General features: G+C 41.5%; 1 long non-coding RNA gene across 1 annotated transcript; it reads right to left on the bottom strand.

Annotated features, from left to right (window-relative positions):
- Positions 1-802: 802 nt before the first annotated feature.
- Positions 803-44,233, bottom strand: LOC311513068. The gene is made up of 4 exons (XR_014709646.1): positions 44,105-44,233; positions 2,707-2,792; positions 1,864-2,111; positions 803-1,154 (listed from the first exon to the last, which is right to left on the bottom strand). It is a non-coding gene; the product is annotated as an uncharacterized lncRNA (long non-coding RNA).
- Between the last annotated feature and the right edge of the window lie 27,856 nt (positions 44,234-72,089).

Consider the following 72,089-nt stretch of genomic DNA (forward strand, 5'->3'; position numbering starts at 1 on the left):
ATTTTGACTCTCTCCAAGAGACGGCACTCCTCCAACAACACAGATTACTCAATCTGTCCATGCTCACAGAGACAGTGTAAACCAGCCCTCAACTATAAGTTAGACACTGCCTTCAACTTCTGGGACACATGGCTGCATTCACATTTGTGATAGCTCATGCCAGACTTCACATGAGGTATCTCCAGTCATGGTTCAGCTCAGTTTCGGACCAAATAAAGACAGCCTAGACCAGGGGTCCTTAAACAGTGGGTTGGGACCCCAAAGTGGGTTGCAACCCCATTGTAATGGGATCACCAGGGCTAGACTTGCTGGGGCCTGGGGCTGAAAGTGAAGCCTAAGCCCCACCACCTGGGGCCAAAGCCGGAGCTCCACTGTTTAGGGCCAAAGCCAAAGCCAGAGGGCTTCAGCGCTGGGTGGCAGGGTTCAGGTTACAGGCCCCAAACCTGGGGCCGAAGCCCTTGGACCTTTGCTTCCCCACCCCAGGGCAGTGGGGCTTGAGCTTTGGCTTCGCCTCCTCTGCCCGAGCCAGTGGGCTCAAGTTTTGATTCCCCCCTCCTGGGGTTGTGCAGTAATTTTTGTTGTCAGAAGGGGGTTGCAGTGCAATGAAGTTTGAGAACCTCTGGCCTAGAAAAACCCCTATCACTACCCCACAATCAATCCTTGAACTGGTGGAAGGACCCAGCAAACATCTGCATGGGGATCCCATTCACTCAGCCTCCTCTGTCACAACTTCTCACCACTGATGCACCAATCATAGGATGGGGAATTGAAGGACATAAATCCACACCGTGTAGAGGTCAAGCACAGGAGTTTATTATGTACAGCGCTGATGGAGTGCCACCTTGCTTATTAGGCTCAGAGACACTGTCAATCAATTTATTACAATGGAATATATGGATTTTCCATGGGTGGGGGGAAGTGACGGGGTAGGCAGTCCCACATCCCCGGATAGGTTTAGCTGCAAGACCTGATAGCACAGTAGCCAATAGTCAAAGGTTATATAATGTCTCCGCCCATGGTCTCGAGTTAACAAATTAACATTTAATATTTAATTAATTCTTTAATAAATGTATTAGTATAAAATATATATGTTGAATTCAATTTGGGGTCCATAGGAATGAGGTAGCTCCTTTGATTGTCCAACAGATATGTATCTAGGGTTAAAAGCAAAGAAACAGTGAAAATATATGGCAATAGAGATTGTCTTTCAAGTTGTTCATTTGTGTTTTAAGACAGGCATTGGTCCCTGGGAAAGGGAGGAGGCCATATCTTTTACTGACATGCTTGAACCTTTCATAAACTCAAGGTTGGATGTGTGGGAAGAACATCTCCCTACAGAAGAAACTATCACAACAGAAACAGGGCTTCTTTGTTCTCTTTGCAACTTTGAATAAGAAACAATTATTGCCCCCAACATCTGGCATTGTGCTGACCAGGTATATCTTAGCAAAAGCAAGGTTATCTTTGGTTATTCTGCTTTCTCTTAGCTAATCACTATGGCCTCTAACCTCTTGACCAAACTCTGGACTTTGGGCCTGTACACAAATCCATATACCAGGTTACTACATCAGCAATGGATTTTAACCCTTCAGGAACACATTTCAATAACCTCATGACACAAGGCAAGTGGTCACCCACAGAGGCATGTCTTCATATCAAGTGTCAAACGCAGACCCGTCAGGAATGTGTGTGCTCACTTTCTTTTGCTCATCAGATGTACATATTCAAGGGTCATGACAGATAAGATAACATGCAAGTACTACATAAATCATCAGCGGGGCACCGGATCATACTCCTTTTGTGCAGAAGCACTAAAACTCTGGAACTAGTACATTTCCCACAACATATCAGTGGCCTACCTACCAGGAGTGCAGAACATGACAGCAGGCAGTTTCAGCCACAAGTTTCCATACAGCCATGGATGGGAGATGAACTCAGCAGTATTTCACCACATATTCAGACAGTGGAGACACAGACAATAGACTTGTTCACTACTTTCCTAAACAAGAAATGCCCACGCTACCGCTCCAGGTCAGTCATCAGACAGCACTCATTAGGGGATGCTCTCCTTCTCTCGTGGGACAAGGGCCTTCTTCCCATTTCCTCTATTGCTGTTAAAAATAAAAAGTGAGAGACCAAACATTATACTGATTGCTCCCACCTGGCTGAGAAAGATATGATACTTTTACCGATCACAGCTGGCGACATGTCCGCTGATCCCTTTTCGTCCCACTCCTAACCTCCTCTCACAGAATGAAGGACTCTCCACCTCAACCAGTGGATACTCTGACTCATGGACTGGCTCCTTCGTGGTTCCATCACATAGAAAGATCTTGCTCTCAGGAAGTGTTATTACACAGTAGTAAATTGGCTATCCATCATACTTACCTTCAAAAGTGGACCAGGTTTCAGGTTTGGTGTAATTCCAAGCAAACTCCCGGACATCTGCTACTTTTCCAAAAGTATATACTGACTCTCAAAAAAAATCAGGACTATATCTTAGTTCACTCAAATTTCACCTAGCAGTCATAGCAGCTTTCCATCAAAAAACAGGGATACTCAGCACTCTTGCACCCAACTACAAAGCAATTTCTTAAGGGTACAGAAAACTTTTTTCCCCAACCCAGATACCCCACCCCACCATGGAACCAAATATAGTACTAAATAGCCTAACTCAGCCTCCCTTTGAACCCAGGGCTCACATACCTGTTTGTGAAGACAATATTCCTGGTGGTAATCACCTTAGTTAGGAGAATAAGGATACTGTTCAGGAGTCAGCTACAGTGGAGCACCTGTAGGGACAATGACTTTTAAGAAGAAAAGAAAGTTACTCACTCTGTGCAGCAACAATAGTTCTTCAAGATGTGTGTCCCTATTGGTGCTCCACGACCCACCCTCCTCCTGTTTATTTCAGAGTTGTTGTCAAAGACTCTGCAGTAGAGAAGAAACTAAGGGGGGAGGGTCACCCCGTGTGTCCTGGTTCTCTAATCTCCAAGTTCTCCAGTCTCCCAGTTCTCCAATTCTGGCAGCACAGGGATGCAAGCACACCTACAGTGTAGCACCCAGAGTGGGACACATCTCGAAGAACCATCACTACTGCAGTAACTTCCTCTTCCTCCCACTGGTAGAAATATATATAGGCAAACATGCATGGTTTTAGATTTATTCTAATTCTATTAATTTACAAAGAAAAACTGATTAAGTGCCATACACAGTCTTGCACACGCAGCAGTCTCAAGTTCCTTTCATTCCAACATTCTTCTCTAGGGCAGAGACTGGATGATTCTGAGGAGCCATAGGCTTAAGAATGATCCTGATCATACTAATAAGATGCTTAGCTGTGTGTGTTTTCCTTTGATGTCTTTCTCCTGTTACTGACCAGGTGACTAGGCAGCCTCATGACTGCATTCACATTAATTCAGAATCACATTTCCCTGGACTCACATCTTGCTCATCACTTTTTAATTTACCCTTATACTAGGAATGTTCCATGCCTGTGCTGTACAAGTTAGCCCAGAATATTAGTATTCCATGGATGGGCAGTTCATCTAGCAATATGTAAGATGCTACTTGATCCTAGATAGTAATAATTGAGCTGCACAGACATTTACATTCTTAAAATAATTTATCTGTATAAGAACAGAGGTGCATTGATTACAGAGTATACATCAGCAAGGAATCCAAATACAAACAGCTATGTATCAGCATATGGCTGGGACTTGGCCAAATGTGAAAACCATGGATGAGCATGGATTTCAGATATTTGCAGAAGAAAACCTCATATTTAGCCCAATAAGGTTACTGTGAGACTTGATCTCCTTTGCAGCTAGTATTGTCATTTGTACTGTGCATAGCAGGTATAAAATTCCAGCAAAATCTGAATAATGGTGTTTTACCCTCACATTGTAATTGATTAGCAGGTGCAAGGCAATGGAGAATCGATCCCTGTAAATATGTAAAAATCTTAGCCCATGGGGCTGATTACTGGTGCTATCCTTGCCTCCTTGGCGTGGGAGGTGTGTCAGAACTGTGAGTGGAAGAGGTGGTTCAGCTGGAGCGCTACTGGATCCATGGGTAGCATAGTGGTTTGTAAGGGACACATGTAACTTAGAATTTCCCACTGGCTGCTCTTAGCTGTGCCAGGGACTGCCCTGTGGGTAGCCTGGGGAGTGAAGGAGCATAAAAGTAACAGAAAGCTACCTTTGCTCACCCCTCATGTTCGGCATTGAGAGCAGTTCTGATGAACCCAAAACCAGCACTGTGGAGTTTGTGTTTATTTACTCACATTACACAGTGGTAAATGTGTACACAAGGTGCAAAGCATGAAAGAATGTTTAAACACTTCATCAGATTAGTGGCCCTTTTAGTAAATGGCAGGACAAAACATTTAATTTCATAAGAAACTGTAGAAAAAAAAAGATGGATCACTAAAAATAGAGTGAGGAGAGAGGTCTTTTGGAGTCTGGGACTCTTTCCTTGTTAGGGTGGAAAAACAAGCAGATAGATGGCAGCTTCTACTAAGAAGAAGGAAATGAGCCATGAGTAAGAGAGAGAACAGGCATTCTGCCCATTGGAAGGGAGTCTAATGGAAATTTGGTTTCTTGCTTCATAAAGGAATGAGCCTGCATGGCTGGCTGGGGCCACCGAGAGTGAGACTAATGCTATGTCTACCCTGCTATTGGGAGTTGTGACTGCAGCATGTGTATCATACCCAAACTAGCTTTGATTTAGGTAGATCAAAACCAAATGCAGCGGTGAACTATAGAAGGGAAGCTGAAGCAGCATGAACTATCCCTGCCCTTCGAGCACCCTGAGTACATATGTCACATTTTGGGATGCAGGCCACACCAGTGAGGCATTATATCAGAGTGTGCCCTGTAAGCCTTGAGAACCTCAAAATGCTCTGCTGCTGTAGCTCTTTTGGCTTGGTGCTTCCAGTCAGCATACACGCATGCCCTCGGTGTCTATGTGTTAAGCAGCTCTGATTCCAGCAGACTGGCTTGTTACACCACTGCCACACTCTGGCCTTCACCAGCCTTGGTTACACCAGATCCCAATAATGCCTCTGAATTTTCCCCAAACCTTGTGCTCTGCAATACTCAGCCCTCTCCTGGACCATTCAAAGAGATAATAAGGTTGGTTTGGTCCTTTAAAGATACAATACCCAGAAGTTTGCCACATTAAATGGAGTTAATATTTGCATTGAATCAAACACAGCATTGGGTTGGTTTAGATTAAAAGTAAAACAAGTTCATTAACAAAAGGAGATAGGCTTTTAAGTCAATCCAAGTATAAAGGTCAGAGTTAGAAATGGTTACAAGTAAATAAAAATGAAAAAGTATTTCTAGAAGCTAAGACCTAACAAAACAATCTATAGCCTTTGTTCAAGGCAGTTTCCTTCCCAATCTTCCTTCCAGCAAGATGGTGACCACCCCATTGGCCAGGATTGCTCACAAAGCCCAAAGTGCTTGGTTTTTTTTTTGTCTTCTTAGGTGAAAGATAACTTGGGGTTCTCTGTCCCTCTCTTCTATAGGCCAGTGAACATTTGAAATGTATTTGTCTGAAGATTACCACTGCCCCTCAAAGTAAAGTTCATACAAGCTGAGAGAAAGGTAACTTGGAGTATGGGGGTGAAGGAATTTCCATGCTGGTTTCTTCCCCGCACTCATGTTTACAAAAATGCAAAATGATCTGTTTCCTGCAATCTCCTCCCCTTGCTGAGTGTTTATCTCCTCCCCTTGTTGGCTTGATGGTCCTGTTTACTTTCAATGTAAATTGTATTCCAATTGTCTCTTAATGTACCTTGGAAATGTCTTCTAGGTGAGAGAATGACGTTCCTTTGTCTAGGGAGGGGTAACTTTAGCTCTGCCTGGCAGACACACTTTGATAACATGATTTCCAATGTTCGTAATTTTGAATTTGTCCTCGTACATATATCAGACTATACTATTAATGATCCGTATGTTATTAGATTTCTATTGTTATCTTACATGACACCTTCTAGATCAGGGGTGGGCAAACTACAGCCCATGGTCTGGATCTGGCTCACCAGTCGTTTTAAGCCAGACCTCGAGCTCGGTCTGGGGCTTGTCCTTCTCTGGTGCTCCAGCTGGGATGCAGGGTTGGGGGCCATTCCATGCAGCTCTCGGAAGCAGCCGCATGGCCTCCTTCCGGCTCCTATGCGCTCCAATGACCCCACTCCAACGGCCACCTTCAGCGCTCCAATGGGAGCTGCAAGGGTGGTGCTGGCAGACAGGTCAGCATGCAGAGCTGCTTGGTCGCACCTCTGTATAGGAGCTGGAGAAGGGACATGATGCTGCTTCTGGGAACCGCTTGAGGTAAGCACTGCCCAGAGCCTGCACCCCTGAGCCTCTCCTCATGCCCCAACCCCCTGCCCCAGCCCTGATCCCCCCTCCCACCTTCCAAACTCCTTGATCCCAGCTCGGAGCACCCTCCTGCACCCCAAACCCCTCACCCCCAGCCCCACCCCAGAGCCCGCACCCCCAACCAGAGCCCTCACGCCCTCCTGCACCCCAACCCCAATTTTGTGAGCATTCATGGCCCACCATACAATTTCTATTCCCAGATGTGGCCCTCAGGCCAAAAAGTTTGCCCACCCCGTTCTAGATGCAGGTTATGACAATGAGTTGGGGCACACGCAGCTGGTCGAGTGAGCTGACACTTCCTACCAGGTATCAGTGAGCGCCTTGCCCTCTTGCATTGGGATGCTGCTAGGGTCACAGCATACTTTGGCAGCTACTGCCTGCACTGAAACAGCTTCAGGACTCTCGTTGTTTGAGCTAGTTTTGATCGAGTAAATCAAAGCGCTGTTGGCTATGTCTCCATGTGCTGTAATCACAACTCTCAACTGCAGTGTAGGCATACCCTTAGCGTTACCAGGTGACATCTTTATCTGGTGTTTAAATCAGTGTAGCATCACACAAGCAACCGATTTACACCAATCTTTTCCAACGCCGTTCACCAGGAAAGAGAGCAGACCCCACGCCCAGAGAATCGATCCTGCTGTCCTTTGCATGTTTCAGCTGGGAGCAGACCTGTTCAGCTGGTACAAGGAAGCATTATCATTCAGGGTGTGACGGGAAAGTAAAACCTCGCATTAACTTGCTGCGAGCAAGCCTAACTGAAAATGGAATGAGAAAAAGAAGTGGGAAATTTTTTTTTAAAAAAAAGGCAGATCAATTGTCTTGCAACAGCAAATCGCTCTCTCTTGAATATATCTTTATGATATAGACTGGGGCTCTCAAACTTTTTCTCGATGCCCCCTCCCCTTGAAAATATTTCAAGCTTTGATGACACCCCCCCCCCAACACGCCAAAAGAAGTGATAGCAGATTACTGTACCTACTCATCGGAGCATGCTCACAGTACGGCCAACCTTACTTCTCTGCTCTTGCTGGCAGTGGTACTGCCTTCACAGACGGGTGGCTGGAGAGCAGTGGCTGCTGTACCCCCTCTTCCTCCCCAGTTGCCCCTTTCCCCAGCAATAGTTTTGTAATCTCGCAATCCCCCCTACAATAGCCTTCTGATCCCCTGTTGGGTCAGGATTCCCAGTTTAAGAAATGCTGATATAGGTTTTTCCACCTTTGTCTGAACATGAGAACTTTAAGCTATTTCTTCACTCCTTAGCCTCGGAGACAACTAAATGTGTAGTGACCACTTTTGTCTCGTTACCAGCCAGAATAATCTGTGAAAAACATAAGAAAGATCATACTGGGTCAGAACAAAGACCCATCAAGCCCATTATTCTGCCTTCCGACAGTGGCCAATGCCAGGTGCTCCAGAGGGAATGAACAGAACAGGTAATCATCAAGTGATCTGTCACTCATATCCAGCTTCTGGCAAAAAGAAGCTTGGGACACCATCCCTGCCCAACCTGGCTAATAGCCATTCATGGACCTATCCTCCATGAATTTATCTAGCTCTTTTTTTGAACCCTATTATATTCTAGGCCTTCACAGCATACTCTGGAAAGGAGTTCCACAGGTTGACTGTGCATTGTGTGAAGAAATACTTCCTTTTGTTTGTTTTAAACCTGCTGCCTATTAATTTCATTTGGTAACCCCTAGCTCTTGTGTTATGAAAAGGAGTAAATAACACTTCCTTATTTACTTTCTCCACACCAGTCATGATTTTATAGACTTTTATCATATGCCCCCTTAACTGTCTCTTTTCCAAACTGAAAAGTCCTGATCTTATTAATCTCTCCTCCTACAGAAGCTGTTCCAGACCCCTGATCATTTTTGTGGCCCTTTTCTGAACCTTTTCCAATTCTAACATATCTTTTTTGAGATGGAGTGACCAGATCTGCATGCAGTATTCAAGATGTGGAAGTACCATGGATTTATATAGAGGCAATGTGACATTTTCTGTCTTATTATCTATCCCTTTCTTAATGATTCCCAACATTCTGTTCACTTTCTTGACTGCTGCTGCACACTGAGTGGATATTTTCAGAGAACTATCCACAATGACTCCAACATCTTCTTCTTGAGTGTAACAGCTAATTTAGACCCCATCATTGTATATCTTTTCCATTGTGCATTACTTTGCATTTATCAGCATTGAATATAAACTGTCATTTTCTTGCCCAGTCACCCAGTTTTGAGAGAACCCTTTGTAACATTTTGCAGTCTGCTTTGGACTTAACTATCTTGAGTACTTTTGTAATCATCTGTAAATTTTGCCACCTCACTGTTTACCCCTTTTTCCAGATCTTTTATGAATATGAAGAACAGCACTGGTTCCAGCAAAGATCCTAGCGGGACTTTGCTATTTATCTCTCTTCATTGTGAAAACTGGTAATTTATTCCTGCCCTTTGTTGCCTACTTTTTAACCAGTTACTGATCAGTAACCAGTTACTGACCCATGATCCTCTTGCCCCATGATTACTTACGTTGCTTAAGAGACTTTGGTGAGGGACCTTGTCAAAGGCTTTCTGAAAATCTAAGTACACTATGTCCGCTGGATCCCACTTGTCCACATGCTTGTTGAGCCCCTCAAATAATTCTAGTAGATTGGTGAGGTATTATTCCCTTTACAAAAACATGTTGGCTCTTCCCTAACAAATTATGTTCATCTATGAGTCTGACAAATCTGTTCTTTACTAGAGGTTCAACCAGTTTGCCCAGTACTGAAGTCAGTCTTACCAGCCTGTAATTGCCAGGATCACCTCTGGAGCCCTTTTTAAAAATTGGTGTCACACAGTTGTCCACCACGTTTCTGTGATACCTATTTTATCAATATCCTCATCCAGTACGCAGCACTCTAGTTCACCCATCCTATTATTTGGACTGCTGGCATCTATATATAAGCACTTAAAATTGTCACTTTTTAGCTGTCTGCCTTTACATGATATAATTGAATCAGATCCTACCCATATTTTATCATCTTCCATCCTCTCTCCCTTATTAGGACATAGAGAATTTCCATTAATAAATCCTCCCCTACGCGAAGTCTCTGTCCAAACCAAGTGCTCCTCTGCACCTTTCAGCTTTCCCCCAGCTCTTAGTTTAAAAACTGCTCTATGACCTTTTTAATTTTAAGTGCAAGCAATCTGGTTCCACTTTGGTTTAGGTGGAGCCCAACCTTCCTGTATAGGCTCCCCCTTCCCCCAGTTCCTAATAAATCTAAACCCTTCCTCCCTACATAATCATTTTATCCACGACTAGTGGGAGAGGCCAACAAAGTAGAGAAAAAGGGGAGCTGATACACTTGTCATTTGTTTCCAAATTTATGTATACTAAAGTTAAAGGAAAATGAGAGAGAGAGAGAAATTGAATATGCAGGGGAAAAAAGCCCCAACATTATGAGAAAAAGTAAAGAGATATCATCTACTAGCATCTCAGATTAAGAGTTGTACAAAGAGTCAATTGACCACTCTCAAAGTGGCTGTGTTAGCAATGTACAAGACAGATAAATATTATCCAGTCTAGCAATGCTTATAATGTTCTGCCAGTTGATATAAAAAGTGAATATACTGCCCAATTTTAAAGCATTTGAAAACTTGAGGAAAAATAAATCAATATTTTATCTTGCTGATACTATTGTAAAAAAAAAGATCTATTTTTTTTTGGAACTTGTCTTGAACTGTTGACAGCTTTCCTATCTGTCTTTTCCAGCTCAAATATTTTTTGATATCCCTGATCCTCTTCAGCATGCATCCTGTAATTCTAATGCTTCGATCATTTTTCTTGCTTCTCCCTTTCCTCATACACCAGAGGTCAGATGCTCAGCTCATGTAAACTGTCATAGCTCTAAGCTGTGGGTCTGTCTCTGGTTCTGTCTCAGCTCTAGCCCCCACATTTTACTCTCCTGAAAAAGTCAGTTGTTTCATTCTTGTCGTTCAGTGGCCCAACCAAATCTATCATTTTTATTTTTCAGAGAATATCCTTCCTATCCATTAGCTTGTGTTTTATCCCTGTTGTCTTTTTATTCTTCACTTCCATGCTTGTTTAAGGTAACAGCTAGTCCCAGTTCTCCCTTCATTTACTAGTAATAACTTCAGTCATTGTTTCTATTGACTTCAATGGGCTTTGAATCATGCTCTGGGGCTTAGCTCCACAAAAAGACAAAGATGCAAAAAGGAGGGAGCAGAGTTGAGCTACATCAGCTGAGGACATTTCCTTAGGCTTAAGGTAGAGACCATTTCTTTTTTAAAGAGTGAAATATAATTGAGGAAAAAAGCTTTTTACTTCAATATTGGAGCAGTATCACAGGGTGTACACAGACCATGCCATCCCAGCCATGAAAGGGTTAACAAAGACTCACTGCACTTCTCAGCTGGCACTGATTGGTGTCCCTCCAACAGCTGGGGAGATAAAAAGGCTGCAGGTCATACAGAAGGGGCAGGGGGAGGTAAAGAGACTAAGGAACTGTTGAGAGTAGGGTCCTTCAGTAGCAAATGGGTGAGAAGCCCGGAGGTAGCTGGATCTCTGGAAGAGGAAGATACAGAATGTGAGTCTGGCAAGCAGCTTACAAGGAAGGCATGGCAGGAAACAGTCCAGGGAAGTAGTAAGGGATTGGGAGAAACTGATTCCAGCTGCTTCATACTCATACAGGGTCTCTGGATTGCAGCTCAGGGAAGTGGGCGGGCCTGGGTTCTCTATCAACTCCAGTGGAGCAGTTATTAAAGCTTGCAGAGCAAAGGGGATTGAAACCCCAAAGAAACTGGAAACTCTTGACCTTTGTTAGGGTTACCAGCCTCCAAACTCACTAGACTCTCCATCAGTTTGAGTGGGAAGAGACTGTTAATGATCTGGTGGAAATTACAGGGAGGTTACTAAATGGTGATTGAGCAAAAAAGGAAACATAATACCTGCTCAACCATGGGAAGGGCCACCAGCAACTGAAAAGAGCCCTGGAGAGGCAATCAAAGCAAGCTGTGCAAAAGCATATTGTAGGTGACATTCAGCACATGCAGAGGGCCTGATTAAGGCCCATGTGCCTCCTACATCTCACCAGAGCACTACTGGGTGAGCGGCTCAGACCAGCCCTCTGCTGGGCAGGGGAAGGGCTGGGGCTAGTCGCAGTCCCACATGGTTGATCCTTCTTTGAAATGGCTCAGGACTAAAAGCACTGGGGCATTATAAAAAAGAACAGGATGGGGTATAGCTACACAACCTTGCTTGTACAATAGGAATTTCTGAGACAGAATAATCAGTATCTTACTTTTATGGGCACTACAGATTTCACCCAAGTTGACATCTAAATTATGTCACAAATAGAAAAATATAACTTTGGTACTCTTCTTAATAGGCAGTTCATTATGTGTATTACTATATGTTGGGAAACATTCAATTTTCCAAAAAATCAGTCACTGCTCATCACAACACATCACTTTCCCTCCCTCTCACATTTTCTTATTTATTTGTAAGGGCACTTTATCACCCAGCCTGATTTCTTGTTTATTTCCTTTATGAACTTTCACAGACAATTAATTCAGATAATTCTAATCACTAACTTGTGACTTAATTTTCCTGTGACACATTGCTTGAAGTGTATTTCCTATCCTATTCATAGCTTTTTCATTGTGCATGCAGAACAGTCTTTTATATTGATCTGTGCAGGTTTCAGTGTGTATATAGTGCCTAGCATTCTTTCTTTCCAATATTTAAAATGCAGAGCAGTGCATCTGTTGCTAAGGGGAATTTCGAGAGACATGTATCTAAATGTTAAGTGATCATACAGTCCTGTGCAGAGTGGCTATTTAGATTTAGCACCATACTGGGTCAAGGTGCAATTTTGCGTGCAGAAGTTAAACAGGTGTTCAATTTAGCCACAGTAAAAACTGGCTGACCCCAGAGTACTCTCAATTCAGTGAGACATAAGTCATTTTCATATATTGCCCTTCAAGGAAAAAGCAGCTTGTGGAAGCAGATGATATTTTTATTTTAAATATTACTATAATGTATATTTTAAAAACAGAAAAACTCATTAGATACATGGGATTTTTTACAAGTTGTATTATTAAAAATGGGTTACATAATTATTATTATAACTTATTATTATAAATCAAGGTAACTCAACTGACTTAAATGAAGCTATGCTGATTTACAGCAGCTGAGGATCTGGCCTCATGTTTTACTGAGAATGTAGGTCACACTTACAAGATCAGAGAAACTGTCCTGGATATAGTGACACTAGAAAGGATGCAGCCTGATCCCCTAGCCTGTCTCTGTTTCCTCTCTCCCCTCATTTTCTATCCAACCTAGCACTACCCCCTTCCCTCTGTCTCCCATTCAACTCCTATCCTCCTGCTTCTGTTCCCCCTTCTACAGCTCCTATCTACTTCAACCCAGATCCTATCTCTCCCTGGACTTATTCACTGCCTCAACCCCTGCTACTGCTTGCTTCCCCTCTGCTCCAATCCCCCCTTTCCATCCCTCAGGTTCTGCCCCCTTGGTGAACAGGGTCAGAAAGGTCTATCAATCATTAAGGTACATTCCCCTACACAGCCTAGAATTGAATCCAGGTATCCAGGTCTATACATTCTTCTGCTGTCAGCAAATAGCTATGGAAACTAACAACAAAGTACGTTTCATCCCTCTCTGGTGACTGGTCCACATAGACAATGATAGGCTACTACTTCTAGCCGGCTACTAACAGAAATCTCATGCCTATATAGGTGCTGGTAGACCATGATCAAGTTCCCTCTTAAACACCTTCTGCTCCTGACCCCTTCAGACACCATCTCTTAAATATTAGACTCATCCTAAATATATTTGTATGCTTTGTCCTTTGAGTAGGGTAACTGGGTATGCAATTGACTTTTGTCTTTTATGTTGAGTTTGATACAGAATTAAATGACACTTTGGGAAAAGGGCTTATGGTTCAATAATCCTTTCATTCCAGGTGTACACTAGAAATAGGGGGTTGGACTAAATGACCTCCTGAGGTCCCTTCCAACCCTGATATTCTATGATTCTATGAATATTAGGGAATACTTTGTTCTAAATTTGTAGATAATGGTTATGATGCTTTGAACCCAGGAAAGAGTAATGGAAGAAAACTCCATTTCTATCTATCTTCTCAGATGGTGGAAATATCCATACAACATGTTGCAAAGACATTTTATTGTACATCTTCAATCACATTGTCAGGCCGCTGTTCCTAGGAATAATTTAAACATTTCATATCTAGGAGCACATGGAAAGATAGAGGTGTTGAGTCTTGAATGTGCCTGCTTTGCGCTCAGCTTGTTCGGACCTCATTTGAGATAGATGTCCCTTTCTAGCATGGGAATTTCAGTAGCCTTTTCTGTAAATGAACTGAGTATTTTTTTGTTTCTTTTCCAGTGAAGAGGTTTTTACTCTAATAATTAAAATGATTGATGCCCTTCCTGGAAAAATAACATGATTAAGAACTTATCACTTAAGATGAATTGACAATGATTAACAAAATGATATGATGAATGAGGTCTGAAGAACATGGCACATAATGCAAACACCTGCATGTAAAGCAGTTCCAACCTAAATCTATTATATTTTGCATTCTTTAGAAATGTTCATCAGTTTTCAATCAGTATTAGCATATTATAAATTATTTAGACTGCAACAACACCCAGAATTTGTGTAATTGACTCTATGGTATAAACAGAGGAAGATGCATTCCCTGCCAAAAAGTATAGACAATCTAAAATTTCCATTTGTTATATAACTGTGACAGATCATTATGGTTATTTTTGTATTTATACAGTACATCCAATATTTGCTGCTGTATATGTGCAAAATGCTCAGGGTGCAACCATGATATATTTCTCCATAGGACATAGAATCATAGAATATCAGGGTTGGAAGGGACCCCTGAAGGTCATCTAGTCCAACCCCCTGCTCGAAGCAGGACCAATTCCCAGTTAAACCATCCCAGCCAGGGCTTTGTCAAGCCTGACCTTAAAAACCTCTAAGGAAGGATCATATGCATCATAGCGTGTGGTATTGTATATCTTGAGTTATGTTTTTTAAAAGTCCCCATATGATTTACATTTTAAAAGTTCATGGATCCATATTTCCTGTAATGTAAAGTGCAAGAATCATCATGTATTTGTCCTGCAGATTTTTTTTTCTTTAAGTGCAAATAAAGTAGCAAACATGCACATTGTCAGTTCTTACTGTCTTTCTGTTCTGTTTGTACAGTTCCTCACACACTGGGGTCCTGTTCTATGACTGGGGTCCCTAGACACTACCATAATACATAATAATAAACTGTTAACACACTACATTTCCTCATTGCATTTTGAAGTGGGAGGAACAAATGTACTGTTTTGTATGGAAATTTAAAAAGTAGGCTGAAATTCTATCCTCAGCTCCACCCTTTTGTCTATGGCTATCAGAGGTGTAAGATCACTGAATGATGTAATTGTAACACATCAATTATAAAAGGCTTCTGAAAACTTGCCCACGCTATTTGCAGTTGCATTGTTTGCACACACTATTATCTACATGTACACATAAGATAAGGGCATCTCAAACTGTCCACTTGCATTTGTGTATATTAGCACACAAACAGGTAGTCTCAAAAACTTAAGGATACATTTTATAAGCCCTCTGAAAACTTGCCCTTTTATGTAAGGGCTGCAATACTATGCTAATAGGGGTCAAATGCAAATTTCCCACTGACTTTAGTGTTTCAGGATCAGGCCATTTAATATCTCAAATACTAAAAGTTGCTATGAAATTACTTTAACTTGCTGACTTTCCCAAGCTATTACATAAGCTTGTTTTGAATCATGTACACCAGTTACGTGATGTCTAAATATTTTAGCTGAACATTTAAAGTTTATTTATGAAGGAACTTTTCTCCTTAGACTGGAGTTGCTGAGGACAATGCAGGGTATCAGAAACCTGAGAACCACTGAGAATTAGCTGTTACATCAAAGGCTGTTACATCTTCGATAGGGAGACTCAAGGAGCTGGATTTAACTACCTTGCAAAATTAAAAGAAGACCATGAAGGACTGTTCTTGGCTGATCGATGTTTTCATCCAAAAGCAGCTCAGCAAATTTGACTAAGAAATGAGTGAGATACTTTAGAAGACTGAACACGTATTCAGCCAGGTCTTAATAGAGAAAAATGTGATGAGCGATCCAGTCCCTAATTGCCTTTTCCGTTCATATCCTCTGAAGCACCTGGCTTTGGCCACTGTCAGAAGACAGGATACTGGACTAGATGAACCATTGGTCTGACCCAGTTCTCATGTGATGAAGAACAACCAAAAAAAATAAAAGCGTGGAAAAGTAAAAGGAGATACTAATAGAAAGTGAAAGATCAGAAAGAAGTACAGAGAACATTTTTTCTCACCAAGATCAGTTTAAAACAATGGTTCCCAAACCTGTTCCACCGCTTGTGCAGGGAAAGCTCCTGGAGGACCGGGCCGGTTTGTTTACCGGCTGCGTCTGTAGGTTCGGCCAATCGCTACTCCCAGTAGCTGCGGTTCATTGCTCCAGGCCAATGGGGGCTGCTGGAAGCGGCGCGGGCCGAGGGACGTACTGGCCGCCTCTTCCAGCAGCTCCCATTGGCCTGGAGCAGCGAATCGCAGCCACTGGGAGCCGCATTCGGTCGACACTGTGGATGCGGCAGGTAAACAAACCGGCCTGGCCCGCCAGGGGCTTTCCCTGCACAAGCGGCAGAACAAGTTTGGGAACCACTGGTATAAAATAATTATAGGAAGGAAGTGAGGGTCAGTGGCTGCGAGACAATTCCTTATTTTCTGTTCTATTGAATGGCTCTTCTGTTAAGTGTGGCATAAACGAAATGTGTGATGTGGAGTCTAAAAGCACTGGTAGCACTTCTGCATAACTTACTCCCTGCTTCACCTTGTGTGAGTAATACGATAAGTGTAATATAAAGAACTAATTGGAATGAGTGTACCTATTACCTGTTCTCTGTCTCAGAGGACCATCAATATATTAGCTAGAATTTGAAACACCCTGTGGTGCAAAAAAAGTGCCTGGAGAGAAAAGATGCACTCAAAATAACACCAAAACCGGGGAATGTAATTATTGCCTTACTGTCTGGGGCAGAATTGCTGAGAGACTAAATAAAATGATTCCCAGAACATTGATTTTCCTCTTTATCTTTATGACTGTGGATTCTAGAGGAGTTTCATTTTGGGGCTGCCTGACCTAAATATTACACTAGTCTAGCATCCGAATACAGGGCAGGCTGAGTTGGCAACAACAGGGCTTTCTGCGATAGCAGGGGCAGTTTTGAAAGGCCATAGCTGGCCCAGGAGGAAGACTCATGTCAGAGGAAGGTCAGATCGAATACTAACCCAGTAAGATTAAAACCTGTGCATGGCTCTTTGGTTTTATACTCTGCGGCTTTTTCATTTTTTTTTTTAAATTCTATCTTTTAACTTCTACCACACTTCTTTCCCAATGGATCACACTGTCTCTTTTGACACAGCACTGTGCATAAAAGAAGTATAACTGCACTCACTGTGTAAAATCTTGACCCCACTGAAGTCAATGGCAAAAGTCCCATGGACTTCAGTTAGGCCACCATTTCTTCCATTTTCTTTCGCAGACAATGGTGTATGTTCAGCACTTTTCCTCTGTTACAGATCGTGCATGCAATGAAACAATAGGCCATAATGTTTTGGTTTTAATAGCTTTAGACACGTTGGGTCAGAGCTTATATACTGTAATTGTGGCTCACGGAGGGATCTCGAAAACAGAGTTTCATTGATAGGTCACCATGGTACCCGAACACAAGAGGAAAAAAAAAAGCAAAAACATTGTAATAGCTGGGGGATTTAGCTTTTCTATCAGTATTAGGAGTTATATGCCTAAATGTTCATGCAAACTATGTATGCCACTGTCTCTTTTCCCAGAGAACAAATCATTGTATTGTCTGACATACTAATGAGTATAATTTAGGATTTTGAATTTTTTTACAACTCTCATCAGGGATTTTCAGCTCCTCTGTGACTCTTTGGCAGTGGCAAAACCGAAACAACTGACTTTCAAATTAAGAAGAATAAACTCATTTCCTATTAATGTTTAATTATACATTGAATTCATTAAACTTTTGCCATTCCTACATCTAACAGTTTATTTCTCTGCATGGCAGGATGGAACATGCTTGTTTTAATATCTTTAGAGAGAATGAAGACAAAAGTCTTGATGTTTTCATTAACATACAAATGAATATGCATATCTGTGTATTACTGAATGGGAGATGGAAGAGGCAAATAAAGAAGTTAGTGAATTCAGCTTGCTCTGCTAGAAAGTGGGGTACCAAAGTTTAACAAATCACTTACCAAATTATCCTTGTGTCTAAAACGAATACTTATTTTCAAGTACATATGGGAAAAATATATATATATTTTTATAAAGTTCTAAAGCAGGGCTCAAATTAAAGTGGGACTAACTCATTTGTTTATTGCAAGTGGGAGAACCTCAATTTTAAAACCCTTCTAATGCCAAGGGCACAGCTCTAAATCCTTGCAAAATATTACTTCAACAAAAGTCCAAGTAACTTAGTTACATCAAACTGCAAAACAAGGAAAAGCAACAGGTACTAAGTCTGCATTCTTTATGCCTTCCTTTACATGTACACCTGGTTTTTCATCCAGACAGGAGCTGTTGTCTCTTGAGAACCTATTTTCCAGTTAGCAGCAGACAGCAATATGACAGCTTGCAGTCTCCTTGGCCTTATAAGATGGGTGATTACTGAAGACTTTCAATAAGAATGGAAAATGACAGAATAAAATTGAAGCAACTGCTTGTTTTGTGGAGCACATGTTAAGAACTGGGAAAAGTCTGGTGGATCAGACCTGCTTAGTGTAAACTCACTGAAGGACTTCACTCCCATCCAAATCTCCATTCTCCTCCAAGGGTTAGTGACTTCATCTTTGGTGATGTGACTCTAGTCTAGACTAAAATCTAGACTGCTGGATAAGCCCTTCCCCCACAAAAGAAAAGGAGGGAGACAAGCAGAGTTTCCAAACATTGGGAGGGAGGAAAAACAGATCATCAAATACAATTGGTAAATGGAATTAGTTAAAATGACTCTTTCCATGAAACCAACACCCTTGCGAAAACATTATACAAGAACCTCCCACTCCTTGTGCAGGACCCTGCACTTATCCTTATTGAACCTCATCAGATTCCTTTTGGCCCAATCTTCCAATTGGTCTAGGTCCTTCTGTATCCTATCCCTCCCCTCCAGCGTATCTACCACTCCTCCCAGTTTAGTATCATCCGCAAATTTGCTGAGAGTGCAATCCACACCATCCTCCAGATCATTTATAAAGATATTGAATAAAACCGGCCCCAGGACCGACCCTTGGGGCACTCCACTTGATACCGGCTGCCAACTAGACATGGAGCCATTGATCACTACCCGTTGAGCCCGACAATCTAGCCAGCTTTCTACCCACCTTATAGTGCATTGTAAATGTATTGCCAAATCCCTCAGTGATATTTCAATATATTCCTTCAGCAGAAACTATCTGTAATTTACATTATTTCTCCTTTGCCTTCTATAAAACTGAAACATCACCACAGAAAAAACAAGACAGAATGGAATGGTTTCACTAATGGATACATATTGGAATATCCAGGAATCAGGTAACCCAGCCTGCCTCTCAGGTAACCAGAGGAGAATAGGCTGAAAGTACATTTCTGCAACTAGGCAAAACACAAGCACACCCAATAATATGAAAAAGTCTTTACTGGAATAAGTTAATGATTATATTTCACTATATTATAGGGAATTTTGATTCCAGGAGAAAATTATAACCCTTTGGGGACTTTATCTTTCCATTAACCTGCTGTCTCTTGTATTATACTGAAAGTGTAAACTCTTGAGGGTAGGGATTTTTTTTCTGTATGTTTTTACAGGGCCTACCACAATGGGGATGGATCTCATTTCCTGATTGGGGCAGTTAGGAACTATTGCAATACAAAGCACAATACTGATTTTTTTTCAAATTTTTGAGGGACATGGTTTGTTTTGTAATACCAAAATCTGGGGTAGTTTCCAGGTCTCACTTTTTCTGATTCTCCAATTTAACAGAATATGGAAATGGCTCAGGTTCTGGCCGATTTCTAGCTAAGTACATGAATACATCCTGCTGCATACATTGGAGATGTCCGGGTGCATTGGTTCACCCAGCTCTTCAGCAATATATGAAGGGGTCAGCTGGCAGACCATTTTGAGCAGTATTCTATAACTCAGTCCAAAGAAGGGTGTCTTAGTTTTCTTGCTCTCTTGCCTTTATAACATAAGTACTTTCACAGCTACTCTAGCAATACTCACACCACAACTCTCCAGAAAACTGCTTTGACTTAATTATATCTTTCAGCACAATAGCTGCTGTCAAGGTTCCTTCCCCACTCTGAACTCTAGGGTACAGATGTGGGGACCTGCATGAAAACCCCCCTAAGCTTATTTTTACCAGCTTAGGTTAAAACTTCCCCAAGGTACAAACTATTTTACCTTTTTCCCATTGGACTTTATTGGTGCCACCACCAAGCGTCTAACAAATATATAACCGGGAAAGAGACGCTTGGAAACATCTTTCCCTCCCCCCCAATTCTCCCAAACCCTACACCCCTTTCCTGGGGAAGGCTTGATAAAAATCCTCACCAATTTGCATAGGTGAACACAGACCCAAACCCTTGGATCTTAAGAACAATGAAAAATCAATCAGGTTCTTAAAAGAAGAATTTTAATTGAAGAAAAAGTAAAAGAATCACCTCTGTAAAATCAGGATGGTAAATATTTTACAGGGTAATCAGATTCAAAACATAGAGAATCCCTCCAGGCTAAACCTTAAGTTACAAAAAGACACAAAAACAGGAATATACATTCCATTAAGCACAACTTATTTTATCAGCCATTTAAACAAAATAGAATCTAACTCATCTCTAACTAGATAGCTTATTAACCCTTTACAGGAGTCCTGACCTGCATTCCTGCTCTGATCCTGGCAAAAGCATCACAGAGAGAGAGAGCCTTTGTTTCTCCCCCACTCCAGCTTTGAAAGTATCTTGTCTCCTCATTGGTCATTTTGGTCAGGTGCCAGCGAGGTTATCCTAGCTTTTTAACCCTTTACAGATGAAAGGGTTTTTCCTCTGGCCAGGAGGGATTTAAAGTTGTTTACCCTTCCCTTTATATTTATGACAACTGCCATTTACTCTTACCTGCAGAAATGTTCTCTGTTTAGCTAAAAGGATCCCCCTCCCATCAGGATTGTTCCCTTTCTTGCATCTGCTCTTATTTCAGCCCCTCCCAGGACATGCCATAAAAAGGCATCCTTTTAAAAATTGTACACAGTGTTGTTGCGGTTGTGTCAGTCCCAGGATATTAGAGAGACAAGGTGGGTGAGGTAATATATTTTATTGGACCAACTTCTGTTAGTGAAAGAGGCAAGCTTTCCAGCTTACACAGAGCCCTTCTTCAGGTCTGGGAAATGTACCCAGGGTGCCATAGGCAAATATAAGCTGGAACAGATTGTTTAGCACAGCTAGTTAACACATATTTCAAGGGACAATTTAAGCTGAAGTGGCCCATTAATACCCCTCCAGTCGTTGGGGAAGGAAGAAAGGGGGGAGGAAGAGGCAGCGGGGGGGGAGGTTATACATTGTTGTGAAAGACATAAAGCTAGTGTCTCTATTCAGACCATGATTTTTCATGTCTAGAAAAGTTATGAATTTAAGCTCCCAGGTTCATCTTTTGAAAGCATTGTGCAGGTTTCCTTTGCGAATGACGACCGATACATCAAATATATAGTGATTGTTTATGAAAAGTGTTCACCCACAGAAGAGGGTGTTTTGTCTTTTTTTCATTTTCCACTGTGAATTCACTGAGCATAGTGATTGCCTGGTTTCACTCACAGTTATTATTGGGACATTTAGTGCACTGGATGAGGTACACCATGTGTTGTGTGTAGGACACATTGATCTTGAAAGGTGTGTTGATCGGAGTAGCAGTGGAGATATGTCTGCGGGTTTTGCACCTGTTGTTCTGGCCGGATAACATATCACTTTCAGTTGGTGGGTCCTGGGCTATGGGGGGCTTGCTTCTGATGATGAGCTTGGAGGGGTTGGGAGTTGTTTGAAATCCAGAAGCGGGTCATTCAGAAAGATTTCTTTCAGAATGGAGTCCAGTGGATATAGTGTATTCAGTTTTCAGAAAGCCTTACCCAAGGTTCCTCACCAAAGGCTCTTAAGCAAAATAAGCTGTCATGGGATAAGATGGAAGGTCCTTTCATATATCAGTAATGGAAAACAAAGGGTCAGAATAAAAATTGTCAGTTTTCACAGTGGACATAGGTAAAAAGCAGGGTACCAAAATATCTATACTTGAACGAGTGCTGTTCAACATACTCATAAACGATCTGACAAACAATGACATGGCAACATTTGCAAATGAAACAAAATTACTCAACACACTTATATCCAAAGCTAATTTTGCAAAGCATTACAATGGGATCTCACTAAACTGGGTGACTGGGCAAGAAAATGGTAGATGAAATTCAGTGTTGACAAAATAGAAAGTAATGCACAATACAAGTAATGCACAAAATGCAAAGTAATGAAAAAAAAAAAGGATAATCCCAACTATACATACAAAATAACAGCAGCCAATTTAGACCCTAGCACTGAAAGAATATACCTTGGAATCACTGTGGATAGTTCTCTAAAAAACATCCATTCAATGTGCAGTGGCAGTCAAAAAAGCTAACAGAATATTAGGAACTATTAGGAAAGTGATAGATAACAAAACAGTAAATATCATAATGCCATTATATAAATCCATGTTAGGACCACACCTTGAATACTGTGTGAAGTTCTGGTCTCCCCATCTCAAAAAAGATATATTAGAATTGGAAAACGTACAGAGAAGGGCAACAAAATGATTAGGGGTATGGGACAGCTTCCATATGAAAAGAGATTAAAAAGACAGGGACTTTTTATCTTGAGAAAGAGCTGACTACGGGGGAGATATGATAGAAGTCTATAAAATTATGAATGGTGTGGAGAAAGTAAATAAGGAAGTGTTATTTACTCCTTCACATAATACAAGAACGAGGGATTATCAAATGAAATTCATAGGCAGCAGGTTTAAAACTCTCTTACAAGCATGCTTTACTGAGACTTAGCTCCTAACAAAGGCAAAAGCTCTTCTTAAAGACACAATGACATAGAAATCAACTCCATTGAAGGATTCATTACTCCAAAATAACTGTATGTGGCTGGGCCAATTGGTTTTCCTGTCATCATTCAGCAGCTCTGCTCTATCACAACAGGAAGAAAAATTACAGCAAGGAGATAGAAAATCACTCCCCAATTAGGGTGAAATTTCGGCTTCATTGAAATCAAAGACAAAACTCACATTGATTTCACTAGGGCCAAGATTTGACCTTCAGTCTAGTAATTGGCATCTGACTTGTTGTATAGAAAGCTCAGCAGTGACATGTCATTCTAAAAATTTTGTACAGGCTACACCATGAAACAACTATGAATCAAAGCATTCCAATACAAAAAGGAAAAACAGGTTTGGGTGATTTAATAAATATGAGGCAAGTGTTTCACAATAAAGAAAGAACAGTTCAAAGAAGTCTTGGTGTTTTCAAAAGTGGGTAGAGATGGCCTGAATGGATGATGGAGAGAAACAAATTTCACCTCCCTAAGTCTCAGGTTGGCAGGTGAGACTCAAAGGTGGGATCCTTAAAAGGTGTGTGGTGGCAGATTGCAGATGAGCCTCAATGAGGAGGGTCTTGAATGAAGTCAAGGAGTACAATGTAGGGGACTTTAAAAATGATATTAGCAACTAAAAATCTCCTTGCTACTGTTATGCTGGTGGTTGTGCAATCACACCATCTCGCTAAAGCTGTTCCATATGACACCCACCTTCCATTTAGGCTAAATGGAACAGTTAAATGCCCCTTTGTTTAGTGACAGCTGAAAGAATGGGGTAGGGGGAGGGAATGCTCCCAAGGACAAACCTGGGCAGTGGACTATGGGGTTCAAGTGGTTTCCCAGGTGGTCTGATGACAAACGCAGGGAAAGGGGATTGATCAGCTGTCTCTGTGTATGTCAGGTAACCTGAAGAAAAACCACAGAAGCAAACAAAAAAGACAGCAAGGAATCCAAGACACATTTGTAGTGTGAACCTAAGAAAAGCTAAGAGAGTTTTTGGGCAACATGTTGGCTGGAAAGAGGCTTGGGACTGTGAGCAGGTTACTGTTTGATTCCTACAGTGTTCATGGAAACAGGACTTTATGTACATTTTTTGTAAATAAACAGGATTGCATTAAAGAAATACCTGACTCCATCATTAATTTGTCAGTTTAATAGAAAACAAGACCCTCAATTTAGGCTAACTGCTTGGACCAAAAGGAATAATCCTATTTTTCCAGGCAGCCAATATAAATAACAAGGGAGGGTAAAATTCCTTCTCATGGAGGAAGGATGAAAAGGCTATTGTATCACTTACGTTACACTTAAATACTCAAAACAAATGGTGTATAGGCCTTATGATAGCTTTGCACAGGAGGGAATTGAGCTCAGTGGGCATAATGTCTGTACAAACCAGTGCATGAGTGGCCCTTAATGCTTGAGATAAAGATTATAGTTTTACTTCTCATAGATTCTTCTATATCCTCTGCAATTGGTTGGCAGACAGTTTGAAGGGAAGTTAATTGGGCAGCCGGGACGTTTCCACCTTCTGTAAGCACTTTAAATTTGTTATGGTTTTACAATTCTTGCTCCTCTGATTGTTAACTAGGATAGAAGGGAAAGGAAGAAATAGGCATTCAATACCACCACTGGTTCATAATAGGCTGGCCTAACCCAGTCTTATTAGCGCTACAAGAGAAGAAAAATAAATTAAAAATTCCACAAACAGTCTGCCCCCCCCAAAGCCATAAGCATTACAAAAAAAAAAAAAAACAGCAACAAAAATCAACAAAGACGGCAAGCCACCATAAAATCTATAACTCAATCTGGCATCTTTTCAACCCTCAATGCATCACTAGTATAGTTCAGAAGAGAACTTCAGTGTGTGCCACTGTCCACATTTCAGCAAAAAAGATTCTTCTCCACCCGTCATGCAGGTTGCACTGTTAATGCCATCACAGTGATGCTCTTATTTTGATATAGTCATTCTACAGATGGAGAAAAATCCAAAAGTATTAGCAGAAACGACAGTAGTCTGACCCACTCACTAAGCTTTGTATGTAAAACTTTGTATGAAGAACCTGTAGAATACAGGCGATCAGGACTTAACAAAATTGCTACAGCTAATTTCTCTTTTGGGATTTTCCTTTTTTTCATGATATACGATAATTTGAAGGCAAGCTTTATTACAGACTATTAACCTATGCCATTGGCTAGCAAGGCAGGAGACTTCACAGGGACATTAAACACACATTTCTCACCCACTTGATATTACAAGTGCTTCCCCCACTCCATAATTTGGTATTCAGATTCATGACTTTAATGATGGTGATTGTGTGGTCTAGACATAATGAAATGAAATTACCGCTTAGATTTGCCAGAAAAAAAACAAACCAATTATTTCATTCATTTCTTCCTTGTTTATTAGCATTAAAGACACTGACTGTCAGTGCTGTGGCATTTGCGTTTCTAATCCGTTCAAGTACCGAATAGCAGAAACAAAAATAAACTAATGTCTAATGAAAGTAGTGAGCTCAGTGTGCTCAATGTATTGTACCTACCCCTACAGACCAAAGAGGCCTCAGATATACATGTTTTTCTTTATTAACTTATCAATGCCTAATGATTTTATGGAATCACTTCAGCAAGATGTAAGCAATGTATAAAATGAAAATTCCTGCCCAACCAGTGCGCACACACAGACTAAAAATAATGCTTTGCAGTTACTGCTGTGTTATGCTATTTCTCCTGTCTAGAATTTTCACTAAGATTTAAATATCGTATTGGGTTTATTTAGGAGCAGGAGGATTGTTGGAAGATGAAGTATCTCTTTTTGTTGACTGATTTTTCACTTTTTCCTTACTCCACTGATATTAACAAAGGCAAATACTGAGGTGTAGGTTAGTGCCACACACTGATTATCTTATTTCCAGTGAGAAGCATCTAACTCATCAAGAAGTCATTTTGTGCTGCAAGGGGATTATTCTATGTGAGTGCAGGGTGAGACTGTCTCCTTATTTGGGGGCTAAATTGCCCATTCTTTTCCAATACACTTCCTGCCTCTGGTCTAAATATATTTCAAACCTACATAATTAGCAGTAAGAACAGGTACAACCAATGAATTCAGTCCTTCTGTCCCTACATGGTGGAGTTGTGTGTGCACAATTGTTGGGTCAGGCCCCAATGGACTTTGAACTTTAGAGGTTTTCTACAGCATTTTCTGGTAACAGCTGGAGTCAACTCAAAGACTTTTTACCCAGGGAAGTTGGAACATCGAGATCTTTATATCGGCACGAAGATGATACAGAGTTGTTTATCATCTGAGAACTGACGGTGGTTTAGTCTATGGTGTCTCAGAATTCGGCCTAGTGACTTCATAGTGATGTGAACCCAAATGAGGAAGAGAAGGATCCCTGCTCTCTTCAGATGTTTATAAACTTGGAAATAGAAAACTTGAAAATATTAGACATGTATTTTAATGGATAATTTTTTTTCTCAGGCTTATTTAATTGGAAAACAGTCTTTTTTAAAGTCATGATATGAGTTAATTTTGAAAGATTTTCTGTAAGGACTCTGCCCTATCATAAGCACTAGGTAGATGATTTAGTGCTGTCAAGTAAGTATTTCATTATGGTCCTTATTTTCACACTTTCCTGCTTGTTCAGGCTCATCACAGTAAAAGAAAAGGCTGAAAATGATTTCTCCAGTTTATTACTCCATTTGTCTGGAGGCAATTTTTGGATTGAAATGACACTAAATCCACTGGGAAGTAGAAACTATGGATCTTATAAATATGCAGCCATCACTTCTATGATCAAGCTTTTGATGGTGCTGCTATGACTGTCATAATAAGCAGAAGTATTATGGAGAAAGAGTTTTCAGGTTTAAATTCCATGGAGCATTCCTAGCACCCCACCAAAATTGATATACATTTTAGTCACCATAGAATCAAAAAAAATAATACACCAACTGTTGTCAGTTGCTGTCAGCTAAGACTGCAGTTATCCACTTCAGAATGTCACATTCAATATTTAAGAAAATATTATTACTGCATATATTTCTGTGTATTATGTTAATGAAGATGATTTGGGCAATTGGTTTTCTTTTGTTGCCTATGGGCTTCTGCTGGTGTGCTCCAGCATCCTACTCTTTCCACTTTTTATTTAACAAATAAAACAAATTTGATATGTAAATAAAATCTCCAGGGAATGACAGAGAAAATGTCATTCTGCTGGACAGAAAACAGCAACTATTTTCTGCTGCCTGTAGGCTCATCACTAATAGATTTTTTATTTATCTAAATTACAATTTCTGCAAGCCAAGCACCCCAGACTCTGCAAATAATGTACTGCAACCAGCACATTGCACCTCCTTCAACAAACAAGGCTAGGTATGGTAGAAGCTATAAACATTCTAGTTTGAGTTAATAAGAGTGTGATGTGGTGAGGAAGCTGTCAACCAATCAGAAGTGACTGCAAGTTAAAAACCTGTCCTTTCACACTATGTTTTGACGGCTAACTGGACAGGGGCACAGCTGGCTCAATTACAAATCAGGTCTTGTACCTGCCCTTTCCTAAGGCACAGCAATGGACCAAATCACTTTGGAACTAGCTAGATACTTGTTCTAAAAAGAAAGCAGTTTTGAGGCTCATAACCAGTGTTATTCTCCGTCATATATACCAGAGCAAGAGTTGAACTGGACCAGGCTCAATGCTACAGTATTTTTTTTTCTTTTTTGGTGCTAGGTCCCCAGAGTTTAAGCTTTTTGCTAGTTTGAGGGTTCTTTTTTCAGTGGATGGAAGTTGGAATCTGAACAGAGCTTGGGTGTCAGGGACCATAGTGCTTGAACCCTGGTCCACAAGGCACTTGGGAGCTAGTAAGTTTCAACTCACCACACAATGACATACTAACAATTGCCGGAATAGAAGCTGAACCCTAGCAGAAGACTCCAGTCCTTGACTGTGACTGGCAGAATTCTGGGGGTCCTGATTGGTTCACAGCTTCTATATAAACCTAGCATCCAAACAGAAGTTTGTCCATGTACCTGGGATTTACCTGCTTTGGGTTGTTTCCCCTGCTACACCTGCTCCTGACATCCTGGTAACCTGTCCCTGCCTGACACATGACTCTCTGTTTTGTCATGGGTTCTGACCTCCCGGTATCTGACCTGGTCTGACATCTGCTCTGACCACTAGGTCAGACTGCCACACCCTAGTCATAAGATTGGTTAAAACCAATTTGTCTTTTCCAAGTTGAATCTCTGGAGTCAGAAAGAAGAGGTGCCCAAAGGGGCATCCAAGTCTCAACAGAACATTTGAGACTACCAAGAAAACCATACCAGATGGATATCTGAGCTCTGTAAAGGGGGAGCTAAGCCCGAGGAGCTCACCAGGGCACCCTTGATGATAATGGTTTGAACATCTGCACATTATGCTGTGTAGTATTTTAATTACACATCTCAAGTAGGTTTGTAGGCAGAGCCTGGAAGAGTACCACCTTTTCCCCCCCTTTGAGAGCAGCGGTGCACTTCCTGCCCCAGAAGTAGAATGAATATTTTGGGGACATTTCAGATTTTAGCAACAAATCCTGCACTCCTGGAGAGAGACTCAATGGGAGTTTTGCCTGAGTAAGAAAAACGGGATTTCATCAAAATGTAACACCAAAAGGCCAGGCATTTACTTGCATTCAGTTTTTATTAGTTGATTGCTTTCTCACCCTATCACACAGGTATAAGAAGGTTGGGAGGGAGAAGAGAGAGAGAATTTAAAGTATCTGGATTCTGCTCTTCCCCCAAAGTGGAACCCTGATATTCCCTTCCAACCCTGATATTCTATGATTCTATGATTTCATTATGCAAAACTCCCATTGATGTTAGTCCTGCTGCAAGATTAGGCCCTTAAAGGTCTAATGAATAAAAGGTCAGAAATATATAGCTGACATCTCTGTTTCACTGGAAACTTTACCTCTTATTAAATCTGATAAAGAAAAATCCAAGCCTTTTTAAAAGTTAGTGGAAAAGATAGGTTTCATCTTAAATTAGGCAGGTGCAAATGGACAGCTACTCCATATTACCCATCTGCTTATATGATTCTCTCACTGTAGTACCTGAGTGCCTCCCCATTGAACAGAACATTCTCTATTCACCAGCTGTGAAAATAAGTTGGAAGTAGATGAACATGTGACAAGCATATTGCAAGTTCTGTCTTGCATTCTCACACCTCACCAAAGGGATTGACTTTCAGTGGGGGATAACCGATGACGAGTGTACTCTAGTCACACCCCCTCAGTGTTCCTGACAACCCTCTTGAACCACAGATTGCAACGTGTCCTCTAGGAGCTTACTATGACAGCTCTACATGCCCTAGGGCAGTGGTTTACAACCTTTATTCATTTGCAGACCCCTGAAAATTTGGAATGGAGGTGTGAACCCCTTTAGAAATTTTAGATAGAGTCAGCGGACCCCCAGGGTTCTGCGGATCACATGTTGAAAACCACTGCCCTAGGAATTCATAGAAAGTTTCTGCTCTCTCCGCATCATCAGAGTGGCACAAAAGTAGCAGGGTCTGAACATTTGGCCGCTTTCATTTGTTATGTCCTGTTTTCCTTAATCAAAAGAGTTACTTTAGGCTGAAGTTACTAGTTTTGCTAATTGTATTTGGAATCACAACTTCTGGTACCTCTGCTGCAAAGATATGAGGCCAAATTCTGCACTGACTTCCCTATATTTAATTTATCTCTGGGATTTATTACACACTCCTCACAGTGATATCAGAATTCCATAGGACTGCAGCACAGAATTTGGCCTCTAGTGTTGTGATAGCAATCAGAGCCAGCTGAGCTGACTGTTTCATATCACTGTGATAAGAAACTTAGTTATTGATAAATTACCTGGCTCTTAAAGTTCAATGGGAAAGTCCAGATTAATGCTGTTGTGTTTCCTAAGTAGAAAAGTAACATTATTTGTCTTAACAGTCTGTTTAGTTCTTCTGCCTTCCTCCCTGAAGGTGTTTTGAGTCATTCCCCTGAACTTTGTTCGACCCTTGTTTCTGATTTGCTATTGGTCAATTTAGTCTGTGTCCTCCATCTTGGGAGTTTCTAATAGAAAATAATAGTGGTGGCCATGTTGGATTTTTAACTACAAACTATCATTAATTCTTATTTCCCTAAAACAGCTAGCTCAAAACTAAATACTATTTCTTGCACACTAAAGCACTCTGATACTAACACTACCTTTGAAATGCTAATTAGGAGAGGTGAATTGTTAGGATGTTTCTCACCGCCACTCCACCCTACCCCCACCTCCCGCTGTCATTATCTCTCCAGGGTGCTGTAAACTACACAGAAGTGAGGCAAGTGGAAAAGAAAGGTAAAAGAATGCCTCTAGTAACATATCCATCATGGAATGTCAGTGAGTGAGAGAGACCATAATCCAGTGGTTAAGGCACTCCCTTGGGTGGTGGAAGACCCTGAGTCCAGTCCCCCTGCTCTTATCACTCTAAGTATTTATCCAGAGTGGTACAGCTTCAACAGCAGAAATTGAGGGAACCCCCCTCACTAGAATATCCCTTAGCTCAGTAATTATGCTCTAACCATGAGAGGTGAGATCCCTTCTCCTTTGGCAGAGGGGGGAATTGAACCTCGGTCTCCCACATCCCAGGTGAGTGCTCTAACAACAGGGCTAAAACATATAATATGGGCATCCCATCTAACCATTTTGTGCAGAGCTAGGAAAGTGCCTAACTCATTCCCACAAGCAATTACTTAGGTGCCTAAGCTGCCTAACTCCAGGTGGCTGGTTCCCATTTGTGGATTGCTAAGCAGAAATAGGTACTTGTCTGTTGCCTGGACTTAGAATCATAGAATATTAGGTTTGGAAGAGAACTCAGGAGGTCATCTAGTCCAACCCCCTGCTCAAAGCAGGACCAAACCCAACTAAATCATCCCAGCCAGGGCTTTGTCAAGCTGGGCCTTAAAAACTTATAAGGATGGAGATTCCACCACCTCCCTAGGTAACCCATTCCAGTGCTTCACCACCCTCTTAGTGAAATAGTGTTTCCTAATATCCAACTTAGACCTCCCCCACTGCAACTTGAGACCATTGCTCTTTCTTCTGTCATCTGCCACCTCATCTCATCTTGACTGAGAACAGTCAAGCTCCATCCTCTTTGGAACCCGCCTTCAGGTAGTTGAAGGCTGCTATCAAATCCCCCTCACTTGTCTCTTCTGCAGACTAAATAACCCCAGTTCCCTCAACCTCTCCTCGTAAGTCATGCGCCCCAGCCCCCTGATTTTTTTTTTGTTGCCCTCCGCTGGACTCTCTCCAATTTGTCCACATCCTTTCTGTAGTGGGGGTACCAAAACTGGACCCAATGTTCCAGATGTGGCCTCACCAGTGCCAAATAGAGGGGAATAGTCACTTCCCTCGATCTGCTGGCAATGCGCCTACTAATGCAGCGCAATATGCTATTAGCCTTCTTGGCAACAAGGGCACACTGTTGACTCATATCCAGCGTCTTGTTCACTGTAATCCGCAGGTCCTTTCCTGCAGAACTGCCACTTAGCCAGTCAGTCCCCAGGATGTAGCAGTGCATGGGATTCTTCCATCCTAAGTGCAGGACTCTGCACTTGTCCTTGTTGAACCTCATCGGATTTCTTTTGGCCCAATCCTCCAATTTGTCTAGGTCTCTCTGGACCCTATCCCTACCATCCAACATATCTACCTTTCCCCCCAACTTAGTGCCATTTGCACCCTCAGCATGTGTCAAGGTTCCTCCCCCACTCTGAACTCTAGGGTACAGATGTGGGGACCTGCATGAAAAACCTCCTAAGCTTATCTTTACCAGCTTAGGTCAAAACTTCCCCAAGGTACAAAATATTCCACCCGTTGTCCTTGGACTGGCCGCTACCACCACCATACTAATACTGGTTACTGGGGAAGAGCTCTTTGGACGCGTCCTTCCCCCCAAAATACTTCCCAAAACCTTGCACCCCACTTCCTGGACAAGGTTTGGTAAAAAGCCTCACCAATTTGCCTCGGTGACTACAGACCCAGACCCTTGGATCTTAAGAACAATGAACAATCCTCCCAACACTTGCACCCCCCCTTTCCTGGGAAATGTTGGATAAAAAGCCTCACCAATTTGCATAGGTGACCACAGACCCAAACCCTTGGATCTGAGAACAATGAAAAAGCATTCAGTGTTTTACAAGAAGACTTTTAATAAAAAATAGAAGTAAATAGAAATAAAGAAATCCCCCCTGTAAAATCAGGATGGTAGATATCTTACAGGGTAATTAGATTCAAAAACATAGAGAACCCCTCTAGGCAAAACCTTAAGTTACAAAAAAGATACACAGACAGAAATAGTGATTCTATTCAGCACAATTCTTTTCTCAGCCATTTAAAGAAATCATAATCTAACACATACCTAGCTAGATTACTTACTAAAAGTTCTAAGACTCCATTCCTGGTCTATCCCCTGCAGAAAACCAGCATATAGACACACTATAGACAGACACACAGACCCTTTGTTTCTCTCCCTCCTCCCAGCTTTTGAAAGTATCTTGTCTCCTCATTGGTCATTTTGGTCAGGTGCCAGCGAGGTTACCTTTAGCTTCTTAACCCTTTACAGGTGAGAGGAGCTTTCCCCTGGCCAGGAGGGATTTCAAAGGGGTTTACCCTTCCCTTTATATTTATGACAGCATGTTCCCAATCCATCCCATCATCCAGATCATTAATAAAGATGTTGAACAAATCCAGCCCGAGGACCGACTCCTGGGGTACTCTGCTTGATACCGGCTGCCAACTAGATGTTGAGCTGTTGATCATTACCCGTTGACCCCGACACTTTAGCCAGCTTTCTATCCACCTTATAGTCCATTCATCCAATCCATACTTTTTTAACTTGCTGGCAAGAATACGGTGGGAAACTGTATCAAAAGCTTTGCTAAAGTCAAGATGTATCACGTCCACGGCTTTCCCCATACCTACAGAGCCAGTTATCTCATCACAGAAGGCAATCAGGTTGGTCAGGCATGACTTACAGACTCATAGATATTTATGACTTGCCCTTGGTGAATCATGATCACCTTCCTCTCCTCCAAGTGCTTCAAAATGGTTTCCTTGAGGACCTGCTCCATGATTTTTCCAGGGACTGAGGTGAGGCCGACTGGTCTGTAGTTCCTCAGGTTCTCCTTTTCCCCTTTTTTAAAGATGAGCACTATATTTGCCTTTTTCCAATCATCTGGGACCTCCGCCTGATCACCACGAGTTTTCAAAGATAATAGCCAATGGCTCTTCAATCACATCTGCCAATTTCCGCAGCACCCTCGGATGCATTCGATCTGGACCCATGGACTTGTGCATGGGTCCAGATCTAATGATCCAGACTTAGGTGCCTATCTCTGAAAGGGGAGGGTTTCATCAAACACCCATCTCATCAGCATCTCCCATTGGCTAGTTTAGGCACCTCGCTGCCTAGGTTGTTTGCATTCTTACATGCTTATCTGTCCCTATTCATTGCATAGGAAGGCTAGGTGCATAACTCAGGCTTTGTGGATTGTAGGGGGTTGGTGGTGTGATTTTTCTAGATTCCTAAAAGTTAGGCATTTTTACCATTACAATGTCTACCCCACCCAAACATGTTATCTGATTTAGTCAACATTTATTCAAGAAGATCCAGGCAGAACTGTAGTATATTTACTAATATATGTATGCTAGCTTGCATACAATTCTTTTGCCCTGTGGGTCCTATTGGGTACCTTCAGTTTAAATAAGTTTTATTTGTAAAACTTAACTTTAAGTATCTTATTTATGCTGCTTAAAAGGACAGTTATGTTTTAAGGCTGAAACAGGACAAACCATTGTTATAATTGACCAACTGGGTAAAGTATTAAATAATATATAATGTGTTTAAGCACCACACAGCACCAGATTCTATGCTGAAATCCCATGGCATTTAGATATCTTATTGAGGTTCTGTTCATCTCTAAGGTGTAGAGGCATATGGAAAGATTTATGATTACTGGCATAATGAAAACAGGGGAAACAGTAGATATGAGCTATCTTGATTTTATTAAGGCTTTTGATAAATAAAGTCTCACATAACATTCTCGTAGGCATTGTAGATTAATTTATTATAAGATGGGTGCACAGCTGCTTGAAAGACCATACTCTGAGTAGTTATCAATGGTTTGCTGTCAAACTGGGAGGGCATATCTAGTGGAGTCACAGAGAGGTCAGTGCTGGATCTCAAACTAGTCAATATTTTCACTAACGACTTGGATAATGGAGTGGAGAGTGTGGTTCTAAAATTTGCAGATGACACCAAGTTTGGAGGGGTTGCAAGGACTTTGAAGGACAGGGCTAGAATTCAATAGAACCTTGACAAATTAAATAATTGGTCTGAATTCAATATGAAATTATCCATAGTGGAATAAGAATAGAAATTCAATAAAGACAAATGCAAAGTACTTAACTTAGGAAGGGAAAAATCAAATGCACAGCTACAAAATGGGAATAACTGGCTGAAAATGATCTAGGGACTATAGTGGATCACAAATTGAATATAAGGCAACAATGTGCTGCAGTTGTGAAAAAGGCTAATATCATTCTGGGGTATATTAATAGGAGCATTGTATATTAGACAAGGGAGGTAATTCAATTGTCCCACTCTGCTCAGCACTAGTGTGACACTCTGTTACTCAGGAGAGCACCCAGCGCCCCCATGTTTGTCTTGCTGGGTGTCTTCGGAAGGCTCATGATGCACTGAGCATTGTTGTTATAGCAATCATTGTTATAGTAATGTTCTAGGTTGTAATTTCATGTATATAGTTATGAGGCTGAAAATGTGTCCTCATGGCTTTAAACAAGCCCAGGCAAAAACTCACCAAAAGCAGAGGGGAAGTTCACACCTCATCAAGGGCATGTATGGGACAAACCCAGCCCAGCCTCACAGGAGTAAAGGACACTGGCCTAGGCAGCAACAAAGGTTCTGTTGGACTCTTGAGTGAGTCACCCCCCTTCCTTTGGTCAGTTTGGGACTACAATGAAGTAATGCTCACTTTACTCTGAAAGGGGGTTGGGGGAAAGCCAAGAGGGAAGAATGGACATGATAAAAGGGAGAGATATTTGCCATGCTCTTCCTCTCTCGTTCACCTACATCTACCGACACCACACCAAGCAACTGAAGCGCTGATCAAAGGGGAGAGCCTGGATGAAGCGCAATCAGGCAGCCTGTGGTGAGAAGTTTCTAAGTTTATAAGGGCATTGAAAGAGTTAATATCAGCTTAGAATGCATTTTGCATTTATTTCATTTGACCAAATCCAACTGTTATGCTTTGACTTATAATCACTTAAAATCTATCTTTGTAGTTAATAAATTTGTTTGTTTATTCTGAAGCAGTGCATTTGGTTTGAAGTGTGTCAGGGACATGCCTGATACATATCAATTTCTTTGTTAAATTGATGAACTCATATAAGCTTGCAGCATCCAGCAAGCATAACTGGACACTGCAAGATGGAGGTTTCTAGGGTTGTGTCTGGGTTGAGGCCGGAGATATTGGCCTGTGTCATTTTGTTGCACAATCCAAGGAGCAGCTTACATGCCAGAGGCTGTATGTGAACATCCCTGGAGTGGGGGTTCTCACAGCAGAGCAGTATAAGTCTGGCTTTCAGGGTTGAGGATTAGAGTGGCTTAGCAGATCACCAGTCTAGATAACACCAGGGGAACATCACCACTAGTGAGGCCTCAGCTGGAGTACTATGTCCAGTTCTGGGTACCATACTTAGGGAAGATGTGGAGAAATTGGAGAGAGTCCTTAGAACAACAATGATAAAACACTTAGAAAACCTGACCTACAAGGAAAAGTAAAAAAAAAAAAAAAAAAACACACACAAAACAAAACAAACAAAAAACACCCCAAAACCAAAAACTGGACATGTGTAGTCGTGAGCAAAGAAGACTCAAAACCATCTTCACATATGCTAAGGGCTGTTATAAAGAGATCTGTGATCAATTGTTCTCCATGTCTGCTGAAGATAGGACAAAAAGGAATGGGTTTAATCTGCAGCCGGAGAGATTTAGATTAGATATTGGAAACCCTTTTGAATTATAAGGGTAATCTCTAGAATAGGCTTCAAAGGGAGGTTATGGAATTCCTGGCACTGGATGCTTTTAAGAATAGGTTGGACAAACACCTGTCAGGGATGGTCTAGGCTTACTTTGTCCTGCCTCAGAAATGGAGGCTGGATTAGATGAATTCTCAAGGTCCCTTCCAGCTCTAGATGTCTATGATTTTCATTTTCATTTGGTCACACTGTATAGGAAGGACAGCTTTACACATAATTTATAGAGGGTTAAGTGATATATTTTAATAAAAGTTTAATCAGTTGTTAGTATTGTGGATTTTTGAACTCACAGTTCTGTTTGTATTTTGTCTTAAGGATAAAGTGCTTGACGTTGGGTATAGGTGCGTCAACTGCCTGACTCCAAGAGAGCTGTTCCCAGTTGTGGATAACCAGCAGAGATAAGTGCCTCCCTGCAGCCCAGACATATATGCCCATCTCTGTACAAGAGGTGGGGTTGAGGGCATGTCATAAATATAAAGGGAAGGGTAAACACCTTTAAAATCCCTACTGGCCAGAGGAAAAACCCTTTCACCTGTAAAGGGTTAAGAAGCTAGGATAACCTCGCTGGCACCTGACCACAATGACCAATGAGGAGACAAGATACTTTCAAAGCTGGAGGGGGGAAGAAACAAAGGGTCTGGGTCTGTCTGTGTGATGCTTTTGCCGGGGACAGAACAGGAATGGAGTCTTAGTAAGTAATCTAGCTAGATATGCGTTAGATTATGATTTCTTGAAATGGCTGAGAAAATAAGCTGTGCTGAATGGAATGGATATTGGATATGAATACAAAAAAAAAACAGTCTTTTTGTAACTTAAGGTTTTGCCTAGAGGGATTCTCTATGTTTTGAATCTAATTACCATATAAGTTATTTACGATCATGATTTTACAGAGGTGATTCTTTTTAGTTTTTCTTCTATTAAAATTCTTCTTTTAAGAACCTGAATGCTTTTTCATTGTTCTTAAGATCCAAGGGTTTGGGTCTGTGTTCACCTATGCAAATCGGTGAGGATTTTTATCAAACCTTCCCCAGGAAGGGGGGTGCAAGGTTTTGGTGCGGATTTTGAGGGGGAAGACGTTTCCAAATGGGCTCTTTCTTAATTAAAAAAATGGTTAGACATTTGGTGGTGGCAGCAAAAGTCCAAGGGCAAAAGGTAAAATAGTTTGTACCTTGGGGAAGTTTTAACCTAAGCTGGTAAAAGTAAGCTTAGGAGGTTTTCATGTAGGTCCCCACATCTGTACCCTAGAGTTCAGAGTGGGGAAGGAACCTTGACAGGGCATCTCTCTTTTGTTGGCATCTCCCACGGGCTAGCTTAGGCAGCTCCCTGCCAAACATGCTGGGTTTTATGGATCCCATTCTTAAGTGCCTATCTCTCTGCATTCATTGTAGAGGGAGCTCAACACCTAACATGTCTTTTCGTGTCTCATTGCTCTTCCAGTGATTTTCTAGGTGCCTAAAAGTTTGGTGTTGCAATACTCAGTGACACAGCGCCTCAGGCCCTGTGTATATCTGGACCATACTTCCTCCTCAGAGGATGAAAACATGTGGGGAAATTACAGCTGAGTCACTGTTTTTGTTCTGTGACCTGCTCCTGGGGCAGCGCTATGTCTATATTCATGAACAATTAAAAATTGTTAAAAAAGAAAGCAAATTACATTTTTATTACAGATCTATTTAAATGCTCTCTCAAAGTTCAGAGTTTATAAGGGAGCTTGTGTCATATGTCATGATATTGTAATTTGTAAAATATAGTATGTTATAACAGGCATTAACGAGCATCACTTTAGTAATATCTTTGCCTTTTTAACAAGACTATCACAACACTGGAGACTTCCTCATACAGCAGCAATGTACTTTCTCACAGACCTTTGCCAAGGTTCTTTCTTCCTTGACTAGTGCCCCAGAGCCTGCCCTGAAGAAAATACATTTGATTTATGAGTAAAAATATAAACCTGTAACAGTGATATCAAATACAGTTACTGAACAAGGGCCTCTAATTTGGTACAATGTGTAATGGAGAGTCACTTCCTTCACTGATTTTGGTAGCTTAAAAAGAAAAGGGAAAAAAAAAGTCAGCCAGGCTCTTATTCACTAATGCCATAATTCAAATTTTTAGGACAGGGGTTTGTTATAGGTATGATTAATGTTGATAGAACTCTTTACTTTCCATATTTACTGCTCTTTTAAGAAGGCAATTGAAATAGATTTGAGACAACAGGGATTAGAATTATCTGTTATCTGTCCATGAAACAAATGGAACATGGCAGTCAAAAGTTGATTAACAGACTTAAGTGTCCATGACAGCGTCAGCTGTATATTGAAAGAAATATCTGTTGCTTATTAGGTTGAGAGATTTCTTCTGAAGAAGGTGGAATAATAGTTTCTTCTACAGGCATAAATAAAGAGTACCTTACCATGCTTACCTATAAGAAGATAATTGTGTATATATCAGTGAACCCTAGTAGAGCTAATTTATCTCACACAGTCAGTAATTCACGTATTTTATATGATAATTGGCTGCATTAGGGTTCACTAATATTTTTACTTTCTTGTGTACCTTGCATAATTCTGCTGTTATACAGCTTCAGTGGACTAGAATGTTATCCTTATAAGCAGGTATACTATTTCCCAAAGCTGAATCATTTTTTTCTACATTTTTTTTTGTTATAGAAAACAACTGGTTTTTTTAGAAAAAGATGATTTCATGAGATATTTCATTTAATTTAAAATATGAATACAAAACAAAATCCTCAGGTAGCCTAGTAAGAAACTACTCTCTGAAATGTCTATAATTACTTGACACTCCTCATGTGGTCCCATTTATATTATTTCTTTGCAAACCTGGTGATATTTACATTTATTATACGCAGCATGTATACAAATTGTTAAGCTAATCTCTTCCTAGTTAAAGTTGGAAGAAAAAGGACCAAATGAATTGTTTGAGGGTTGAGAAATTCCCTCAGTGTGCTGAAGATTTTACCCTTGTCAGCAAAAGCCTGAGGAGCTAAAAAGTGATGTGGTAATTTTGTAGGGCTAGCCAGAACTAGCTTGTCTGCCAGCCCATAGCAGGAATTCTCCAAATATTTTCTCCTAGATACTGAAATAATATGTGTGGTTTTAGTTTCATAACTAAAACCCAGTAAGGTCTAAATTAAGAAGGCAACAGTATAGATGTATTATGTGCAAAACTGGATTACTTTTTAATTCTCTAAAGAAAGGGGGATGGGGGTATTTAACTTGCAAGAGTTTGAAGTAATTTATTTAGGTACTTATATGGATCTCATCACTAATAGAATCTGAATTTCTCATAAGTGTGTACTTATTTATCCTATCATTACCCCTATGAGACAGTGAAGCTTTGTTAGCCTCATTTTACCCAGGATCAATTGAGGCACAGAGCTATTGAGATCTTGATCCCACAGAACACTCCTGAATATCCTTAACTTTATTCACATGGGTAGCCCCATCAAAGCTACTAGGATAAGTCACTTTCTTTCAGTTTAGCATGAGAATAAGTGTTTGCAGTATCAGGACATAATACACTTGCCCAAAGCCAAGATGGGACCCTGATCCCCTGCATCTTAATTCAGTGCTTTAAACACAGATCATAATGTGGGTAAAGCCAAAGTAGATACTGAGCAGAAAATGCATGGAGACAAGTGACTCATAGAATCATAGACTTTAAGGTCAGAAGGGACCATTATGATTGTCTAGTCTGACTCCTGTACAACACAGGCCACAGAATCTCACCCATCCACTCCCATAACAAACCCCTAACCAATGTCTGAGCTATTGAAGTCCTCAAATCGTGGCTTAAAGACGTCAAGGTGACGAGAGCAATCATATCTCCCCTCATCCTTCTTTTTGTTAGGCTAAACAGGCCAAGCTCTTTGAGTCTCCTTTCATAAGATGGGTTTTCCATTCCTCGGATCATCCTACTAGCCCTTCTCTGTACCTGTCCCAGTTTGAATTCATCCTTTTTAAACATGGGAGACCAGAACTGCACACAGTATTCCAGATGAGGTCTCACCAGTGCCTTGTATAACAGTACTAACATCTCCCTATCTCAACTGGAAATATCTCGCCTGATGCATCACAAGACCGCATTAGTTTTTTTGACAGTCATATCACATTGGCGGCTCATAGTCATCCTAGATCGACCAATCCATAGATTGGTCATCCATAGATCGACCAATACTCAAGGTCCTTCTCCTCCTCTGTTAATTCCAAGTGAGGTGTCCCTAGTTTATAACAGAAATTCTTGTTATTAATCCCTAAATGCATTACCTTGCACTTTTCAGTGTTAAATTTCATCCTATTACTATTACTCCAGTTTACAAGGTGTCAAGGTTCCTTCCCACTCTGAAATCTAGGGTACAGATGTGGGGACCTGCATGAAAAAACCCCTAATCTTATTTTTACCAGCTTGGATAAAACTTCCCCAAGGTACAAACTATTTTACCTTTTGTCCCTGGACTTTTTTGCTGCTGCCAACACCAAGCATCTAACTAATATAACCGGGAAAGAGCCCACTTGCAAACGTCTTTCCCCCCAAAATCACCCCAAGCCCTACACCCCCTTTCCTGGGGAAGGCTTGATAAAAATCCTCTCCGATTTGCATAGGTGAGCACAGACCCAAACGGTTGGATCTTAAGAACAATGAAAAAGCAATCAGGTTCTTAAAAGAAGAATTTTAATTGAAATAAAAGAATCACCTCTGTTAAATCAGGATGGTAAATGCCTTACAGGGTAATCAGATTCAGAACATAGAGAATCCCTCTAGGCTAAACCTTAAGTTACAAAAAGAGGAATATACATATATCCATTCAGAATATATATCCAGATCTTCCTGTATGATATCCTGGTCCTTCTCTGTATTGGCAATACCTCCCAACTTTGTGTCATCCACAAACTTTATTAGCACATTCCCTTTTTTTGTGCCAAGGTCAGTAATAAAAAGATTAAATAAGATTGGTCCCAAAACCGATCCCTGAGGAACTCCACTAGTAAACGCCTTCCAGCCTGACAGTTCACCTTTCAGTATGACCTGACCATTGATTGCTGAAGCTCAGAAATATACAGTAGTAACGATCCCCATCTGTTCTCTTTCCAGTGTGTTACAGAGCCAGAAGTACTCAATATTAAAGATTGGCATAGCTCTAAATAGCTCCATCTTGGTCCAGCCTCATGGAGATTCTATTTCACATTTGCTTTCTCCAAATATCAACTATAAGATATCTAAAAACGATGTCAGATGAAAGCTGATACACAGCTGATGTCTTTTCACCTATAACACATTTTGTTGGAATTCGTTTTTTTTAAAATTCAACTTTTTTTGTTATCGCAGAAAAATAAGATTCTTTCATTCAGAAAATGAAAGAAATGCAGAGGGCTTGATTCTTCTCTAATCACCACTTACATTGTTGTATTGCCATTGTCTGAAATGGAATTACTCCTGATTTATACAAATGTAAAGGGAGTCTCCTGGCTTTATATTTTATGTAAAAGAGGAAGCAACATATCTGTACTATACAAATTTAATTTACAGATAATAAAAGATGGTCAAAGTTGATACACATATTTTAACACTATTTTTACCAACATGCAGAGCCAGACTGTGTACATACAAACCATCCTCCTCAGAGACAAACTAAATATAAAATCTAGGGATGGGATAGCCTGCAAAGGCTTTGACTGAGACTTTGAATGCATATCCAATCCTATGGAGAAGCTCACAAGGCTGTAATGAATCCATGTGCTGCAAAGAACAGGCTCAATAACTAGATAAATCATACACATCTGGAGAGATTGGACTACAACCCTTATTTTTGTATTTAGAAACATGCAGTATGTCTCTGCTACTCAGGATATGTCTACACTTGAAAAGCCACAGTGGCACAGCAGCACCATTGCAGAGCTTGAGTGCAGAACTACCTATGCAAAGGGGAGGGATTCTCCCATTGGTGTAGGCAATCCACCTCCCTGAAAGGCGACAGCTAGGAATGCTGTGAAGTGTTGTCTACACTGGGACTTTGGTCAGTCTAACAATGGTGTAGATTTTTCACACCCCTGAATGACATTGTTATGCTGACCTAATTTTCTAGTGTGGACCAGGCCTTAGGCTAAAAATTTCCCTTGGGTACCTATGGTGGTTAATCCCTTGGGTTTTCTGTGGGCAAGCCACTAGAGGGCAAAATCAGTGACTTCATAGATAGGTAGGTGGAATATTACAATATCTCATGTAATTCAAAACCACCCTTGTGGTGACACTTTTGGTCAGCTCTTCCTTCTAGTAACTCCAGGGATGCATACACAGGTAAAGTCAACCTCCCTCCCTCACAAAAGTAATCCTGGAATAAAATAACCAAGTATCATGTGCCATATGCAACCAATCAAATTCTGTCAATTGGGTGCAAAACCTGAGAAGTTTGGAAAGTTTTAAAACAAAGCGAAAATATAGTATTTATACATCATACAATATTTTTTCAAATTTGTGAACTTTTGTAACGTTGTCTCATTTTGAGAACTCATAGCATATTTTGTTTTAAAATAAAGAAAAAACTACATCAAAGGGATAATTAACAGGGAGGGAGAGGAAACTTATTTAAGTTAAGCACCAAAGTGGACACAAGAACAAATGGATATAAGCTGGCTATCAACAAGTTTAGGCTCAAAATTAGGCAAAAGTTTCTAACCATCAGAGGAGCAAAGTTCTGGACCAGCTTTTCAAGAAGAGTAGTGGGGGCAAAAATCCTAACTGGCTTCAAGACTGACCTTGATAAGTTTATGGAGGAGATGGTATGGTGGGACTGCGTATGATGGTATGTGGCCCATCGGTGAATACCAGTAACAAAAATCCCCAATGGCTGGTGATGGGACATTAGATGGGGAGGGCTCTGAGTTACTACAGAGAATCCTTTCCTAGGTGTTTGGCTGGTGGGTCTTGCCCACATGCTCAGGGTCTAACTGATTGCTATATTTGGGGTTGAGAAGGATTTTTTCCTTTGGGTCAGATTGGCAGAAATCCTGGGCGGGTTTAGCCTTCCACTACAGCATGTGCCACGGGTCACTTGCAGGTTTAAACTAGTGTAAATGGTGAATTCTCTGTAACTTGATTGATGATTATTGTATGAGAAACCAAGGTCCTGGAGCCTGCAAACACACATGCTTAGCTGTAAGCATGTACTTAAGTGCATTTAGAACTGTGGCTTTGATGTTTGCCCAGCTTAGGTCCTTTTATTTTTGTGTTCTTAATTTTTATAACAGAAAGTTTTACTTGTAGTTATCTGTTCACTGTCCCTATCTTCGGATACCAGAAAATAAAGCTACCACATTAATTTTAACAGTCCAGTTCTGCTCTGATAATTCAGATTTGTACCATACACTAGCAATGAACAGACGGATTCCTACACATAATTCTGTCCACTTGTAATTTAAAATGAGTTAGCTGTAAAGTTTGTCACACTCGTTAGCATCCTTCCACTAAGCACACAGCAGTTTCAATATTTTGTTGCCTTTGGAAGCAGAAAAGTTTTAACAAGAATTTTATTAAAGCAATTTAAGAAATAGATCAGTTGAGAGGGAGCCTCTGGAATTGTAGCTTAACATGAGTAGGGGAAAATCTGCTTGAAAGTCTAGCTCAGTTTCTTACAAAACAGTAAGAAATCCCTAATAGCAATGAAAAAAAAAATAGCCTCTTGCTAGACATAGACCAGCAGAGTATGTATTGACGGAATACGTACAGTGGTTGCTATTTAAAAGCAATGTTTGTGTAGTTACTTAAATATATAGAAATAATGGGATATCTAAGCTACTAATCTAAGAACTAATATCTCAGATAATTATTACTTATTTGTATTTAGGCCCGTAGGTACTACTTCAGTCTTGATGTCATTGGAGAATATTTGTGGGTAAATGTTGACTTTGTAATGGAAAACACTTTACACAAATATACACACTAAAACAGTAACTGTGAGCAATTAAACTGTAGAAGCATATCAAGAAAGTCTAAAATATTACATTATCTTTATGACTGAAGTTCAAATGTTTTATGATGCAGGAAAAATGTTTAGAAAGAACAGGAAATGTATTACCTCAGCTCAGGGGTGAAAGTAAAATACAGGGGCAGGGCCTCAGGCGGAATGGGCAGGACCACGGGTGAAAGTAAGTTACATTTCTTACCCTTACAGTCCAAACACAAGCAACCCACCTCTCCTACATACTTCATGGATCCCTCCCATTGCATGACTTAGATATAGAAAATAAAGTTACTACTACCAGTACTGTCTGTAATAAAACTTTACTATTGGAATAAGCCTGAAAACTCACTGTCACATTTTTCTCCTTGTCCTCCCTCCTCTTCCTCCAGCCAGGCTGCCGACATGGCTGGGCTCTGCATTCCCCACCCCCGCACTCAGCAGGGGCTGCAGGGGCTCCCCTCTAGCTCGTAGCAGGAAGCAGAGGGACTGGCTGAGGGAGATTCACGCAGGGTTGTTGCTGGGAGCAGGGGAGGGGGTGGGTTGCGTGAGACCAAGGCAGGGGCAGAATACAATAGGCATTTTACTGCACAGCTTAAATCCAGAGCTAATAAAAGCCAGTGGAAGGGGAAAACTCACTGTCACATTGGTTTCTCTCCTCTCTCCACCTCCAGCCATTTCAAGAAACCCTCCATAGTCAAATCCTTGGGGAAAACTGGATATTCAGGGAAATTATTGCAATGATACTGTTATTAAGGTGCCTTTATACCAGTATCGCTTATTCCCCTTCCTGTACAAAAATAGTTATACCAGCAGAAGCACATTTAGATACTTAGAGAAAGTTTTGTCAATTTCAGCCTCTGCACTCTGCAGGACATCGACACCCACAAAACAAAAAGAGATTGGAGCTACTATGTCCTAAAGCCATTTCAGGTGTTTAATTCAATATATAAAGAGGGTGGAATGAAAACTACTGTTTCTTTCAAAGGAGGCACAATAATTTCCCTGAATATCCAGTTTTCCCCTCCAGTCCTTTTGCGGTTTTGTCTATGGGGCTATTTGCTTTCCCTGTGAATCTTTAGTTGTTTTACCAAAATTGCTTTGCCCAAAATAAACCCTGATCATCAGAACACATCTTCCCACCATGTTCTCCATTTTTTTTAAACACTAACATTTCAAAGAGGATCTGCAAGCAGTTTGGACATCACAACCATGATCCTCTGCTGGGGAGGGAATGGGATAGATTTGAACTTAGAATCGTTCCTGACTTTGATTGTATTTTTTGTGTATTATATTATCAAAGATCATCTCATCCAGGGGGCAGAAAAGAACTGCCCAGGCTTTGGTACCCACCCACCCCCCAACAACTGTGAGTGAAATTAACAAGGAAGCCAGAAATAGCTCCTAATTCCATGGTTCAGAGTGAACAGCTACATTTAAACTGTTCTTATGCAGACAGCAGTCATCCTGAGGAGGCTTCTCCCTCAGCCAGTCCCTCTGCTCCCTGCTAAAAGCTAGAGGGGAGCCACTGCAGCCCCTGCTGAGGTGGGGGGAGGTCGGGGGAACAGGGAGGCTAGCCGCGTGGGGCAGCCTGGCTGGAGGAGGAGAGAAACCAATATGATAGTGAGTTTTCCCCTTCCACTGGCTTTTATTAGCTCTGGATTTAAGCTGTGTGGCCAAATGGCTATTGTATTCTGCCCCTGCCTTGGTCTCAAACAACCCCTCTCCCCTGCTCCCAGCAACAACCCTGAGTGAAATTAACAAGGAAGCCAGAAATAGCCCCGAATCCCGCGGTTCAGACCCCAGAGTGAACAGCTACGTTTAAACTATTCTTATGCAGACAGCAGGCTATCTGGGGAGGCTTCTCCCTCAGCCAGTCCCTCTGCTCCCTGCTACAAGCTAGAGGGGAGCCCCTGCAGCTCCTGCTGAGTGGGAGGGTTGGGGGAATGGGGAGCCTAGCCGCATCGGCAGCCTGGCTGGAGGAGGAGAGGGGGAGAAACAACAAACAAACGTGACAGTGAGTTTTCCCTTTCCAAGCTTTTATTAGCTTTGAGTTTGAACTTTTTGTTCTGCAGCCAAAAGAGGTGAAAGTAAGCCAGTACTGAATGCTCCACTTATTTGCTGGTACACTACTGCATCTTTTTTTTACTGGTACTCTGTAGCGGACCATACCTGCTTACTTTCACCTCTGCCTCAGCCTGAAACTTTTCCCATCCTTGGAACCAAACAAACTGGATTTTAAAGGTTTTTGAATATTCAAGATTAAGCAACCTCATCACCTCTCTCATCTAATTCAGGAAGGTTGATATGTTAGATACTGATAAATACCCTCCTCCTTCCAAACTTTCTCAAGGTACTGAAAATATTTTTGATATCAGATAAGATTATCCTCCATCCTCCTACTTGATCCTTTATACATTTTTAGAACCAAATTCAAATGGAATTAATACACTGAAATGTTCAAATAAACTATTTTAAAAAAATCTTTTTAGGTACTTCCTGATTCCAGCTGAAATTATAGTAGGCACTGTACAAATAAGTGGAACAAAGATAACCCTTTCCAAATGTCAAGGCATAATAAATAGATGAAAACAAACCGGGAGTAGCTTGAGGATAAGGTAACTGTAAAGACTTATATTGGAACTATAAATCATCTCAGTGGTCAAATTAGTCACAGCTGATCACCAGGTTATCCAGTGCCAACCCAAGAGCTCAAAACAAAGATGTAGTATCAAATAATATATAGAAAAAGCACTGCACACTATTGTCTTCTGCCATTCTAAATTGTGTTTGCTATTTTTGTTTGTGTATGTTTCAATCCTATATTTTTTGAACAAATGTATATTTATGATAATCTAGTAGGTGGCAATATTGTAGAACTAATGCAACTACAAAGCACAAAAGATTCACAGAGCTCCCCAAATGACTACAGAGGCTACTTTGTGTAGGATCAATTGCTGAGGTCTCCAGTTAAGTTTGCATGCCAGGCAACACAATAGCTATTTTTCTAGGCTTAAGAACTATTTTGTTGCCACAACAGAAGTGTTCAATTCAGACATTAGTTCCTCCAAAATTTCAGTTTTTAATGCCATTCCTGCTGTTTACATGATCTTTACCTTAACATTTTCAAAATACTAATGTAGAGGCTAGTCAAATCATATTTTGGTGAAACTGCTTTAAAGTTTGCATAATTCTGTGAAAAGGTTATTGCTGCGTAGCAAAACCATATCCTAATACAAAACTGATATTAGTTTATGATTCTCTTGTGGTATTTCAGGCTCTCCCTGGAAAGGTTAATAATGGAATTTAAAGTTTCCAATCACAAATGAACAAAATATGTTACAAAAGCATTCTGGAAGCATTAAGAACATCCTAAATTATTTAGAAAACTATTGTTTTCTCCTGGGGAATTTATAGAGAATGAAATAAGAATTCACTTTCCCTAACTAAATAGATTATTTTAAATATGCTCAAAAATAAAACTAAACACATTTTCCTTAGCTGAGTACATCCTCTGAAGCCATATCACTTAGCAATGTTTTTGGGCTATTGCAGATATTATATAGCCACTAGTAGGTATTTTGCTAGCCTGGGGCTTTATTTAAGTCAATGGAGATTGTGTGAGGGGATGATTAGGTTCTTGAATTAAAATCCTTGATTCACTGAAGTTAATGGCAAAACTCTCATTGACTTCATTTGGGGCCAGGATTTCTCCCATGTCTCCATTTCTCACTTCCAGCCTGTTTCATTAGCAAACAGTAAAGCTAAATGCTGGTTAAGTTGAAAAAGTAGAACTTTAATAAACTTGGTGTACAGCTCAGTCCATAGGACTGAGTTGTTTTCAGCCTTACTTCCCACACTCCCATTTCCTTGGTTCCCACTAAATAATAATACTTCCAGGGAACATGGGCCCTCTCAATTGAGTTCCATTGATCATGGTACATAACGGCCATACTGGGTCAGACCAAAGGTCCATCTAGCCCAGTATCCTGTCTTCTGACAGTGGCCAATGCCAGGTGCCCCAGAGGGAATGAACACAACAAGTAATCATCAAGTGATCCATCCCGTCACCCATTCCCAGCATCTGGCAAACAGAGGCTAGGGACACCATCCCTGCCCATCCTGACTAATAGCTACTGATGGACCTATCCTCTATGAATTTATAGTTCTTTTGGAACCATGCTATAGTCTTGGCCTTCACAACATCCTCTGGCAAAGAGTTCCATAGGTTGGCTGTGTATTGTGTGAAGAAATAATTCCTTTTGTTTCATTTTAACCTGCTGCCTATTAATTTCATTTGGTGACCCCCCCCCCAGTTCTTCTGTTATGAGAAAGAGTAAATAACACTTCTTTATTTATTTTCTCCACACCAGTCATGATTTTATAGACCTCTTATTATATCTGCCCTTAGTTGTCTCCTTTCCAAGCTGAAAAGTCCCAATCTTATTAATCTCCCCTGTCATAAATATAAAGGGAATGGTAAACCCCTTTAAAATCCTTCCTGGCCAGAGGAAAAATCCTCTCACCTGTAAAGGTTTAAGAAGCTAAAGGTAACCTCGCTGGCACCTGATCAAAATGACCAATGAGGAGACAAGATACTTTCAAAAGCTGGGAGAAGGGAAAAAAACAAAGGGTCTGTGTCTGTCTGTCTGTGTGGTGCTTTTGCCGGGGACAGAACAGGAATGGAGTCTTAGAATTTAGTAAGTAATCTAGCTAGGTATGTGTTAGATTATGATTTCTTTAAATGGCTGAGTAAATAGCTGGGCTGAATAGAATGAATATTCCTGTGTGTGTGTCTTTTTTTGTAACTTAAGGTTTTGCCTAGAGGTATTTTCTATGTTTTGAATCTAATTACCCTGTAAGGTATTTACCATCCTGATTTTACAGAGGTGATTCTCTTTTACTTCTATTAAAAGTCTTCTTGTAAGGAAACTGAATGCTTTTTCATTGTTCTAAGATCCAAGGGTTTGGGTCTGTGCTCACCTATGCAAATTGGTGAGAATTTTTACCAAACCTTCCCCAGGAAGTGGGGTGCAAGGGTTGGGAGGATTTTGGGGGGAAAGATGTTTCCAAACTACATTTTTTCAGGAACCCAGATAAAATTTGGTGGTGGCAGTGGAAGTCCAAGGGCAAAGGGTAAAATAGTTTGTATCTCGGGGAAGTTTTAACCTAAGCTGGTAAAAGTAAGCTAAGGAGGTTTTCATGCAGGTCCCCACATCTGTACCCTAGAGTTCAGAGTGGGGAAGGAACCTTGACATCCCCTCATACGGAAGCTCTTCTATAATTATTTTTGGTTCCTTTTTCTGAACCTTTTCCAATTCCAGTATATCTTTTCAGAGATGAGGTGATCACATCTGCATGCAGTATTCAAGATGTGGGTGTACCATGGATTTATAAAGAGGATTTATATTTATAAAGAATATGATATTTGCGGTCTTATTAGCTATCCCTTTCTTAATGATTCCGAACATTCTGTAAGCTTTTTTGACTATCACTACACATTTTTTTAGTGTTTACAGCTAATTTAGACCCCATCATGTTATATTTGATTTTGACAAAGAGGGAGGAACTGGTTGAGAATTTGAAAATGGAAGGCAACTTGTATGAAAGTGATAATGGAATGGTAGAATTCATGATTCGAAGGAATGGTAGGAGGCGAACAGCATAGTAAAGACAATGGATTTCAAGAAGGCAGACTTTAGCAAACTCATGGAGTTGGTAGGTAAAATCCCATGGGAAGCAAGTCTGAGGGGTAAAACAACTGAAGACAGTTGGCAGTTTTTCAAAGAGACATTATTAAGAGCACAAGAGGAAATGATCCCACTGCATAGTGTGACGGGGCAAGGCCAACTGGCTATAGAAAAGTTGTGGGAGATAGATATATTAGCTCCAGGCTAAACAAATCCCTGGTACGGGGTTAAATGAAATGGAAGCTGCTCCAGGTCAATTAAGACACCTGGGGCCAATTAAGAACTTTCCAGAAGGCAGGGAGAAGGCTAGGTTGATTGGGACACCTGAAGCCAATCAGGGGCTGGCTGAAGCTAGTTAAAGGCCTTCCAGTCAGTCAGGTGGGTGTGCATGACAGGAGCTGTTGAAGGAAGTTGCGCTGTTGGAGAGGCTGAGTATCATATCAGGCACAAGGAAGGAGGCCCTGAGGTAAGGGTGAAGTGGAGATTGAGGAAGTGAGGGCTGCTGTGGGGGAAGTAGCCCAGGGAATTGTACATGTCCTGTTTCTAAAAGATCAGCTACCATAGCTGATACTATTCGGGTCCCTGGGGTGGAGCCCAGAGTAGAGGGTGGGCCCAGGCTCCCCACTCCCACCTTTGCCCCCAGATTAATCACTAAGACTGGGAGACAACAGAGACTGTGCAAGGAAGGATAACTTCTCCTCACCTCCCTTGCTGGCTTATGATGAAAATGGCTCAGTAGACTGTGACCCTTGTCTCTAGAGAAAGAAGGGTTTCGTGGAGGGTCACAGTGAGCCTCTGAGGCTAGCAAAATCCGCCAGGAAACGCGAGACCCACGGAGGAAAGGACAGAGCTTTGTCACAATAGCAAAGATAGGAAGTATGGCATGACACTACCCTGGCTTAATCAGGGGATCTTAAATTACCTAAAACTCAAAAAAAAGAGTCCTAGGAAAAGTGGAAACTTGGTCAAATTACAAAGGATGAATATAAACAAATAACACAAATACGTAGGGACAAAATTTAAAAAGTCAAGGCACAAAATGAGATCAAACTAGCTAGGAACATAAAAGGTAACAAGAAAACATTCTACTAATACATTAGAAGCGAGAGGAAGACCAAGGACAGAGTAGGCCTGTTACTCAATGAAAGGGGAAAGACAATAACATACAATGTGGAAATGGTAGAGGTGCTTAATGACTTCTTTGTTTTGGTTTTCACCAAGAAGGTTGGTGGCAACTGGACATCTAACATAGTGAATGCCAGTGAAAATGAGGTAGGATCAGAGCCTAAAATAGGGATAGAACAAGTCAAAAATTACTTAGACAAGTTAGATGTCTTCAGAGTTCTTAGCCTTGTGGATGGGGGGAAGCGGTAGATATGGTATATCTTGAATTTAGTAAGGCTTTTGATCCTGTCTCCCATGACCTTCTCATTAAAAACAAAAACAAAAAAAAACCTAGGGAAATACCACCTAGATGGAGCTACTATAAGGTGGGTGTATAACTGTTGGAAAATCATTCCCAGAAAGTAGTTATCAGTGGTTCACAGTCATGCTGGAAGGACACAACAAGTGGGGTCCTGCAGGGATCAGTTCTGGGTCCGGTTCTGTTCAATATCTCCATCAGTGATTTAGATAATGGCATAGAGACTATGCTTATAAAGTTTGCGGACAATACCAAGCTGGGAGTGGTTGCAAGTTCTTTGGAGGATAGGATTAAAATTCAAAATGATCTGGACAAACTGGAAAAATGGTCTGAAGTAATGAGGATGAAATTCAATAAGGACAAATGCAAAGTACTCCACTTAAGAAGGAACAACCAGTTGCACACATACAAAATGGGAAATGACTGCCTAGGAAGGAGTACTGCAGAAAGGGATCTGGGGGTCATAGTGGATCACAAGCTAAATATAAGTCAATAGTGTAATGTTGTTGCAAAAAAAAAAACATCATTGTGGGATGTATTAGCAGGAGTATTGTAAGCAAGACATGAGAAGTAATTCTTCTGTTCCACTGCGCACTGATTGGGCCTCAACTAGAGTCTTATGTCAAGTTCTGGGCACCACATTTCAAGAAAGATGTGGACAAACTGGAGAAAGTCCAGAGAAGAGCAACAAAAATGATTTAAGGTCTAGAAAACATGACCTATGAGGGAAGATTGGAAAAAAAAACCTGGGTTTGTTTAGTGTGGAGAAGACTGAGAGGGTACATGATAACAGTTTTCAAGTACATAAAAGATTGTTACAAGGAGGAGGGAAAAAAATTGTTCTTCTTAACTTCTGAGGATAGAACAAAAAGCAATGGACTTAAATTGCAGCAAGGGCAGTTTAAATTGGACATTAGGAAACACTTCTTGTCAGAGTGGTTAAGGACTGGAATAAATTGTCTAGGGAGGTTGTGCAATCTCCATCATTGGGGATTTTTAAGAGACGTTTAGACAAACACCTTTCACGGATGGTCTACATAATACTTAGTCCTGCCTTGAGTGCCAGGGACTGGACTAGATGACCTTTTGAGCTCCCTTCCAGTTGTATGATTCTCTATATATAGTTGGGATTACAGTCCTCCACAAGGGGAGTGGAGTAAGGGTCACTCTTATTCCTCTGTGTGGGCTACCCACCTAACAGTAATAGTTTGAAGAAAGGAGAATAGCCTCCATGGGGTTGCAACACCACCTTCTACACATGTGGGTAGGAGCTTGGAAGCTGAATCTTGATTCCATCCCAGTGGCTAACTGGCATAGTTGAACTAGTGTGAAGGGGGACACAATTCAATTCTGATATAAACTTTCCCCTTGAGGGAGGAAGAAGTCAGGGAGGGAAAAGTGACTGAGTCACAATTCCTTTCATGGTCTGCTCCTAAAGTAACACAGCTGTATGCTGCCCCTTATCCAGTGTTACCTGTTCTCACAATGTTTGTTTTTTCTTAAACTTCCACCTCATGGAATCATGTTATTATGTGAGACTCACATTTCAGTTAAAAAAACAAGTACATTTCTAGTGCTTTTGGTTGTGGAAAAAAGCATGAAAACATTGCCCCCTAAAGGCTAAACCCAGAAAGCGAATCAGAAGACCTACAATTTTAATATTTTCAAAAGTCTCATGAATCAAGTTGATCTCATTATTTTTTGGGGGGGATCAACTTATAAGTTTTGAGAGCTTAGAGTTGCCAATACTATTTCTCTGGCAAATATAAATTGACAGTCTAAACCTCTGTTGCCATTCCTTTTTTTCCCCCTCTTTTCTTTTTCTTCTCCAGCCACCATCTGTTTTTCTTTTTTTGTGTATAACAACACACAAAACCTGTGTATTTTATTTCTTAAAGAGCCTAATGTCTAGTGAAGTCAATGGGAGATCAAAAAAGTACATTCCTTGGATTACTGAATTACATCTCTTTGGACAAGTAAGTAGAAATAAGGCTTTTGGGATCAGGACCTCAGGAATAAATCTTCCAAGGAATAATTAACATGGTTAACTGTGGGTTAGTTTCACAACAGGACTTTAGGCATCTAAATCCCAGAAGCAGACCCCACTGGGATTCAAACCCCAACCCTTCCCACCCCACACACCACGCTCACCACCCACACTCCACACCCACACTCAGCTGCTGAACCTATAGGTGCCTACACTCACTTGGCATCTGAATTTTTGCAGTAAAAGTTCCCTCAGCACCTGTGTGTGTTTCCATCCACTTGCACTTGTGCCTCACTCTCTGTGCCTGGACATGTAACCCCCAGTGCAATTTGTGAATGGGGGGAAGATAGCGTTCTTCCATGTAGCTTGCCTGTGGGTCCTGATCCGGTATGTAAGTGAAGAGGAAGGCGCCTCCTTTCAGCCGAGATGTATGTGAGAGGTGTCAGACTTAGGACACACCTTTCTTTTCAGCATCTACTATTGGCTACCATTGGCTGAGAGCTGCCTAGCATACTGGGTTTTGAATCTCCTTCTTAGAGCTCTCCATACTCATTGCATAGGGAGCCTAGGGACCTAACTCAGGCTTTGTGATTCCCCGTGAACTTCGGGATGACCTGTGAGTTAGGCATGGGGATGCTCAATGTTACCATGCTCAAGTTGCTTTGTGAATCTAGCCCTGCCTCTTTTCATTGATTAGTTGGGTTTCTTCTAGATCAGTGTTTCCCAAACTTGGGAGGCCGCTTGTTCAGGGAAAGCCTCTGGTGGGCCCAGACGGTTTGTTTACTTGCTGTGTCCTCAGGTTCGGCCGATCGCGGCTCCCACTGGCTGCAGTTTGCTGTGCCCGGCCAACAGGGGCTGTGGGAAGTGGCGCGGGCTGAGGGACATACTGGCCACTGCTTCCTGCTACTGCTGCTGGGAGTGTAGCAGTTAATCTGCGAGGAAGAAATGAGGAAGACAGAACGTGCAGTATCAAAAGGAACTGATATTGAAATATGGTGTTCTGTTGAGGAGGTCACAGAGAAGACTGAGTTCTCTAGCCTTCTGTGCTCTTTTCTTTAGAGATAGCACACAGAAAATAGAAGTGTGGACCTTGAGGCTCAGGCTTCAGCTCTGGCTCTCAAGCCTACTCAACCCCTTAGGCTTCGGAGCCCAAACTGCAGCACAAGCCACAGCGACCACATAGATATTCTTTATATGCCAGCAGGAGCCCCGCTAATGCAAATCTGCCCATTTTGGGGTGGCTTGCTCCCAGCTACAGTATAGATATACTATCTGAGTCTTCAGCCCTCTAAATCTAGATGGCTCCTTCAACCCTATAGTCTGAATACTTTATAATCTCTGTACACAAATTTTTCTGCAGGTAATTCTGATTCAATGTTAAGCACTTCCCTCAAATTCTCTTTCTAGTAATAATGCTGTTTCCACTATGCTTGTTAAGCCATTAAATTACACTGAAAATGTTCTGTAACTTGTTTATGCTGCTATGTCACAAAAATATTTTTAATCTGTTTTCAAAGGTTATATTTTCATTAAAACAAAAATCTTACCTCCTATTACGCAGAGATGCACAAGCTTCTAAAGTTTGACATTAGCTCCGTTACCTTATAACAGTATATAATTATAATAAGAAAATGCAATTAATATTTGTTTGCAAAGTGCAATAAGTATATAAATCCAGTATTTCACATATCCTCATCTATAGAATGTGTGCTGTCAGTAACTGGGGATTATCTAATAATTTTTCCATCTTATCTTTTCCCATCTGACGATAAAAAACCTATCTGAATATAAAAATGCTTTGTATGACTCTATAAAAACATCCAGGCAACGAGGAGGAAGAAAGGAAATCAAAGAAACACAAAAACAGAGCTAGAGAAATAGTAAAACAAAAAGTAAATAGTGTAGAACTGGACCTTTTCACAGCAAAATAATTTTTTTCATTAATCTCTTAAAATTCTCAAAAAACAAAAAAACAGCTGGAGCCAAAATCCCAAGGATCATGTAAATTCTACATTTACAGTGCTTACAACATCTAGCCTCCATGGATCTGTGGTGGAGTTTATAAGCTCCACAGATATGCCAAAGGAGTGTTGTAAGTCTGCAGGCCTCCAGCCCTTGTGGTTCTTCCTGCAAAAGTAAATAAATGCAATTAAACTATTCTACAGTATTTCATGTCCAAATGTGTATCAATATAAACCTAAGTAGTAAATGCTCCTTCAGTGTGAGTCCTATGAGCCTACCAAAAGCAGAATTTAGCCCAGTATTGCTATTATTTCTGATTATGAGTTTGATGGTTGTTCATTTCAGTTGAACATATTTGAACTTGACCGTCAGCACAAGCCTGCAGAATTCTAACTGTGCTGAGAGTTTTAACATTCAGCTGATTCTGACATTAAGTTGAAATGCATCTAACTGCAGTAAGAAGACAGAGTGAAGGAGGGGCAAAGAAAACACATTTCTTTTGCAGAAAGCTTGGATTCCACAGCAGTAAATTAGGAAACACTTCTGACTCTCTGCTCACTCAGCTGTGAAACCCAGGGTGCCAATCAATAGCACTTGGACAATCAACATGTTGAAACAGTTAAGTCCTGCCACGTAGCATGATTCAAAATTAGAAAATGAATAAAAAATGCAAAGCATGATACTATGGGTAAGGATGAGCAATGATCTCAGTGGGAAATAAAGCAAAATATTGGATTTTTGTGTACCCCACACATTCATTCCTCTTTATTCTCCTATATTAATAAAATATAGTATACAGAGTATTTGTGATCCAGAGGTATCCAATATCTTGCTTTGTTTTTATTATCATTGTTCATTCCTTTTTCGTAGTATCAGGTTTTGCATTTTTCTTGATTTTTCTACTTTTGGGTCATGCTTTGTGATAGGACTTTAATTGTTTCAACATGTTGGTCCTGTGTGATTGGCACCTTAGGTGCTATTGATTGGCACCTTAGGCACTTCTGTAGCTGAGAAAACAGACAATCTGAAATCTTTTCTAGTCTACTCCTGTGGACTCTAAGCTTTCTGAAAACTAGGTTTTGGTCCAGAGCAATGAAACTACTAGTACCTGAGGCTACTTATCTCCAACAGAAAACAACAGAGACCACTAGAAACCAACATACAGGACCTGATGCAATGTTTTAATGGAGGCTCTTGGAATTTTCCCGAGAGTACATTAGGTTTTTTTTTTCTGTTTGGTGCTTATTTGATACATTTTTTTAGTATTATTAGTCATTATTGCAGTGTGAGAAATGTTCTAGTAACAATATCTTGGTAATTTGGCATAGTATGTTTTAACTCTAGACTGCTCACCCTGCACTTGTTACAGTGCTGTCGTAAGTGCTAATATTACACTTCCTAATATAGAGGAGTGGGAATATGAAGTTTCTGTGCTGTTGTAACGGGGTATGTATATGTATATACATATTGTATAGGCAATATGGGGTATGTATATGTGTGTGTCTTCACTCCTCCCAGAGGCAACAAGTGCCCCTCCCCACCTTTACATTTTGCCTTCCCAGTATCAGCAGATAGGAGTCGTCTCTTCCCTAGCCCTTACTTTAAAAACCTCTCTATGACCTTAAGTTTACATGCCTGCAATTTGGTTCCATTTTGATTGAGGTGGAGCCCATCCTTCCTGTATAGGCTCCTCCTTTCCCAGAAGGCTTCCAGTCACTAATAAATCTAAACCCCTCCTCCCTGCACCATCTTCTCATTCACGCATTGAGACCCTGCAGTTCTGTCTGTCTGGCCCTGTGCATGGAACTGGAAGCATTTCAGAGAATGCTACCATGCATATCCTGGACTTTAATCTCTTATCTACCAGCCTAACTTTGGCTTCCAGGACCTCTCACTTATCTTTCCCAGTGTCCTGGTACCCACTGGCTCCTCCCCAGAACTACGCCTAATTCTGTCTAGATGTCTCAAGAAATCCACAACTATTGCACCCTTCAGGCAATTTACCATGCAGTTTTCTCAGTCAAACTCATCTATATTTCTAATTATCAAATCCCCCAATACAGGACCTGTATAACTGGGATTGCCTCCCGGGATGAGTATCCTGGATATGAGCAGATACCATGATGTCATCTGCAAAGATCATTTCCCTTCTGCTCCAGTTTGATGTTTTCTTTCCGTAAGACTTTCATGCTCCTCAAAAGCACAGAGGGTGTCAGACTGGGGGTGGAACTTCTGTACTGTGTCCTAGAAAGTCTTATCTATGTACCTCTCTGTCTCACTCCACTCTGGCATCAAGAGTCCATACTCAGTCTCTGAGGGCCCTGAACAACTTTCATCAAGTGCACATATACACCACCTATCCACAGGGTAGGTAGTCAAACACGCTGCCCCCACTGTGCTGCTGGACTTCTGCCTGCGTTATTTTTACTCCTGAAGCACTTTGTTTGTTTGTGGTGTTTTTTTAAGGCACGCAGATAAGAGGAAAGAATAGAAGTTGATAAACTAAAGATAGGAACTGAAGAGAAAGAGTCAAATGAAGAAGAATCCCATTCAGTTACATCATGTGAGGGCAGACAACTAAATACTGACCACTTTTATAAGCCCTTGTACACAAATGCTAGAAGTCTAAATACTAAGATGGGTGAACCTGAGTGACTAGTATTAAATGAGGCTAGTAATATTATAAGCATCACAGAAACTTTGTGTGCAATGATGCTAATTAATGGAACATGGTACAAAATGTATAGGAATGACAGAGTAAGTTGTGCTGGTGGCAGAGTGGTACTTTATGTGAAAAAGCATAGAGTCAAATATACTAAAAATCTCAATGAATCAAACTGTACCATTGAATGTCTAGGGACAGAAATCTGTGCTTGAATAATAAGTCTCAAGAGACCATGGCTATGCACCCCTGAAATGTACAGAATTTACTCAGTTTGTTTTATGGCAGCCACAGACGAGGCTGAAGAGACCCATTCCAGAGAGACAATCTCTGCCACATCTGTCACATTTAAAGGTGACGTTTTGACCCTTTGGGCTCTGCCTTTTGCAAGCTCTTTTCTCCTCTGCTAAGCTGAACAGCTTCCTCTCATACCTCCGGAGACCTTTGTTTAGCTCTTGTTTCCAGAGGCTGCAGTCTTGAATGTGATCTTCCCAGTTGTGCAGATCCATGTCCATTTCTTTGAGGTCTTGTTTGCACACATCCTTGAAATGCAATTTTGCGAACCTTTTGGTTGCTTTTCTGGATGCCAATTCGTCAGAGGATGTCCTTTGGGATGTGCCCATCATTCATATGACACACATGCCCAAGCCAGTGGAGGCATTTCTGTCTGAGGAGTGTTTGCACGCTGGATATGTTGGCCTGCTTGAGCTCCTCAGTGTTGGTGACTCTGTCCCTCCAGGAGATTCCAAAGAGTCAACAAAGGCAATGCAATTGAAAACTGTTGAGCATCTTTTCTTGATGAGAATATGAGGTCCATGTCTTGCTCCCAAACAAAAGTGTGCTGATAATACTTGCATGACAGACAGATATTTGTGTGCTCTGTCAGTTTGTTGTTTTGCCATACCCACTTGCTCAGTCTAGACATTGTTGTGGTGGCTTTTCTAATGTGGATGTCGAGTTCTGTTTTAAGTGAAAGGTTTACTGTGATAATGGACTCTCTCAATGCTTAGTTACAGGAATTCCCTCGTGTCTCAAAAATCTTACTCGGAATATCTGCAACCCAATCTGTGGAGTTTCTATTACTTAATAACATATACTTCATTTTAGTACATTACCTAAAATTGTAAAGATATCAGAATAACTGAAGTCATGTCACTTTCAAAGCTTTTAGTGCTGCTTCATGCAGCACAAATCTTTCCCCAGAGAACTGGCATCCTTGTTACACTAGTGTAACCTTTGGGTGGGATAGCATTTACTTTATTGCCCTTCTCCAGTGTCTAAAAACCCCCCAGCTTCCATAGAAAAGTAGCTGGAAACCCAGAATTCAGTCTCTAAGGATTTTCAGCATGGATTGCACAGGGTCAAACTCCTCACATTCAAGTTCCAAAACGAAGAAAAGAAATTAAGTTAATTGTTAAGTACAAACTTTATAAAATCTTAGGACAAAGAAACATAACATGGCTACTTTATAAGCCACATACATTATCTTGACAGTCATACATAAACATAAATAAAAAAACACAGGTCAGTTCTAAACAGGTCAGTACCCACAGAAACACAGTGATTAAAAAAAAATCAGAGTTCCCAAAAGCTTAGATTGAGTCTGAGTTAGAGTCTTTGATCAGCAAATATACAGTTTGCTGAGTCAAAAGCAACATCTTCCCTCCACTTGCTTGTAGGAATATTCAGTTAGAATCCATGCAGACTCTTCCTCTGCTGAAATCACTCATTTAGCTAGTCAGCTAACCAATTAACCAACCACTCAGTTAAGCATTTAAAAAAAAAACCTATTACAAGAAAAATACAAAAAACAGAATAGCAAAATAAATGACTCTTTCCCCATCATCACATTTAAATAAGATAATAGTTAGTGAATCATACTAGTTGAGAAAATGTAATTAAAATAGTTTTGCTAAAATAGTAAACAACAAATTATAGAATTAAAATAAATTACTTTTCCCTCCTAATTTTCCCTGTCTATGATTAACATTGCCAGGGCTTCCCTATTGGAGGGTTAACAATATCACTAACCTGCTGCAACATGCTTCAGAGTTAGGGAAAACAGTCTGCTTTCTGCTCCTGGGGCTCAGCTTCTCCCAAATCACGCAGTGCACATGGAATTTTGCAAAGCAGCTGCCATGACTACTTGCCCTTATGGAGTCTAAGTCCAGCAACAGGAAACCTATTGAGCATACCCAAAACTACAAGACCCAATTGCAGAAACTTCTGAGTGTGGAGAGCTAATTGTGCATCTGCCTAGCAACAATGACCCAGACACAATTAATTCCTATCTATCCCCCAATAGATCTCTTAAAGAGAGATCTCCCTACTAGGTATGTGGGTTACAGGGAAATGTCCATATTAATGCTTTGTAACATATTGATTCCTAAACATGAAAATATTAGACTATTTTTTCAGTTTCTTGATTTCTGTTGCTGTCCTTTATTATACAGAACGTGTATATTGTTGAGTAAGAACCTTATTTGGAACCAAATAATTTCATCTATGCTTTTTATTTTGTCTGGTAAACATAATCTATGTCACTTCCTCTCCTCCCTCCCCCATTCTATGAGATCAACCCATTTTTCTGTTAGTTGTACTGTCTTTTAGTGATTGGAGGTTTATTTCCCCAAACACACTAGAAACAGTACTTTTATAGTGTTTGTTTCCTTGAGGCTGTGGCATGTAACTTCCTGCAGGCTGTATGTGTTTGTTGTGATTTCTCAGTGAGTACTGAATTCATTGTTATATGAAAGTACAGTTAGAAATTTACTATTTTGAACTACTAATCCAGATATCTGCAGAAAGCACCTGCTTTTCAAGTAACAAATGTTTTACCTTAAGAAAGTTTCTAAAAATAATAATAAAAAACACTGGAATTTACTTCTGGCAGTTCATATTACTAGCAAGACCAGTGAAAGGATCTGGAGAAAATAAAGACTGAACTGAATCTTTATCTAAAACTAGACCTAATGTTTCTTGAAAAGTAACAATAAGTTCGGATTACTTTAATTTTTCATGCTTCTAAGAACAAAAAATGTTTTGGAATTGTCTATAGAATCATAGGACTGGAAGGGACTTTGAGAAGTGATCTAGTCCAGTCCCCTGTACTCATGGCAGGACTAAGTATTATCTAGACTATCCCTGAAAAATGCTTGTCTAACCTGCCCTTAAAAATCTCCAATGATGGAGATTCCACAACCTCCCAGGGCAATTTATTCCACTGTTTTAACCACCCTGACAGTTAAGAAGTTTTTTTCCTAATGTCCAGTCTAAACTGTCCTTAACCACTGCAATTTAAATCCATTGCTTTTTGTCCTATCCTCAAAGGTCAATGAGAACATTTTTTCTCCCTCCTCCTTGTAACAACCTTTTATGTACTTGAAAACTGTTATTGTGTCCCCTCTCAGTCTTCCCTTCTCCAGACTATAAAAACACAATTTTTTTCAATCTTCCCTCATAAGTCATGTTTCCTAGACCTATAATAATTTTTGTTGCTTTTCTCTGGACTTTCTCCAATTTGTCCACATCTTTCCTGAAATGTGGCACCCAGAACTGGATACTCTAGTTGAGATCTAATCAGTACAAAGTAGAGTGAAAGAATTACTTCTAATGTCTTGCATACAACACTGCTGCTAATACATCCCAGAATAATGTTTGCTTTATTTATTTATTTAGCAACAGTGTTACACTATTGACTCATATTTCGCTTGTGATCCACTATGACCTTCAGATCCCTTTCTGAAGAACTCCGTCCTAGGCAGTCATTTGCCATTTTTTATTCACGGAATTGATTGTTCCTTCCTGAGTGCAGTACTTCGCATTTGTCCTTATTGAATTTCATCCAATTTATATCAGACCATTTCTCCAGATCATTTTGAATTTTAATCCTATCCTTCAAAGCACTTGCAATCCCTTGCCAGCTTGGGATTGTCTGCAAACTTTATGAGTGTACTCTCTATGCCATTATCTAAATCATTGATGAAGATAATGAACAGAACTGGACCCAGACCTGATCTCTGCAGGACCCCACTCAATATACCCTTCCGGCTTGACTATGAACCACTGAAAACTACTCTCTGTGAACAGTTTTACAATGAGCTATGCATGCACCTTATAGTAGGTCTGTCTAGGTTGTATTTCCCTAGTTTGTTTGAGACAGTCATGCATGACAGTATCAAAAGCCTTACTGAATCAAGATATGACATCTACTGCTTGCCCCCATCCATAAGGCTTTTAACTTTATATCCTGAAATATCCTAGAGGCCTGTAATGGGGTGGCTACCCTGCTCCTAAAATAGAAGGGGTTAAAAGCAGCTCTGGACAGGGCTGTGGCTGGGGATGGCTGACTGGGGAAGCAGCCGCAGCTGGGTCACACCTCAATCAGGCCCCAGCTGGCCTGTATGAAAAGGCTGTGAGCCAGAGGCCCAAGAAGTCAGGCTGGGAGAGAGCAAGGCCTGCCTGCCAGGGTACTGCCGTACTAGGGAAGGAGCAGGCTGAGCGGGGGCGCAGGCTGGTAACTCCCCAGGCTGTAAAGCCTGGTCCAAGGTCCATAGAGGAAGGCAGCAGGTCTGAACCCCCTTGCTTATGATGAGTGGCCTTAACACTGCAGTCTGCCCTAGGGAGTGGGGGCTTGGTGATGACTGGCAGTAGCCCAGACTGAGGCAAGGTGGGGATAGTGGGTTGGGGGTTTCCCAGGAAGGGGAGAGGCAGAGTGTGGGGGGTACTGCCAGGGTGCAGAACCCAAGAGAAAGGGGCACTGGCATCTGTGAGGGACACAGGGGGGCAGAGCTGTGCAGATCACTAGCCTGCAGAGGGTGCTCCAGGCTGCAAAAGAACTAATTCCCAATGACCAGCAGGAGGCACTGCAGGGGTGAGTACGGCACTCTCACATGTGGTGGAGAATGCAGGCACAAGTGGTACCCCGATACAAGCAGGGGAGAAAGTAAGTTAGAGGACTTACCGGTACACCAGAGTCCTGAGCAGAGGGCATGGCCTCAACCGGAAGAGGCAGGGCCTTATATCCCCGGGCCCTTTAAATCTTGATTTAAAGGGCCAGGGCTCCAGCTGCGGAAGTGGTGGCTGGGAAGCCGGGGCCCTTTAAATCACCCCTGAGCTACCAGCTGCAGAGGTGGCCGGGAGCCCTGGGGCTTGGGGGCAAATTAAAGGGCCCAGGGCTCCAGCTGCTGCTACCGCAGCAGAGCCCCAGGCCCTTTAAATCAGAGGGCTGCCACCGCTACCCTGGGGCTCTGGCAGAGTTTTAAAGGGCCTGGGGCTCCACTGTGGTAGCAGCTGCCAGAGCCCCGAGCCCTTTAAATCCCCACTGGAGCCCTGCTGCCCGAGCACTGGGGTAGCAGTGGCCGGGCTCCATCGGGGATTTAAAGGGCCTCTGAGCTCCAGTCACTGCTACCACCCTGGCCCTTTAAATCCCCGCCAGAGCCCTGCTACCCCAGGGCTCAGGAAGTAGGGCTAAGGCCAGGATTTAAAGGGCCCTGGGGATGCGTGTAGCAGGGGCTGGAGCTCTGGGGCCCTTTAAATCCCCGCTGCCGCTACCCCAGGGCTTTAAATTGCCCTCTCTGAAAGCCAGTCCTGGTACGGCGCACCGGCTCTTACTGGTACGCTGTTCTGGGGCGTACCAGCTTACTTTCACCTCTGGATACAAGGGGCTAAGCGGACTGTGCCACATCAAGAGACTGATGGTGGAGAAGAGGAGCTGTTATTGGAGGGCCTGGGCAGCCCAGCTGGCTGAGTGGCAGAGGGGGTTGCTCTGGCTGCTGTGGGAGTGGGCACCCAGACCCTATGAGAGACCAGGCACCAGAGGCAAGAGACCAGGGCCTGGTCTCAAAGACTGTTTTGCATGTGAGTGACCAGAACACTTCAAGAGGGAATGCCCATATTGGGATGGAGGAAGGAGGCCCCACCCAGAAAAGGCCCCCCCCTTGTGAGGTCAACAAGGGGGCCATGGACTTGTTGGGCCTGCGGGGAGCCAGGGCACATGAAGAGGGAGTGCCCTCAGGGGTTCTTGCAGGGCCCAGGCTAGCCCTGAGGTGGTTGGGGTGGGCACTGGCTGTACCTCCTCTGCTACAAGGAGAGACAGGGAAAGTGGCCTAGTCCCCAGAGAAGATGGGAGAGGCTGGAGGATGGGGCTGGATCCAAATCTGCCCTGAAGGATGGGGCGGTGGTGATCAGGGCCCAAAAGAGGAGATTGTCAGGGGCAGAGAAGCCTCAGACAAATATGGGATTCCATAGGGGAGCTGGAAGGGCTACCATGGGAACCCAAACTATGGAGGAAGGGACTGTGCTGCTCCTTGCACTGGAGAGCATGCAAAAGGAGAGAGCTTCCGTGTGGGCCCAGCTGAGAGAAATGCTGGGGCGTTAGGGATTCTCCCCTGACCCCTGGTGTGTGGTCTTAAGGGGGAGGGTGTGTAGGGGGGTGGCTACCCCTGCTCCTAAAATAGAAAGGGTTAAAAGCAGCCCTGGAGAGGGCTGTGGCTGGGGATGGCTGATTGGGGAAGCAGCCACAGCTGGGCCATGCCCCCAGTCAGGCCCCAGCTGGCCTGTAAAAAAGGGCTGTGAGCCAGAGGCCCAAGGAGTTTGGGCTGGGAGAGAGCAGGTCCTGCCTGGGTATTGAGGGTGGTACAGTGCTGGGAAAAGAGCAGACTGAGTGGGTACACTCTAGCCTGGCAACTCCCCAGGCTATAGAGCCTGGTCCAAGGCCCATAGAGATACTGGAAGGCAGCAGGTCCAAACGCCCTTGCCTATGATGAGTGGCCTTTACCCTGCAGCACGCTCCAGGGTGCGGGGGCTTGGTGATGACTGGCAGTAGCCCAGACTGAGGCAAGGTGGGGATAGTGGTGTGGAGGAAAAATTCAGTGGACCCAAGTAAGTCTAAACTTCAAGTAGGCTTAAAACTTTGGTCAAGCTAATTATGTATATAAAGCATAAGAAGAAAGTGTGGAAAATTCCATTAAGGGGCAACTGCAAAACGGCGCAGCTTAAGAAATGTAACCATAACCGCTAGAAGTTAAAAAAAAAAAACAAAACATTAACCGCAAGGAAAACACCTGTCAATAACAGGAAAAGCTTGTTTTTGCTAAACTCCAAGAAAGGCACAGCTACTGTTAAAGCTTGCACTATATGCCAAATAACAAAAATGCTGTTAAAGGAAGTAGGTTTAACAAACTGTGGTTTTCAGCAATATAAGCTTCTGTATATGCCAGAGCAGCTTCGGCTGACTCTCCCTGTATGCGCATGCTTGTATAAACGGACCTTAGGCTTTGTTCTGATCAAAACACAACACGTGGTTAATTTTTCCACAACAGTGGGTTGGGGGTTCCCCAGGAAGGGGAGACCCAGAGGCAGAGTGTGGGGGTACTGCCAGGGGGCAGAACCCCAGAGAAAGGGGCACCAGGGTCTGTGAGGGACATGGGGTGGGGGGGGTCAGGGCTGTGTAGATCACCGGCCTGCAGAGGGTGCTCCAGGCTGGAAACAAGCTAATCCCCAACAACCATCAGGAAGTGCTGCAGGGTTGAGTCCTGCACTCTCACAAGGCCCTAGGAATATCCTAGATGCAGTATTATCTATTGTGTAGATAATAATTAATAATGGGTCCAAAGTTCAGAGTATACCCCTCTGATCAGCCTTTATTGTGTGTCCCCCTCTCCTCTTAAGCTACAGAAGATGAGTCTGTTATTGGCCTCTGTTGGTTCTGTAGCTCAAGATTTAGTAACTTACTTAGACTTTTATCTCTGAAGGTCCCTGGTTTAATCTCTGATGCTGGCTAATATCCAAACACCAGCAAACTTTATAGATTTAGAAACCGAACGCACATCTAAATCCAAATTTAGTACTTGGCCTTTTCAATATGATAAAACAAACTCCTGAATCTGAACCTGTGTGTTTTTTGAATTCCACATCTAATTTGTTAGAGCTTGGGCCTCTCTCTCATAGTAATATGAAGCCACTATATACAACTGTACCTCTTCAAAGAACAATATTATTGCTTAGATTGTGGTATTTCAGCCACTGCTCTTTGTGGAAAGAGGGCAGAAATGGATTAGTCTGAGGGAACAAATATATGATCATAGCAACAGAAATAACACTGCAAAAGCAGAAAAATTATATTGGAAGACATGCAATTAATCTGAAAAGACTACTTTACTTTCCTTATTTTAACTTCCTCTACCCTGAGTTCTATTTATGAATCATCATGAGGCCATGGATAAGATATTTAACCTCTCTGTGCCTTGGTTTCCCCATCAGTCAAAATAGCAATAATTCCAACGTACTTAAAATGCCTCTTATGAGTGTGGTGAAGATTCGATAGTTAATGTTTACACAGTGAGAATTAGTTTGCTAATGTTTGCGCAGTCTTTTGAAGCGGTTATAAGCTAAAAGTAAATTTTGCTGTTTTTTGTTCATTCATTCATTTGGTCATTTAATTTTCTTTCCATTTTACTGAACTTTTTTTGTTTTCATCTGAACACTTTGATAAATGTAGGGTCTAACCATCCTCCTACCAAAGTTAATAAGAGGAGGATCAGGTCTGAAAGTATGAAATAAAATAGAGAACTTATCTGAGGAAACATACTAAAGAAGTAAGTGTGTGTGGTTCAGCTGTGATCTATTATTCATCTCACCTTTTGTCTCCTTATGAGTGAAGTCAGTTAAGGCTACATAGCTTCTGAGCTGTTAGTTTTCACTTGTGAACATAAATGTTAATATTAGGATTCAGATTGAGGGCTGTCAATCTCTCCATATTTAAACAGAAAACATCATTTGCACAGATAAATAACATTTAAACCAACATAGGAAATGGAGAACAATATGCTAGAAAACTACAGATACCACAAAACGCACAACTCAGAGAAAATAAACCAAATAATATTCTGTGGGTTAAATTGTCACATTTACTAAATATAATTTCACAATATTTTAGTGCCTGGAGAATTTAATGAGCACCATCTAGGGGTTACCACTATATTTCATTTAGCAATCAAGTGAAGGTTTGAATGTTCAGTTGTACCTGATTATATTGTTACTGTAACTGTCTAGTCTTCCAGTAATGTGGATCAAGCAGAGTTTTATAGTTACGAATAAAGTCATAGAGGAATAACTTATTTGGAAAAAAGCTGAACATTATACTTAGATTTATTGAATGGCATACTTATAACTCAAATACTGTAAGTATACCTTAAGAAAATTACATTTAACCAACCTAAATGTATGGGTCTATTTACAGAGTATTTTACACATTCATTATATAAAAGAAACATAATAATTTATAAAGGTCACTAAAAGAGACAAAAGTGAGATTTAAAACCAAATTTATTTGCAATATCTAATTTAATCTTGACTTCATGAGGAGAACATTTGGTTTAATAAAAATAGGGAAACTTCCTGGCTTTTCATGCCTCATAACGTTTCTTCCTTTCTTACAGTTTAATAACATAATATATAATGCACACATTTGAATAATTGGAATAAATGGGATTTAGCTTGTTGATGAGTGGGAATATATACAACTCTCCCTCTTTGGTGGTTGTTGGGTTGTTTTTTTTCTGTGAAGGCTGGTGATGGTTGGGGGATAATGTTTGGGTTGCATTGTTCCTTTCTTCTGTTACATTTCAGGTATAAAGTTAAAATGACGCACAATATGGAATAAAAACTGATTACATTTTGAGACCTATTAGTCATAAATGGGAAATCATCATCAAGTGAATATGTTTCTAGTAGAGTCCTGAAGGGAACTGTTTTTGGCCCTACCCTATTTAAAATGTTATCAATGACCTGGAAGAATATCCTTGGATGCATGAACAGGGGAATCTAGTAGAAGCAGAAAGGTAATTTACCTTCGTATTTGGTGCAGGTGCGACTGCTGCTGGAATACTGAGTCCAGTTCAGGTGTTCACAATTCAAGAAGGATGTTGAAAATTTGTAGAAGTTTCACAGAAGAGCCACAAAAGTGATTAGAAAATATCTTAAAGTGATAGGTTGAGCTTCTTGAGTTGATTTGGCTTAACAAAGAGACAGTTAACAGGTGATTTAATTGCCGTCTATAGGTACCTACATGGGGAATAAATATTTAATAGTGGGCTCTTCAGTCTAGCAGAGAAAGGTATATTGCAATCTAATGACAGTAAGTTGAAGCTATATAAACTGAGGCTGGAAATGAGGTTTAAATTTTTAACCCTGAGAGTAATTAACTACTGGAACAATTTACCCAGGGTTTGAATGCATTTTCATTCACTGACTTTTTAAAATCAAGATTGTTTCTAAAAGACATGCTCTTGGAATTATTTTAGGGAAGTTGTATGGCTTGTGTTACACCCAAGGTCAGACCAGATGATCACAATAGTCCCTTCTGGTCTTGGAATAAATCTAGGTAGAAACTCAAGTTGATGCAGCTGTATAAATGTCTTTTTTGCAACCACTTAAAGTAGGTGCGTGTTTCTTGAAGCAAACTGCTAAATGACTATCTGTCACATTTTTCCTGCAGTCTAAACATGTAGTTCTGCATTTTAGAAGCATTTTTTGTAGTATTAGACAGTGAAAAGTCACATTTAGAAGACACTTTCTGTTTCAAAGCTCCAGGTTCTCATTCTCGGGTATTCTTTCCTCCTTGACTCATGAAACCCTATTACATCTTCCTTCCAGTGTATATTGTGTGGTTAGAAGCTGGGATCAATTTAACCTGGCAGGGTTGACAGAAGTTCAAATTTCAGATCTTCCTCTGGCAGGGACGCCTGCGCCATAGAGAAATACAACCAACAGACAGCAGGTAACACTTAAGAGCTGAGCTTTAATTTGTGGCTGGAACTCCAGGGACATCTTTCCATTGCAGGTTGTCTGGATGGTGCATTGCATTGTCTCTTCCCTTTCCTGTTAATATTTCCTACATTCTGGCTTCTACTAGTCACCTGTGCCAGTTGAACAGAACTGTGTGTGCTGTCGGGGTTGCCAGCAGATTCCAGGCCACCATCCATGTACTGACAGATTTTCTAGATATGTGTCAACATTGTGCTACATATTGTCTTTGCTACTAATGCAAATCTAACAGACATTTTGCCATCTGGAGCACATTTGAAAATATACATTATTTTCACAGACAGTTTGAATTGAACTGATATACTGTTTTATGCTTCACAGTAAAACCTACAGAAAGTTTCCTTGTATAAAAGTCTTCTTTCTACAACAAACCTGGATCGATTAGAAGAGCTGAGAGGCGGTGGGTTGCTCCGTGCTGCAGTCCAAGCTCTTCGGAGTCTTTCATCTGCTTCCTGTTCAGTCTGGAACTGTTTCCTTGAGGCTGGAGACATCAGTTCCTCATTGGATTGTGGACCAAGGCTTGGTCCCTGTGGAAGCAATGTAGGGGATGGGGCTGTTTCTGTTGACTGTGAACCGCTTTCCACTGGTGCACTATATTGGGGTTCAGGCTCCTGCTGAGCCTCTTGTGTAGGGTTATCTGCTGGTGCAGGTTCAGTGGGGCCCTCTGGTGTTGGGGTTGCAAGCACTGGATTCAGTGCTGGCACTGGTTCTGGTCCTGGGACTGGCTCTGTCTGGGTCTCTGGGCCTGGATCCACTACTGCTGTTGCAGAAGTTGGAATGGGGTCTGTTTCCATCACCTCTGACTGGGTCCTGGTAGAAGTTTCCAGAACAGAGCTTGGCATGACTGCTTGCTTAGCCTGGCTGTGGGTGACCATTCCCACCCTCTTGACTAGCTTCACAAGATTGGCCAAGTCTTCCCCCAACACCATGGGGATGGGATAATCATAGACTACAAAAGTCCATGTTCCTGACCAGCCCTGGTACTGGACCGGCAACTTGGCTGTAGGTAAGTCAAAAGAGTTGGACTTAAAGGGTTGAATCATCACTTCAATCTCTAGACTGATTAAATTGGGGTCCACTAAGGAAGCATGGATAGCCGACACTTGTACTCCGGTGTCCCTTCATGCGGTGACCTTCTTCCCGCCCACACTCACAGTTTCCCTCCGCTCTGAGGGTATCTGGGCCTGAGGACCTCTGGTGTGATTTTGGTGCAATGAACTGTAATCTGTTGGGGTTCTTGGGGCAGCTGACCTTTATGTGCCCCAGCTCGTTACATTTAAAACATCATCCAGCTGACAGGTCACTGGGGCAAGGTGGGTTGCTGGAGAATGGTGTGGCGGGACGATAAGGTGGCTGGAGGGTTCCTTGGGGAGTAGTTGGGGCCTTGGGCTTCCCTCGGTAGTAGGATGTGGTCTGAGATTGTCCCTTCTGGTATCTGCTCCAACTGCGACTAGTTTTTTTTTTTTTTTCTGCCACCTCCACCCATTTGGTTCCAATGTCCCCCACCTCGATTACAGTTGTGGGCTTCCCACCTAGGATGTATCTTTCTATTTCCTCAGGAACACCCTCTAAGAACTGCTCCATTTGCTTTAAAAAGGGCAAATATTCTGGAGATATAACACTTCCTCCTGATCTCCAGGCATCCCAATGTTTCACAATGTGGTAGGCATGTCAAGTAAATGACACATCTGGTTTCCACCTTAGGGCTCTGAACTGCCAACGGAAATGCTCGGGTGTTAGCCCCATTCTGACTCTCGCCTGGGTTTTAAACAGTTCATACTTGTTCATGTGTTCCTTAGGCATTTCAGCTGCCACCTCAGCTAAGGGTGCACTGAGCTGCAGCCGCAGCTCTACCGTATATTAGTTTGTAGAGATGCTGTACCCAAGGCAGGCCCTTTCGAAGTTTTCTAAGAAGGCCTCGGTATCATCGTCTGCCTAGTAGGTGGGGAACTTTCTGGGATGGGAAGTGGTACCTGGAGAAGAATTGGTAGTTTGTTGGTATATTCTGCTGAGCCTTCTCCATCTCCAGTGCATGCTTCCTCTCTTTCTCCTTTTCCTCCTCAGCATGCTGCTTCTCTTCCCCACCCCCCTTTTCCTCCATCTCTCTCCTGTGGGCAGCCTCTAGGGCTTTTACTGCCTCTTTCGCTGCCTCCAGTCTGGTTAACTCCAGTTTGTGTTGTGCCTTGGTTTCTGTCATGTTAGCCTCTCTGTTTTTAACTAACTTTACACCTGAGAGTTAGAAAGAAAACAAAACAAAAAACCCTGGCTTGTAAAATTTTGTTGTGCTGTAACCTGATAGCTATTCTCAGCCTACAGAAAAATCCTCTAGTTGCTCTTAGCTTAAGAAAAAAAACTCTTCAGGTCTGTGAAAAACTTGTGAATTTCCCTGCAGGAGGTTAGCTACCCTGCCTTGAGGTAGAGAAAACTCTAGCTCAGAAAAGGCAAATCCCTTATACTTGATGATGTCCCCCAGGCAGAGATACAGAATTTACAGCTGCAATCCTCTTTTACAAAACCTTTTAAAATCTTGCTGTGCTTTTGGTTCAAAAAAATCTCAAAATGATCCCACCGCTCTGCCACTGTGTCAAGCTTCCTTCCCCACTCTGAACTTTAGGATACAGATGTACAGACCTGCATGAAAGACCCCCTAAGCTTATTCTTACCAGCTTAAGTTAAAAACTTTCTCCAGGTACAAACTTTGCCTTGTCCTTGAACCCTATGCTGCCACCACCAAGCATGTTAAACAAAACAGGGAAAGAGCCCACTTGGAGATGTCTTTCCCCCACCCCCCGCAAAATATCCCCCAAGCCCTACACCCCCTTTCCTGGGGAAGGCTTGATAAAAATCTTCACCAACTGGTACAGGTGAACACAGACCCAAACCCTTGGATCTTAAGAACAATGAAAAAGCAATCAGAATCTTAAAATAAGAATTTTAATTAAAGAAAATGTAAAAGAATCACCTCTGTAAAATCAGGATGGTAAATACCTTACAGGGTAATCAGATTCAAAACATAGAGACTCCCTCTAGGCAAAACCGTAAGTTACAAAAAGAGGAATATACATTCCATTCAGCACAACCTATTTTACCAGCCATTTAAGAAAAGGAAATCTAATGCATTTCTAGCTAGATTACTTACTAAGTTAACAGAAGTTCTGAAGAGCTTTCCAGATCTGTTCCCAGCAAAAGCATCACACAGACAGACCCTTTGTCCCCCCCTCCATCCCCCTCCCAGCTTTGAAAGTAACTTGTCTCCTCATTGGTCCTTTTGGTCAGGTGCCAGCGAGGTTATCTTAGCTTCTTAACCCTTTAAAGGTGAAAGGGTTTTACTTCTGGCCAGGAGGGATTTTATAGTTCTGTATACAGAAAGATGATTACCCTTCCCTTTATATTTATAACAAACTGATATACTTGTTTGTGCTTTACAGTAAAACATATTAATATAGCAGCCAAGTGTTCACATCTAGGTGCCTATATTTGCTTCTACAAAATATCCACCTATGGCTTGCATGTCCAAAGTGTTTACTGGTGTATTAAAACCCACAAGCCTGAGAATCAGAATGCTTACTTCTGCCTTCCAGGTAATGGTAACAGTTGAAGTCAGAAGGATACACAGTAAAAGTCTAAAACAGGCTTCTTCCTCTGGTAACTAGTTCTGTAGTACTCGGGTTTTTTTACACCATAATATCTGGGATTAAGGGGGTCAAGAAGCATTTATTGTATTGTCTATCCTCCGATGTAGTTGAATATTATGTTGGAGTTTCTCTTTAAATATGTGAAAGCAGA

This window comes from Lepidochelys olivacea, assembly GCF_965140295.1.
Source record: "Lepidochelys olivacea isolate rLepOli2 genome assembly, chromosome: 1".
Lineage (NCBI taxonomy): Eukaryota > Metazoa > Chordata > Testudines > Cheloniidae > Lepidochelys > Lepidochelys olivacea.